This window comes from Hippichthys cyanospilos, chromosome 5, assembly GCF_059441005.1.
Source record: "Hippichthys cyanospilos isolate Australia breed blue-spotted pipefish chromosome 5, RoL_Hcya_1.0, whole genome shotgun sequence".
NCBI classification, from domain to species: Eukaryota; Metazoa; Chordata; class Actinopteri; order Syngnathiformes; family Syngnathidae; genus Hippichthys; species Hippichthys cyanospilos.
In genome coordinates, this window is record NC_142373.1 from 6,254,610 (window position 1) to 6,326,698 (window position 72,089).

General features: G+C 39.8%; 2 protein-coding genes and 3 long non-coding RNA genes across 9 annotated transcripts in view; all 5 read left to right on the forward strand.

Moving 5' to 3' along the window:
• LOC148423261 (uncharacterized) overlaps positions 1 to 1,032 on the forward strand; it is a 5,884-nt gene extending 4,852 nt beyond the window's left edge. Inside the window, exon 3 of the long non-coding RNA XR_015865671.1 lies at positions 203 to 1,032. This is a non-coding gene — a long non-coding RNA (uncharacterized LOC148423261). The remainder of the gene's footprint in view (positions 1 to 202) is intronic.
• A 1,937-nt stretch (positions 1,033 to 2,969) lies between these two features.
• On the forward strand, positions 2,970 to 5,206 carry LOC148423262 (uncharacterized). Its single transcript, XM_088414984.1, has 5 exons — positions 2,970 to 3,084; positions 3,238 to 3,357; positions 3,435 to 4,123; positions 4,523 to 4,652; positions 5,195 to 5,206. Exons 2-5 carry the CDS (start codon positions 3,328 to 3,330, stop codon positions 5,204 to 5,206), a joined length of 861 nt encoding a protein of 286 aa, XP_088271110.1. The 5' UTR covers positions 2,970 to 3,084; positions 3,238 to 3,327.
• Positions 4,393 to 7,731, forward strand: LOC148423263 (uncharacterized). Of its 5 annotated transcripts, XM_088415613.1 has the most exons (5): positions 4,393 to 4,652; positions 4,898 to 4,977; positions 5,142 to 7,130; positions 7,259 to 7,346; positions 7,497 to 7,731. In XM_088415613.1, the coding sequence occupies exons 3-5, from the start codon at positions 5,406 to 5,408 to the stop codon at positions 7,568 to 7,570; spliced, it is 1,887 nt and encodes a 628-aa protein (XP_088271739.1). In that variant the 5' UTR covers positions 4,393 to 4,652; positions 4,898 to 4,977; positions 5,142 to 5,405; the 3' UTR covers positions 7,571 to 7,731. The 5 variants fall into 5 exon arrangements, with proteins under 5 accessions (XP_088271739.1, XP_088271737.1, XP_088271738.1 ...); XM_088415611.1 differs by having other exon boundaries at positions 5,142 to 7,346; positions 7,419 to 7,731; XM_088415612.1 differs by having other exon boundaries at positions 5,142 to 7,346.
• A 61-nt stretch (positions 7,732 to 7,792) lies between these two features.
• Positions 7,793 to 16,477, forward strand: LOC148423264 (uncharacterized). Its single transcript, XR_015865767.1, has 13 exons — positions 7,793 to 8,124; positions 8,298 to 8,406; positions 8,488 to 8,669; positions 8,748 to 8,886; positions 8,983 to 9,037; positions 9,669 to 9,750; positions 9,832 to 9,859; positions 9,943 to 10,107; positions 10,189 to 10,232; positions 10,368 to 10,464; positions 10,534 to 10,634; positions 11,561 to 11,698; positions 11,763 to 16,477. It is a non-coding gene; the product is annotated as an uncharacterized LOC148423264 (long non-coding RNA).
• A 16,455-nt stretch (positions 16,478 to 32,932) lies between these two features.
• LOC148423265 (uncharacterized) lies at positions 32,933 to 37,776 on the forward strand. Its single transcript, XR_015865707.1, has 3 exons — positions 32,933 to 33,091; positions 34,068 to 34,183; positions 37,008 to 37,776. It is a non-coding gene; the product is annotated as an uncharacterized LOC148423265 (long non-coding RNA).
• Positions 37,777 to 72,089: the final 34,313 nt, after the last annotated feature.

The window sequence follows — 72,089 nt, forward strand, 5'->3', positions numbered from 1 at the left end:
ATGTTCCCCGGGAAAGATTAAAAAGCCTAGCATATGGCCTCCTGGCCATCGTTTGCCCATGCCTGATCTAGAATGATGCTACATTTTAATGTAAATGGTTTTATGGGTTTCAATATTCTGGCACTTTTGTCTTGTACATGAAATGTATTATGCTTATGAACTTGACTGTAGGATTATTTAAATGTTTTTTTTTTTCTTTCAGAAGACCTTCTTTACTTGACCCCCAAACACCCCTCTTTGTTGCTGCTCTATCTTTTTGTCTCTTCCTTTTTTCTATCTCACCCCATCAGATTAAAAGCATGCCGAGGAAGAGCAAAAAATCTCAAGCGGCAAAGTCTTGCTGGCAGCGACGTTGTGGCTCCCAAGCAACGCTTGCACGCTCTGATTTTTGTTCTACCGAAGCACCCATATCAGAGATGAATACATGCCTGGGTGTGTCACCCATATCAGAGATCAATACCTGCCTGAATGAGGCAATATCAGAGATGAATACATGCCTGGGTGTGTCACCCATATCAGAGATCAATACCTGCCTGAATGAGGCAATATCAGAGATGAATACATGCCTGGGTGTGTCACCCATATCAGAGATCAATACATGCCTAAGTGAGGCACCTATATCAGAGATTGATTCATGCCTGAATGAGGCATCCTTTTCAGAGATTGGTAACAACCGTGCCAATGAAGCACATGTTGAAAGTGGTGATGGATTGGCACCTGTCCGACCTAAGGTGACATATGTGTTGGCCTCTCACAGCCAAGCCCATTGGAGATATGGCAAATGGCGGAACAGCCAGTGTGTGGCTAACTCTGTTATATTTCTTGCATTCCTGCAGGAGTTAGATCACCTGACTAGCTCACATCTTGATTTTGTTCTCAAACGGGGCCATGAACTGTATGTAAGTGTCATGACTAGGTTGCAAGCAGAAGGACGCTTTGTTCACGATTTCTTGACTACAGATGAACTTCCAGAAATTGTAAGCGGGTTTTCAAAACAGCACATGTTAATAAAGTGTCTTTCATTGTCTGGCATGTTGACCTCTTTTTGTGGTGATTTGTACTATCTGAATCTTCGTGATAGACTTCAGTGCTTGACTTCAGAGGTAAACTTTGCTCTTTTGATTATGCAATCACTGTGCATAGCTGTTTTTCGAGACCGTGAAGGCAGGTTCGGGATTTTTGATCCGCATAGCAGAGGATGTGATGGCCTCCCTGTTCAAGATGGCAAAGCTGTTATGATGCTTTTTACATGCTTGAATGACCTGATAGACACATTGATTAAGTCTTTCACAATATCAAACGCCAATTGTGACTCTCGTTACGAGATGATACCCGTTATTTTTGCATCTCTAGATGTCGCTATTGATGAGCACGGGATGGTGCCTTGTGCAGAGCGTCCTTCACCGATGGCGCAATTTGAATGCGTCAACACGAGCGGAGCGGTTGCTGAGACCATTACAAGTTCTTGGACGAAAGAGCCAGCGCCTAATGCTGCAAAACACTGCACTGATCTGACGAACGACAACAATAAGGTGCTTTGCCCAACATCAGGTAAAGTGCTGCAAGATTTGTCAAAAATGAGTAAAGCAAGAAAAAGAAAATTCCAAAGACGCATAAAGGCACAGGAAAAGATGAATGTTAACTCTGGAAACATACTACAGCGGAAAACTAAGAACATGAAACAAAAAGAAAAGTATAGTCAAAATGCAGAATTAAGACAACATAAAAAGTGTTATATCACAACTCGTTATCGGCTAGACCTTAGCTATAGTTTAAAACAAAAGTACTACATCAGACAGCGTTACATGATTGACCAGCTCTATAGGAGGAAAGCCCGTTCCCTCATTTCACATCGTTATAGGACAGATAATTACTTTAGGATGCGACAGCGCTCCTACATTAAACAACGATATCGTACTGATCTTGCATTTAAAGATAGACAACGTTGCTACATTAAACAACGATATCGTACTGATCTTGCATTTAAAGATAGACAACGTTGCTACACTAAACAACGATATCGTACTGATTTTGCATTTAAAGATAGACAACGTTGCTACATTAAACAACGATACAGTAACGATCTTGAGTTTAAAAAGAGGCAGTGCTCCTACGTCACAAACCGATACAAAAATGACCCTGAATTCAGAGCCAAACACAAGGAAATCATGAGACTGGCAACGAAAACTAAGTGTGATTTATTAAGAACTAATGCGTTGCGTTGCACAATTAAGATTTTGAAAAAATACAAAGTCATAAACCAACTATTTAAAGAGAGAATCAGTTGTGAAATCACTAAAGCTATTGAGCTCTTCAAAAGACAAATTAAATTTGGACCCACATTTGTCTGCTCTGTGTGTCACAGAGCATTATTTCCTAACCAAGTGCACCCTTGTAAGCGCAGTACTTATAGGAAAAATAAACATACTGTTGAAAGTTGCCTCACAGGAAAGTATGTTCATATTTGTAATCATGAATGTGAACCATCATGCAAAGTACCAGAGGAAAGAAAACAAGAGTGGATTTGTCCCACTTGCTTTGAGCATCTTAAAAATGGCAAAATGCCAGCTCTAGCGGTTGCTAATAACCTCCAACTCACAGATATTCCAAATGAGCTTTGTGGTTTAAACATATTAGAGAGGCATCTCATATCAAAATATGTGGTATTCGCCAAAATTATTCCTCTTCCAAAAGGTCAGCAACGAGCCATTCGAGGAAATGTTGTGTGTGTTCCATCAGAAGTGCAAGAGACAGTAAACGTCTTGCCACGACCCAGAAGTGAATCACAAGTTTTGCGAGTGAAACTGAAGCGACGGCTTTGCTACAAAGGTCATCAGGTATTTCAAACTGTCACTTGGCCTAACCTAATGCGTGCTCTGATTAAACTGAAGCAGGTCCATCCACAGTACAGCGACATAGTAATTCGTGACGACCCTGACCGTTGTGACCCAACGCTCACCGATGATGAAAGTAGCTCTTCTGAAGACGGAATGAATATGAGTGACTTTGATGAGGAAGATCTGCTCCAGATAAACAGATTTGAGAGTGATGCTCTCCGCGAAATAAACAATGACAAAGAAAATGGTAAGAGTGACAAAACACAGCAACATGCCCAAAATGTGCAAGAAGGAGATGAACCCAGTGGTGCCGTAATTTTCGAATCATGTCTCCAACCTAACAATGTTTCAGAGGAAATTATGAGTTTCACTGAGGGAATTTACTCTGTTGCTCCCGCAGAAAGAAATAACCCAGTAAGCTTTTTCAAGACACCCAAACTTGAGGCCATGGCTTTTCCAGTCCAGTTTCCAACTGGGGAAAACACTCTTGATGAAGAGAGGGAGATTAAACTCACACCAAGCAAGTATTTCAAAACGCGACTGTCTTGTGTGGATGAACGTTTTGCCAGAGACACTAACTACTTGTTCTTTGCTCAGTTTGTGACTGAAATCCACCAGGCCACATCAAGCATAAGAATACAGCTACGCAAAGGTAAACCTTTTACCAGAGATGGTCGAAGAATAAACAATGCTATGTTGCAGGATAAAAGGGAAGTTGAAAAACTGATACACAGCAAAGACGCTGTCCGTTTCATGGCGCCATTAAGGGGCACGCCAGCCTATTGGGAGAAATGCCTCAAGGACATTTTTGCCATGATTCGGCAACTGGGCACACCCACGTTCTTCTGCACATTCTCAGCTGCTGAAATGCGTTGGGAAGAAGTCATCACCGCCATCAAAGCGCAACAAGGTGAACAGGTGATTTTCGCTGACCTCGACTGGGCCACAAAGTGTGAAATTCTCCGCAGCAATCCGGTGACAACGATGCGCATGTTTGACAAACGTGTGGAAGCTCTGTTCAGAGACCTGCTCCTGTCTCCGGCACAACCCATTGGAAAAGTGATCGACTACTTTTACAGATTGAAGTTTCAGCACAGAGGAAGTCCGCACATCCATTGCCTCATTTGGGTTGAAGGCGCCCCCGTCTTTGAGGAGGCCTCAGATCAAGAAATCTGCGATTTTGTGTCACGCTACATTTCCGCTGAGCTGCCCGATCCGGAAACGGAACCCGAACTGCATCAAAAAGTCACAGAGGTTCAGATGCACAGTAAGTCTCATTCAAAGACGTGTGTCAAAGCACCTGGTGCGCAATGTCGTTTTGGTTTCACCAAGCAGCCATGCGAGAGAACCATGATCATGAGACGTGAAGAGTGTGATGGAGAAAATCCAGAGAAGGAGAAGCGGTCGGCGCCAAACCCCAAGCTTGTTGATTTGCAAAATTTACTGAACGAACCGGAAACGGCCTCTCTGACTTTGCCGCAGCTACTGGCTAAGTGCGAACTCACCAGTGACGAGTACATGGAAGTTTTGTACTCGATTGCCGCAAAGACCTCTGTGGTGCTCAAGCGAGAGCCCAAAGACTGCTGGGTGAACAACTACAATCGACATCTGCTTCTTGCTTGGGATGCAAATATGGACATTCAGTACATTCTGAACGCTTATTCCTGCATTACCTACATCTGCAGCTACATCAGCAAAGCTGAGCACGGTCTGAGCCAGTACCTGAAATCGGTGATTGAGAACTCCCGCAGCGAAAATGTCAACGAGAGCGACGAAATGAAACAAATCATGCAAGCGTACTCTAAGAAAAGAGAGGTGAGTGCACAAGAGTGCGTCGCACGCGTATGTGGCCTACATATGAAGCAAGCGTCCCGCAGTGTGGTTTTTGTACAAACCAGTGACAATGCGCTGAAAATGAGTTATCCCCTCTCATATCTTGAGGGCAAAACGCAGGAGTCCGTTGAAGTGTGGATGACCGGCTTGCCGGAAAAGTATAAATGCAGACCTCAAACGGAGGAATTTGAATTAATGTGCTTGGCTGATTTTGCTTCAACCTGCAGAATTGTGTACGGCAAGCAAGCAAAAGGCAAAAATGTTTTCCCCCTGCTGAATGACATGGGTTATGTTCAAAAAAGAACAGGTAAACACGCTGTCATCAAATACTGTAAATTCTCACAGGAAAAAAAGCCGGAGGAATTTTACTGCACGTTGCTAAAGCTGTACCTGCCTCATCGTGCCGACTGCCAGTTGAAGTCCAGACACTATCCTACATACAAGTTGTTTTATGATCATGCCTTTGTACAGTTGCCAGCCGCTGAGCATCCAGAGCCCGTTATGCGAATTGTCGACCGGAACAGAGAGAAGTATGAGAAGCACAGCAAAGATGTTGACAACGCCATCCGAGAGGTGGAGGAAAGCGGAATGGTCTTCAACGAGTGGTGTCAGCTAGCGCCGGAAAGCGAACTGCAAAGACTCGAGTGCATCGAGGAAATCAATGCAAGAGATGATCCCGGCGATGCTGTGGAGGAAAATGTACCAGACTACAACATCAGGTCCGAGGTATAGGAAATGTCTATCGCGACGGAAGCCGCTTGCATCGATCCGGCTGTATTGCGCGACATGTATCGGAACCTTAACCGAAAGCAAGCGTGTGCTTTCTACCTGGTCAGAGATTGGTGCATACGACGTGTGTGTGGCTTAAAACCACGGCAGTTCTTCTATTACATCAATGGTGGCGCCGGAACAGGAAAGTCACATTTAATCAAATGTATTCACGCAGAGGCTACAAAAATACTGCGCAGACTGCCGCGCCTGGCCGAGGAAGCGGACATTTCCAAACAGACGGTAATTCTTGCAGCCTTCACTGGCACAGCGGCCTTCAACATTTCAGGTGTGACTTTGCACTGCCTGCTGAAACTGCCAAGAAGCCTCAAACCCCCGTATCACGGCCTGGGCAACAAACTGGACGAAGTGAGAGCGGAGCTATCGCTTGCTGAAATTCTCATTATCGATGAGATTTCCATGGTGTCGAAAAACCTCTTTGCATATGTTGACGCCAGGTTGAAGCAAATCAAAGGAATCAATTTACCATTTGGTGGCATGTTTGTTATCGCCGTCGGGGATTTCTACCAGCTACCTCCTGTGAGACAGTCCAAACCTTTGTGTGTTTACGATCCCACCAGGCTGGACCACTGGCGCGACAGCTTCCAAATTATCACTTTGACTGAAATCATGAGGCAGAAGGATGACGTTCCATTTGCCGAACTGCTGAACCGACTTCGCGTCAAGGAGAAGTCCCATGAGCTGTCGGAAGTGGACAGAGCTTTGCTGGCTATGACCTACACCGCTCCAGAGAACTGCCCGAAGGAAGCTCTGCACGTTTTCGCCACAAACAAACAGGTAAATGACCATAACTCTCAGATGCTGAATCTGCTTCATGAGGAAATTGTGACTCTCGATGCCGATGACTACAAGAAAGATCAAAGGACTGGCAGAATGGCGAGACAAGCCGCCCCTGTCCAAGGGGTGAAGAATGAGTTGCCGGACTCGATAAAGGTGGCCATTGGTGCTCGTGTTATGGTAACCCGCAATATTGATGTTCAGGCAGGTTTGTGCAACGGCTCCTTTGCGAGAGTTGTCAAATTGGTGCATTATGCCAACAATGCACGCGTTCAGAAACTTGGGCTGGAGCTTGACGCTGCGACAAAGGCGAGTGCTGCTGATAACATTGTTTACATCGACAGACTGGAGGAAAAGTTGAAACGGCCAGGAGTCGTGCGTTTGCAGTTCCCCATTAAGCTTGCTTTTGCTTGCACGATCCACAAAGTACAAGGTATGACCACATCTGAAGCGGTGGTGTCTCTGAAAGGTGTCTTTGAGCACGGCATGGCGTACGTGGCTCTGAGCCGAGTGACGTCTCTCAGTGGGCTCCATGTGCTGCATATGGACGAGAGAAGGATTCACGCCAACCCCGAAATAACCTCTGCTCTTGCTACGATGACAGAAGCTTCCTTGGACCACGTGATGCCTCTCCTTCATGTCATGCCCACACTAGATCCGACCATCAACCTGGTCGTCGTCCATCACAACACCGAAGGGCTGCTTTGTCATGCGCAGGATATCAAATGTCACCACGAGCTGCACTTTGCTGACGTTTTGTGCTTGACAGAAACACACCTCCAGGGGTTGGCGGATGCTGGAAATGTCATCTTGGAAGGCTACACGGTGTATCACCGGAACCGAAGTGTCTCACATTTAAATTGTCCAGACTTGGCAACGAAACGTGGCGGCGGTGTAGGTATTTGGGTGAAAGGACACATTCCGGCACACGAAACGATCTACATCCAGGGTGTCACTGATATTGAATTTGTTGTGGTCAAACTTGAACCTCCCATCGATTTGTTCATTGCTGCTGTGTACAGGCCTCCGGGGCAGAGTCTGCGCTCTTTTTTGCCAAACTTGGAAAGTTTGTTGTACTCTCTGGAAGTGATGGACCATCATCAGATCCTGGTATGCGGAGATTTCAATGAAGATGCGCTGTCAGACTCACACAAGCCCATTATGGAACTGTTTGTCTCTAAGGGTTACACACAGCTCATAAATACGAGTACCACTGACAAGAACACACTCCTTGACCCCATATTTGTCTCCCGACCTCAGTGTGCTGTTCATTCAGGTGTCCTGCGAACGTATTACAGCTATCACAATCCTGTCTTCTGTGTTTTACACACTGAAAGGTGAGTCATGTACAAATTGCACATTAAGTGTTGTCCCTGTCATGTTATGGCGCCCTGAGGTTAACGTGATGGGATGAAATCTGGGGTGAGGATGGTCTTGCGTGTGTGCGAGAAGGTGAGTAGGAGGTGAGGTGAGAGTCAAATTTCGAGACAAAGTAACAAAAAAAATGGGTCAAGTTGATGGGAGGGAGTGGTGGGATTATATGTTGACATGGGATGGGATGAAATCTAATGTCAAAATGGGTTTAGCATGTGTGTGAGGTGAGTGGAAGGTGAGGAGGTGAGAGATAAAACACAAACGAGTAAATATAAAGATCTTTGAGGACGGAGGGTCAAGTTGATGGGAGGGTTTAGCGGGATTATCACCTTTTGGTTTGTAAACCATTTTGACAGTCACAATCATCAGCATGAGGTGAGACCAGAAAACAGACAAGGTAAGTAGGTCACTAATATATTTTTTTGTCTACTGTACATGTTATAATTTACTCTCTTCTTAAAACAGGTCTATCATTTTGGAGAAATGGTTGTTCATCTCAGAATGGAGAGCATAGGTATGTGTCTACGGATGGATTGTACGTGAGTTACATAATCGTATGTCATCACAATGTAGAAAATGAAATGGTTAGGATATTTAAATATAATGTAAGACAGAGCCAAAACCCATCTCGCCTCTGCAGCATGCCAATTTCTACTCGACATTATTGTATTCCCCTTTTTCTCACAGGATAGAAGAATGGGTGCCCAAATACTTACATCATGGAGCACTGACTTGAAAACCAAGGTGGCAGCCAAGCAGGACTTTTTTTCATTCCAGTGTAGTTACCGTGAACTATGTCAGTGAAACCCAATTGTAGTTTTGCCCAACTTTTGGAGCATTCGTTCTCACCACCATCTATTTTGTTTATATTTTGTAGATCTAAGTGGTCCGCATGTTGCCTGTGGCTCCACATGTTCCATTTGTCCAAAGGAAAGCTGGAAGCTCGCCAATGATTTTGATGACACATTATCATGCTTGTTCAATGACAGCTTCCCTCTGGATTAAACCAAGTCTGTTTTCTGCTCTGTTCAGTCTGCCTTCTTATATTGGTAGGAAAAGGTAAGTACTTCATCATTCAACCTATCATCCTTTGTAAAATCAGTAAAAATCAATTTTGTCCCATATATTTTTTTACAGGTTATTTGTTCAGGAGAAAAAGACGTCCATACCAGAACAGAAGCCAAACATGTGCATTGTTCTTGTCACTGTTCAATTGTATGTGGATATTAAGCGTGATATATGACTTCACTGCCATTCCATTGTAGGAAAATAAATGGTAAGGATATTTAAATTTATTGTAAGACCGTGCCAAGTCTATTTATATGTTTTATATATTTTAACTCAACAGTTCTGTATCCCCCTTTTTTCACAGAGTAAAATAATGGGTGCCAAAAAACACATCGTGGAGCACTGACTTGAAAACCCAGGTGACAGACAATCAGGACTTCTCTTCATTCAAGTATAAGTTGCTGTGAACTATGTCATTTAACACTTTCGGTGTCATGAATGATAATTCTCCTCTTAAATCATAACAATCATCAATAATAAACATCTCAATAAAATACTTTTTTTATAGAGAATACCTAACACCCTTGACTGCTAATGCTTATTCATATTGTAGTGATAAAATGTGATCACTAAATGGCAGTGTTTCGACACATACAACACAGCTATTGCCTACTGTACATGCAGTTCAAAGAATTAGAAGTTAATCTTTCATGTGATATATTTAAGTTATAATTTTTATTTTTATCTTTATTTTCATTTTTTAAATATTTTTATACTTGCATAGGCATAGCATCCATTATTTTGTTGGCATTGAAAGATGAGTGAAAATGCTAAATAGACCCTTGAGGTTTCCTTTTCCAAGAACGCTTGACACTAAAAGACTTAAAATCAACTGTAGGTGTGCCTATCTTTTGCAGTGTTTGTCATCACCCTTCTTAATTTGTTTGTTTCTTTTAGACCTGTAATTTATGTCAATTAAAACTAAAAATGTGCAGATCTTTATCAGCTTATGTTTTCACCTCCTTCATGTATTTTGTTTCGTTTTTGTAGACCAATGTTGATCACTTGTTGCCTGTGGCTCCACATGTTGCATTCATCCAAAGAACAACTGGAACATCACCACCGTGTGCAAGTATTTGATGACACGTCATCAGACTTGTCCAGTGGCAGTTTGCTTCTGGATTAAACCAAGTCTGTTTTCTGCTCTCTTCAGGCCACTTTCTTTTTATTGGTTGGAAAGGGTAAGTAGCTCATCAGTAAACCCATCTTCTTTTGTAGAGACAGTAAAAGTAATTTTGGTCCCATCTACTTTTTTTTTTTTTAGACCGATGTTGTCCACATGTTGCCTGCGGCTCCACATGTCACATTCATCCAAAGATCAGCTGCAAGCCTGCCACCAAATAGAAGATTTTGATGAGTAATTGTACTGCTTGGTCAAGGACCTGTCTTCATCTGGAACGAACCAAGTCTGCTTTATCCTCTCTTCAAGGTAAGCAGCTCATCATTGAACTAATCTTTCTTCCTGAAGCCATTAAATGTTGTAAATATATTTCCTTTCTATTTTTAAAAGGCTCTTTGTTCAGGAGCAAGAGTGATTCAGAGCAGAGTGTAAATGTGAGTGTATTCATGTCACTCTACTTGATTGGGCATAAATGTGATTTACGAATTTACCCTATTGTAGAAAATGAAAAGATAATGATCTCAGCATCATGTAAGTCTGGTCCTGTGTTCTCCTTTTCCCCCCAAAAGACAAAAAAATTAAAAGTAAAAATGAGGAAGAAAAAAAAATCAGATGCCACAAGACGAAGACCACAGACAACCAAGCACCACTTCTGCTGATTACTTTGTAAGTAGCCAATTAGAGTAGCCAAGTGTCCATTAACCGGTGTTTTCAAAGCAGCATTATCTTTTACAGCTTTCGTCCTCACCACCCTCTTCATGTTTTCATTATGCGACTTCCCGACGAGTTTACAAGGTCCATGTTACACCCAGCCTAGGGGAACTGGGATATAACAGGTGTGCTTCCCGTCCGTACCCTCACCACCAGAAAAAGCCCGTGAAACTAAAGTTGTTGAGAACAAAAACAGCAGCTTTTATTTTCTTCGGAGGGAGAGCAAACAAACAAAATAACAAACAAAAGACCATCTGAATTCCTAACTAACTAGCCAAACAAAAAAGGAAACGAATGACAATTGGCTTACTAACTACCTAACGCAAAAACAGGAGAAAAAGGGTTAAACAAAAACGGCGTCTCCCTCCTACTACTGCTGCTCAATCCACAGATTCTCATAAACACAGCGAGCAACACAGATGCACACGAACAATTTCTGAGGTGGCGTTTTCTGGCGGTGGGATGACCGGAGAGAGAGAGAGAGCTTGATCCGTGGACTGTTTAAATAGGGCAGCAAATCAGGAGAGCCAGCCAATGGGATGACACCACCTGCACATAATTGACACACTCCAACCAAAAGGCACTCATGTACACTCACCCACTCACACACACACAAACAAAAGAGGACACAGCAGAACATACGAAAACTACATATGACCCACGGGTCATAACACCCCCCTACCTAAAAATCGGACATTTACCCCCTAGAGTAAATGTGCGATTAATGGGATCGGGACAAGGCATCAGCAATGACGTTCTCAAGTCCTTTCTTGTAGCAAATATCGACATCAAAGTTCTGGAGCAACAGCGACCAGCGCATCAGGCGCTGGTTGCTGTTCTGCATCCGAGACAAAAACACGAGCGGATTGTGGTCAGAGAATATAACGGTTGGTGTTGGGCTGGAACCAAGGTACACCTCGAAATGCTGTAAAGCCAATAACAAGGCCAATGCCTCTTTTTCGATGGTGCTGTAGTGTAGCTGGTGCTTTTTGAACTTCTTAGAGAAGTAACAGACGGGATGATCAAGGCCATGATCATCTTCCTGTATTAGCACCGCACCGGCGCCGAGCGCACTAGCGTCCACCTCCAGCTTGAAGGGGCGCCCAAAGTTTGGAGCCGCGAGCACAGGGGCACTACAGAGGAGAGCTTTGGCAGCTTCAAAAGCTGTTTGACAGACTTCCGACCACAGGTATGGCGATTTCGGGCTTGCTAAGCTTGTAAGCGGCGCTACAACGTCAGAAAAATTTCTACAGAATGCTCGATAGTAACCAACCATTCCCAAAAAACGGCGGAGCTCACGACGTGTTTGGGGAGCCGGGAAATCAATAATGGCCTGAACTTTTGCTAGTACAGGACGAACTTGGCCCTGACCGACCTCCTTCCCCAAATAGGTAACAACCGCCTTACCGAATTCACATTTGGCCAGGTTAAGCGTAAGCGAGGCTGCGCGCAAACGGCCGAAGATCTCAAGAAGCGTTTTCAGATGTTCAGTCCACGACGACGAATATGCCACAATATCATCGAGGCAGACCTCACAGTGACTGACATCACCAAGAACCATGTTCATTAGCCGCTGGAAGGTGGCTGGTGCGTTACGCAGTCCAAACGGCATGACTGTGTATTGTAAGAAATGATCGGGCGTGACGAAGGCGCTAATTTCGGACGCACGTTTTGTTAGAGGCACCCGCCAATAGCCTTTGAGAAGGTCTAATTTTGGTGACAAACTTCGCAGCTCCCACACGATCAACACAGTCATCCATCCGGGGTAGTGGGAATGAGTCTGGTTTTGTGACCGCATTAACCTTCCGGTAGTCATTACAGAAGCGTGGTGTCTGATCAGGTTTGGGTACAAGCAGCGAAGGTGAACTCCAAGCACTGCAACTTGAGACAGCCAAACCATGGTCAAGCAGATACTTAACCTCTTTTTGCATGATGGCGCGTTTTGCTGGATTAACACGATATGCATGCTGTTTAATAGGCTTGTGATTTCCCACATCAATGTCATGTTTGATGACATTAGTTTGTGAGGGAATATCACCGAATAAATCCGAGTATTCACGAATGAGGTCACAAACGTCAGAGCGAGCAGAAACCGACAAGTACGCCAGATGCGCTTCTAAAGTCGATAAAATCTCAGAATTACGAAGACGCGCACAGGACATGGAGCTATGTTTGTCACCCAGCCCATCCTCACTTGGATGGTATGGCGGCTGTGTGACAGCCACGGTAGCAACAGGGGAAACAATAGGAACCGAAAACGCACTGTTTTCTCGGTCGACAAACCTTTTGAGCATATTGATGTGGCACACGCGGGTTTTTCTCTTACGATCCGGGGTCTGAATCACGTAATCCGTTTCACTGAGTTTGCGATCGACTACATACGGGCCGGAAAACTTAGCCTGCAATGCAGAACCAGTGACGGGCAACAAAACTAAGACTCGATCGCCGGACTGAAATGTTCGCGCAATTGTTTTTTTGTCATATCTATTTTTCATGTTATGTTGAGCGACAGCTAACGAATTACGAGCCAAGTCACAAGCGTGGTGTAGTCGCTCACGGAAAGAACTCACATAGTCCAGAACATTTTCTCTGCCAGATTTTTCGGCGAGCCAGCTTTCGCGCAGCAGGCGCAGCGGGCCGCGCACCGTGTGGCCAAACACTAAATCAGCTGGGCTAAACCCCAGTGACTCTTGCGGGGTTTCTCGCACCGCGAACAACAGTAACGGCAAGCCCTCATCCCATTCTCGATTTGACTCTGAGCAGAATTTGCGCAACATACTTTTCAATGTTTGGTGAAACCTCTCCAGTGCACCCTGGCTCTCTGGATGATACGCACTTGAAGTGTGATGTTTTACTTTGAGCTCTGACATGACCTGGGCAAAAGTTTTAGACATAAAATTTGACCCTTGGTCACTTTGGATGCTTCTTGGGAGGCCAAACGTAGAGAAGAATTTGATGAGCGTTTTGACAATAGCACGAGACTTTAGAGATCGCAAAGGTACAGCCTCAGGGTAACGTGTGGCAACACACATTATGGTAAGGATGTACTGATTGCCAGATTTTGTCTTTGGAAGCGGACCAACACAATCTATAAGAACATGTTCAAATGGTTCGCCTAGGGCAGGGATTGGCTTCAGTGGAGCAGAAGGAACCACTTGGTTGGGCTTGCCGGAAATTTGACAGGTTGGGCACGAGCGACAGTATTTTACGACGTCAGACTTGAGACCTGGCCAGAAGAAAAAACGGAGCACACGATTGTAGGTTTTCTTAATGCCTAAGTGGCCGGACATACAATGCTCATGAGCCAAGCTCAGAACTTGGGAACGGAATGGTTGTGGAACTACAATTTGACACACTGACTCATGTGTAAGACCAGTTTCAGGAGACCATTGGCGCATGAGGACACCATCATCAAGGTGGTAAAACACAGACTTCTTGCAATTTGGTTTTTCAATCCGGGCATAGCAATGGAACAAGGAACTATCAGATTTTTGAGCAGATATCAGCCGTTCTTTGTTTACAGGCAGAGTAAGGTTTACATCAGGCTCGAGCTCAACAGAAATAGGCTCATATGACCCACGGGTCATAACAGTCCATGACACCTATCCTATCCTTAGGATGCAATTTCTTTTTCTATTCTTACACTGTTGTCCGTGCATTGACAAGAACAGTCCTAGTCACCAAATCCAATCTACATGATCTGCATCCATAGATACATTTTTGCCATCATACGTGTGCTCTACAAAGGTTGCCATATGAAATACCTATTCACTCATGTATTTCTTTGTTTACATACATTTCTATGTACCATTCTCATGAATTTCTGTTAAATCTTTGAGATCAAACAAGCAATTTGTTATTGCTTGTGTCAACGTTTACCCTAGCAAATTCTATCCATCCATTCATCCATTATCTGTCGGCACTTAGCTGTCTTCAGGCAGTGGGTGGGGGACATGCTCAACTGTTTGCCAGCAAATCGCAGCCCTTGCAAATTATGGAATGATAACAAATCTGCTCTAAAATCTCACTACAGTCGTTGATACAATGTTTCATGTAACATGTTAATATTCTATAACATACTGTAAATCTCTCACTTTGACACATGTAGCTACAAGTACTGCATCATATCACTAAACAATTTATATTTGTTGATGTCTCCTTTTTCAATGGTTTGCACTTTCAATTTTTGACAGGCTTGTTTGATCTTAGAGATTTGTTTCTGTTCATTTAATTTAATTTTTTTCCTTGAGTCTTTGTGCACCTGTTCACCGACCATTTTATGATTACTTCTTTATTAAGAAATCTTAAAGCAGTCATTGTGAAATGAAAATCTGTCTTTCCACTGCATGATACTCCCTCTACTAAAACACTGTAATGGACTATAATGCAGCACTTATATTTTAGGTGTAAAGTGTATAAAATTTAAATGTATAGTCATTCAACAGGAAACTCGTTGAAACTACAGAAAACAAGACATTGCACACCATCTTCCACTGTTTTAAGCCTGGTCTACCAACCAGTTTCCATCAAACCTTAGCGATTATTTTTCAGCCTTTATATCAAACATCCAGTTCAGCGTCATTAAGCCCTACTTTGATTAAGGGTTTAAGCTGCCAGCATACTTGAATGCCTCATAGTTAAAAATAAATAAAAAGTGTCATCCAGTGTAAACACATTTGCGGCTATAGGACCAATATTCTTCTTGTTCATACACTTATTTATTTAAATTTCTTATCTATTCAACTATTTCATCTTTATTTATTTATTAAGACATTTTAGCGCAGTTTGTGTGATGGAATTCTATCTTTTCACTGTATGACACCTCCTAAAACACTGTAATAGACTCTATGATGCAGCACTTCTGTTTTTTTTGCAAGGTGGCATTTCTTTGCGTCGTCACAAAACGGGTAATACAACACTAAAAATAAAAAAATTGTACACCTTCTTCCACTTTGTTCAAACATTCTACCAATCAATATTGCTCTAACCATCTTAGTAATTACTTTTCAAATTGTATATTCAGCATCCATCTCCACACCATTCAGTGTTACATCGATTATGCTGCCAGCATAATTGAGTGTTTTACAGTAAAAAAGTGTCATACAGTGGAAACAACTTTGATGTGATACAGCCAGGTTTTTATATGCCACAAAGACATTGCATTCTCTCTGGGTATTCTAAAGGTATCCACTTTCAGAGCTGTTTTTTTTTCCTTTCTGCTTTTACCTGATGCATTTCAGGTAAAGTGCTTGTATCGCTCTGTAACTTTATTCCAACAAAAAGTTGGATGAAAATGAATCACTCTTTGTCCCCTTTCCCTTCATCAAACCCGGTAAGACAACATGGTACAACACCTGGACTGCTCACACTAAAAGAACCTTGGCTGAAGCAGTCAGTCTGACTGGGATCTCGCAGCTCTTCATCTTGAGTACTGAGCACTGGCTTTGTGTGTAACTCAAAGCTCTACCGTCTAATCACATTACACCCCACAACTCCAGCAACACCTTTGTGAATTTAACCACATACAATGTGTCTAATTGATGTCATACCTCTAACATTATACAGCACTCCTATACACAAACATTTGAACCTGTGTAAACATTTTGTCCCCAGCCAGCTTGACTACCTTTTGCTGAAAAAGTCTTACTTTTGTTCTGAAATGTGGGTGATTCAAATTGTTTCCTTGCATAGAAAACTGTTCGCAGCCCCCCCCCCCCCCTCCCCCAATCGAGTTTGAGGTTTGAAGAATGCATGATCCTGCTGCTAGTTGACTGTTGGCTTGATCACAGTACTAAATACAGTTCAGGAATCTAGATGTTGATCCTAGGACATGTTATGTTGTGTATTTCTTTCTGTTTGTCTCTTTTTCTATACAGCTTCCTCATGTCATAAATGTTTTTGCCATTGAACACTGTCTTTCTTTTAATTCATAAATATTTTGAAATAAAATTATCCATATTTTCTCTGACATTAGATCTGTTTTTATTTCCCAGTACTTTCAGTGCTATGTATTTGAACGTGTGTATCTATAGCTATCTATCTATCGTCTCTCTCTCTCTCTCTCTCTCTCTCTCTCTCTCTCTCATATATATATATATATATATATATATATATATATATATATGTATATGTATATATATATATATATATATATATATATATATATATATATATATATATATATGTATATATATATATATATATATATATATATATATATATATATATATATATATATATATGTATGTATATATATATATATATATATATGTATGTATATATATATATATATATATATATATATATATATATATATTTATTTCCATCCTATCATACTTAAGATAGTTTGTGTTTCCAGGTTGCTAGAGGTCTCCCTTCAGAACAAAAGAGAAAGCCCTGTCCGTTGTCAGTGAACCTACGCAGCTCTTTCTGTGTCCAGCGTTTGAGCAGTCATCTCGGGAGACGGCAATATAATGACGAGCCTTTTTTTGACGAAATAACTTTATTTGAATCAAGCAATCCAATACTGTATTTACTAAAAGTACTACGAATACAAAGCAGGGAAAAGAACAGCCGATGAAACTCTTCCTTGCATCCGTCCATTTTCAAAGAGCCGCTTGTCACAAGTTGCTACTATGCACAATCAATGCGCACATGGCTAATTAATATGGTAATTTCTTGCCGTGTTGGGAACGCCCACTGTTCCCCAGGAAATCAATAAGCACATGGTTAATTAATACTGTAATTTATCGGTGGACTGTGGAGCTGCTAATACCTCCGTATTCTTATTGTAACTCTTGTCCGATTTGAATGCAACCAAAACCAAGTAATCTCAGTTTGAACCATATGTAGCCATGCACGCAACCAGCTTCTTTATCCCACATTTCGGGAAGCTAACTGTGCCTGCACAGCGGTGTGATGGATTGTGTGCGACGGAATACAGCGAATAATCACTTTTATTTAGAGTACACATTGCGTATACCCAATACTAATGTCCCCCGATGGGCATCTTTCAGTAATATCCATCTGCCCATAGCCTCTTTTCTCCCAAGAATGACTTTATACTTTCATGGGAAGATTGATCTGTCAGCCACATAAGCCGATTGTTGACGTACTGATGTGCATTTTTATATTGGCCACATTCTTACTTACAATAACTCCCTTAGAGGGACGAAATAGAGGAGTAAGACGTAGGCATCGATGCCTTTTACAGCTCGTGTTTGTCATGGTTTGTTGGATTTTGGGTTGTGGGTTTATTTTGAGGGGTTCTGTTCTTTCCTGTTTATATAGTTCCCGCTTCTACTCCTCTCGTGTCTCCCTGCTTTAGTTTTGTTTTGGTCCACCTGTCCGCGTTACCTGCTCCTCGCGTGTCCATCAATCCGCTTCCCCGGCCTGTTGCTCCCTTCCCAGCTGTCGCGCATCCGTCTAATTAGTTTGTGTGTATTTAAGCCGAGTTTTCGTTACGGCCCGTGTCGGATTATTGTCGTCTCAGAGTCGTGTTTTACCCGTTGTCTGTCAGTCCCGTCCAGTCCCGGGTTTCCCGTGCACCTGCCCGTTTGTGGTTGTTTTCTGTTTTGCCTGCGCCTTTCGTTTAAGTTTTTTTGCCGTCCTGTTTTTCCCTGCTATTGTTCCTGCCAGACCTTTGTTGTAAGAAACAAGGATCGCTTCACTCATTCCTTGTCCCGACGCCTCCCTGCATTTGGGTCCTCATCCACCTTCGCAACCACGCCAGCCTACCTCCCTGCATCGCACCCGTGTGATAGTGTTAGCTGAGGTTGCTACGGCATTATTTTCAATAAAAGAAGCAGGCAGACAAAATAACATCTAAGTTCATCCTTGTTCAAACACAGGAATACTACTAAAACGGAGAAAAAATTATGTCTCCAGATGATTCAAATAAAAGTGCTCCCGTTAAAGGACATTGAAATGTATTCCATTTGACACGATTAAATGTTGTCTTTTGAAATATACACAAAATCATAAACTTGGTGAAACACGGATGCTATTTAACATCGGTTATTTATGGTCAAATGAACTCAAACCGCGTCGCGAAGAAAAGGAAAAGCAAATTCTTGGAGCGCATTAAACATAAAGTGGCGAGGCATTCACTGACGCTCACACTTTTGGCAATCTGAAACACAATGTAAAACAAGTAGTCCCACCACTGAAGCGAGAGAGCGTAATGAAAACGTTTGATGCAAAATTAAGTGTTGCTTCATTATCTTATTAAGGGTGATCTACTGTATAGGTGTGAATTCTCAAGCCCCTGTGTGACCCTTGATGTTATTAATATAGGCTTATTAAGTAGTAATAAATATGTGGTCACTGAAGGCGAGGGTTTGGATGCAGAGCCGTCATCACAGTTATGAGGCCGTTGCCAATTTAACTTTTTCCTACTTTTTTCTCGATGAGTTGCTACCAACTTCAAAGTTAATTTGCCGCTGTCCGCCTCAAAGGGCGGCACTACTTGAAAAAAAGCTTATTTCTCACAGACTACGAGAGAGTAAGGTAGGCAACTTGGCTATTCACTCTTAAATTCAAATTGAGTTACATTTCCCCCAAATATTGTTCAGAATTTTTCTGTATTCCCTAGTAAATGTACTGCTGTGAAATAGACGCCTTAATTACTGCGAATTATATTTGGCGACTGGCCGACTCAAAATGTATTAAAGTGACACAAAATTCGAATATATTTCATATAGGAAGAATGGTTATACAATTCAAAATGTGTAGTGTTAGCTCTAATATCCGTAACATTGTGTTATGTTCCGTAAAAGCCGTTAGAATTCGATGGGAAACCGTGGAGGTGGGGGTGGGGGGGTCGTCTCGACTATCAGGCGCGTTAAAAGAAAAAAAATTCAGCCAGAGGAAAAATGAGGGAGCATTGTAACATGTATTTGGTGAAAAAAAAGAAAAATAGTCAATAAATCATTTGAAATGCCCATTTATTTTATTTTCACCGAACATATATCTTTCACAATTAAGATATTTCGTAGTTTGCGTTTTCCAGTCTTTTTTTTTACAACGGCTTTCCGCAGGGTGAAGTGGGGTTATGGTAGTGTGTGTGTGTGTGTGTGTGTGTGTGTGTGTGTGTGTGTGTGTGTGTGTGTGTGTGTGTGTGTGTGTGTGTGTGTGTGTGTGTGTGGAGGGGGAAGGTAACTCCTAATCAATTTCATACACTGCTTTTGTCGCCACCCGTCACAATAAATCAGCCCTCACAATAAATCAGCCCTAAATACTAGAATATGTCGGAGCCTTTTATTTTGAAAGCACCCCAAGGAAGTGTTCTCGGCGTGCCTTTACTCACAATGCACTTGATTGGCAGGAAGCTTCTGCTAGCGCACAGATACCCACGTGCTGTTTTAAGCTAGTTTGGCTAGAGACCTGTGGCTTTTTGTCGCTCAGCGCTGACACCTAATGGATTTTAAAGATCATTGCTCATCTTAATCTAGTGACGATAAAACATTTTATTTTGTCATGAATAAAATAATACTTACGTTATTATTTTTATTGTACATAATCATCTTTAAATGCAATTAATACATTTATTATAATACCTGATGTAAGAGTAGTTTATTTAATATGATATTAAACTAACGTTAGAAAAAAAGAGACATTCTCATTGATTGAATGGGTGCTTTGTGGTCATCCCCTTGGCCCCTTTATTAGTGTGGAGAATGTGATGAGACTAAATACTTCTGACCTCATATTTATTACAATTTAATACGCCTAATAATAACATCAAGGGGCACACACAGGCTTGATGTTCCACCTTGTTACGTGTGTTTCAGTTTTTCCGAGTCAATTACCTCTGTGAAATTGACACAGCTTCAATACTATGAATTACATTTAGGTGGCCGGCCAACTCAAAATGTATTAAAGTGACACAAAATTCAAAAATGTTTCAAATATAAAACATGGTTACTGACTTCAAATGTGTAGTGTTAGCTTTATTTTCCGTAACGTTGCTTTATGTTCTGTGAAAACCATTAGAATTCAGTGGGAAGCCGTGGGGGGGAAAAAAATCTCACTGCGAACTGTGAACAAATCATTGAAAATGTCTATTTTATATTCTCTCTCCTATCTCATATACTTCACAATTCCATTATTTTGTCGTCCGTGTTTTCCAGTCTTTTCTTCGCTCACAATGCACGTGTTTGGCAGAAGGACACTTCTGCTGGCGTACAGATTTGCCATGTGTGGCTTTAAGCGACCTTGGCTAATGTAGCTCAGCACTGACACCTCAAAAATAATTGCTCTCAACTTCATCTACTGACTCAAATGACACTTTATTTCATTACAATAATTATTATGTTATTGTGTTTTTATTGTACATGTAGCATCTTTAATTTCATTCAATAAATGCATAAATGCAGGCTTTAAGCTAGCTTGACTGACCAGGAGCTTTTTGTCGAGAAGTACTGATACCTGGAGGATCTTAAAAATAATTGCTCTCAACTTGATCTGACTCTTGTGACATATTTTATTACAAATACAATAATTGTTACATTTTTCTGTTTTTATAGTACGCATATCATCTTTAATTGCAAAAAAAGAATTCTAATTTTAAGATAAAACAATTTTATGATAGTATTAAACTGGCTTTAGCAAATGAATAAAAAAAAAAATCTCATTTAAATGGGAGCTTTGTGGTCAACTCTTAACCATTCACTTGAGTGGATGGTATGCTTCAACTTATCGCTACATTTTTAATGTGGTTGTATGTATACTATGTTTGGTCCTACTTTATACTGTTTCTGCAACTTTCTAAACATTTACAACGTATCTAAAACAAAAATAAAAACAAAACAAGGTATTTATTGTTTTTCCCTTTCTCTTTCAGAATGGAAAACCCTCTGATTGTAGCAAAAGTCGTTGCCATTCGACCGAGTACCTCTGCGATTCAGTGGACCCTGTGCCCGAATGGGACTGTAAAAATGGATGGCCATCATGACAATCAAGCTGTTGCCCTCTGTGATGGCAGCAAAATTTACAAGATGATTGTATTCCCTGATTTGGCAAAGAAAATCACAGAGGGCAACAGCTTTGCTTTTGCCAATTGTGGCATTAAGTCAGGCAACCCAGAGGTCTTGCTGACCAAAAAGCGCACAAAAATCTATGTTGGGCCCCAGGTTGATGTCAGCCCTGAAATGGAGGCCAAAGCAAAACTTCTGATCTTCCCCCCATCAGTTTCTTCATCCCCCCAGGAAGTAGTTCATCGACTTCCTGAGGGGATGGTGACCGTCGATGGACAAATAACTGATGTAAGTTTATTAAGTCACACATGTACACATTCACACTCGCACACTTGTGTTTGTACATACAGTACAGTCAGAAACAGGGATCTGTTCAGAAGTTTGTTGTGCATGTGCAATTATGTCACAAGTTCAGATGCACAAGCCTCTCATTTTGGAGAGAAAACGTTACCATCATGTGGCACCATGTATATCTTCCATGTGGCTGTGCGCTTTCCCTTTATTTAGATCCTTTAGGCTTATAGCGCCTTTCTCTCCCCTTCATATTCCATCACAACAGAATGTTCCTCAGTCATGTAACCCCGTGTTACTTTTCTTGCTGATGTTGTTTCTTTGTTGCCCCACTTATCTGTTGCTTATGTCCCGCGTGCTCTGTTTGATATTATTCTTTGTTTGCTCGAATTTCTCTCTGCTCTTTATTGGGTATTTTTTTTTTGTGCACGCTTACACTTTATCATTATCATTATTTCTATGTTTCTTTGGTCTCCTTAAGATCCGTCCCATACGCATGGTCAAATTTCGTGGGGACCGGCCTGTGCCTATGCGCCAGATAACTATAAAAAAAGTAAGCACTCTGTTTCTAATCTTGCTGTTGTCGCACTTCACAAATAACAAATGTGCATTTCTAAACTGTTGCAGGATGAGGCAGTGGTGAAGGTAACCCTCTGGAGAGAGGCCAACCTCCACAAATTTCAACTGGGCGGCACTTATACTTTCACCCACCTCACTGCGAAAGTGAATGATTTCGGTTTGAGCCTGCACTCCACCCTGTATACAGAAATTGATGTGAGTAGATAAAGGGTCCAGTGTCCATAGTCCATAGTCCATAGTCCCCACAGTCGGCTTGTATGTGTGGTGCAAGTCCAATAAAAATGGTCTAAAATCCAATTATTTGATATTAAGGCATGGTGGTATCCGTTTTCCTTTTCCCAGAAATAAAAAATTACCCACAATTCCCTTTTTTCAGTTTTTCCCTTATATCTTTGCCATTCCTTCTCCGATTTCCACCATTCCAACTTTAATCAATTCCCCTGATGCCCGCCATTCCATTCGTGTATCCAATTTCCTCTTCCCATAATTCAAAATATTCCCACAATTCCACATACTGTACCTTTAATGAACCAATTCATTTTCAATGAGGTCATTCATTGTGTTGGGGTTTGGCCTTTATGGACTACTGTTTAGGTAGACAAAGTATTCCATTTCCCATGGGGTCATCAGGTGGCCATCTTGGACACTTGGCTACATACACTGAGACTCCATTTCCCATCATTCTTCAGGGGAGGCCATCTTGGATATCTGATCAGACATCTCATGAGCGCTCAGCCCAACTTCCACCCAGGATGGCAGCCATCTTGGTTAACTCAGAACAATAAAAACGACTCTCTCCAAATGTTGAACATCCAATCTATTAAATATAATCCCCCAAATTTCAGAATTTGTTGTTTGAGTGTACTTTTTTTCTCACTTTTTGAAATTTTGTGATATTTTACAAAATTCAAAGAATTGTTGTTTTTTTCACTTAATGACTACAGGTGTTTGTCCGATTCAGTCTGATTCAGCGTTTGACCGTTCATCTTGAGCCTGCCAATGACCTCCGGGTGTCATTTACCCATAAAGCATCTTTTTTGCATAAGTAATAGCCCCCTAAAACCCGTGAAAAATCAGATTTTTGATGTTTCCTCTTGTGATATCTCCATTTGCGTCCGACCTATACTTATCGTTCCAACTTTAGGTGTTTCCCATTATGAGTTAGATTGCCAAGAACACCCTTGCATGAAAAATGTTCAAGTTTTCCCATTTTTTTACCCATAATTCCTCAGTTATTTGTTCTTGCCAAAACGTTTTACCCTTCTATCTTTGCCATTCTTCATCCGATTCCCACCGTTCCAACTTTATATGATTCCATTCATCCCCGCCAATTCATTGGTGTATTCATTTACCTCTTACCAGAATTCAAAGATTTCCCACAATTCCACACACTGTACCTTTAATGAACCAATTCATTTTCATTTAGGTCATTCATTGCGTAGGCGTTTGGTCTTCGGTGACGACTGTTCAGGTTAGACAAAGTACTCCATTTCCCATGGGGTCGTCAGGTGGCCATCTTGGACACTTGCCCACATACACTGAGACTCCATTTCTCATCAACCCTCAGGGAAGGCCATCTTGGATTTCTGATCAGACATCTCATGAGCGCTCAGCCCAACGTCCACCCAGGATGGCGGCCATCTTGGTTAACTCAGAACAATAAAAGCGACTCTCTCCAAATGTTGAACATCCAAACTATTAAATACAACCTCCCAAAATTCAGAATTTGAACTTTTAGTGTACTTTTTTCTCACTTTTTGATATTTTGTGATATTTTATAAAGTAAAAAATAAGTTGTTTTTTTCACTTTAATGACGACAGGTGTTTGTCCGATTCTGGTTGATGTAGCATTTAACTGTTCATCTTGACCCTGTCTATGACCTCCGGGTGTCATTTACCCATAAAGCATCTTTTTTGCATAAGTAATAGCCCCCTAAAACCCGCGAAAAATCAGATTTTTTATGTTTCCTCTTGTGATATCTCCATTTGCGTCCGACCTATACTTATCGTTCCAACTTTAGGTGTTTCCCATTATGGGTTAGATTGCCAAGAACACCCTCGCACCAACAATTTCAAGTTTTTCCCATTTTTTTACCCATAATTCCTGTTTAATTGTTCTTGCCAAAACATTGTAACCTTCTGTCTTCGCCAAACTTCATCCGATTCCGACCGTTCAAACTCTAATCGATTCCATTCATCCACGCCAATTCATTGGTGTATTAATTTACCTCTTTCCAGGAATCAAAATTTTCCCACAATTCCACACACTGTACCTTTAATGAACCAAATCATTTTCAATGAGGTCATTCATTGTGTGGGCGTTTGGCCTTCGTGGACTACTGTTCAGGTTAGACAAAGTACTCCATTTCCCATGGGGTCGCCAAGCGGCCATCTTGGACACTTGCCCACATACACTGAGACTCCATTTCCCATCAACCCTCAGGGGAGGCCATCTTGGATATCTGATCAGACATCTCATTCAGTTTTTACCTTCTATCTTTGCCTGTCTTAGTCCGATTCTGACTGTTCCAATTTTAATCGATTCCCCCGATGCCCGCCATTCCATTTTTACCCACAAATCAAAAATTACCCACAATTCCACTTTTTCTGTTTTTCTCCTATATCTTTGCCATTCTTCATGCGATTCCTACCGTTCCAACTTTAAACGATTCCCCTAAGTTCTGCCATTTCATGGTGATATCCATTAACTTCTTCCCAGTATTCAAAAATTACCCACAATTCCACTTTTTTAGTTTTTTCCTTATATCTTTTCCATTTTTCATCCGATTCCAACCGTTCCAACTTTAATCGATTCCCCCAAGTCCCGCCATTCCATGGTGGTATCCGCTTTTCCCCCAGAATTTAAAATTTACCCACAATTCCACTTTTTCAGTTTTTCCCTTATATCTTTGCCATTCTTCATCCGATTTCGACCGTTCCTACTTTAATCGATTCCCCCAATTCCTTCCATTCCACATCATTCAACACCTATCCTTTCAGTTGTTTCACCTTCACACGCAATTTCTTCAGGAATTGCACATATTCTAGTTATTATTATTGTGTGAAGGTGGAACCTTCACACATATGTTATTCTACCGCTTTATTATTGTGTGAAGGTGGAACCTTCACACATATGTTATTGTGCTCGGCCATTTTCCTTATTATTATTGTGTGAAGGTGGAACCTTCACACATATGTTATTGTGCTCGGCCATTTTCTTTATTATTGTGTGAAGGTGGAACCTTCACACATATGTTATTGTGCTCGGCCATTTTCTTTATTATTATTATTATTGTGTGAAGGTGAAACCTTCACACTTATGTTTTTCTCCACCTTTATTATTATTATTTTTTTTTTATTCCGACCGTTTTTTAGGTACGTTTCAACTCATTCCCAGTTCATCCAATTCATGCCGTTCAAACTTCATATCATTCTACATATTCATGTTTAGTGCGGGTCTATTTTTCAAGTTTCAACTTTTCATCGTTTTCCTACAATTTAAGTTTTTGTACCGTAAAAATGGCCTAATGTTAAGTGAATGGGCTGGTCTTCGTGCTTTATTTTTAAACTTTAACGTTTTTGTTATTTCCTATGTTTCCGTGGCTCATGGGATTTGTGTACCGCATTCGCACTTCATGTTCGTGGGTTCAATCCCAGGCTGCGTCATTTTTTAGTTGTGTGAGTCTTTTTTAGTTAGTGCGGGTCTATTTTTCAAGTTTCAACTTTTCATCGTTTTCCTACAATTTAAGTTTTTGTACCGTAAAAACGGCCTAATGTTAAGTGATTGGAGCGTTCTTCCTACTTCCTTTTAAAGCGTTCACGGTTTCGTCATTTCCCGTGGCTCAGACGTTCTGTTGACGTATATCTACTACATGTTCGTGCGTTCGATCCCCGCTGTGTCTTTTCACACATTCAGTGTTTTTTTTCAGTTAATTCAGTATTTTCTTTTGAATTCAACTCCTTCCCAGTTCATCCAATTCATGCCGTTCGAACTTCATATCATTCCACATATTCACGTGAAGTGCTTTTTTATTTTTCAAGGTTCAACTATTCATCGTTTTCCTACAATTTACGTTTTTTATACTATTCATATTTAAAGAATTTAGCCTTTTCAAACTGTTCTTACTTTCATTTCATCTTTTCATTCCACAGTTGAACTTTTTGCAGTTTTTGAACTTTGTATTATTCGTAGTTCTTCATAGATTCACGTTCAAAAATACTTCATTCCCTATATTTCAAGCTTTCACAGTGTGGTCTTACACTGCCCCCCAGTGGCCCAGTGGTAGAGTTGTCATCTTCAACATGTCCGTGTCCCGGTTCGGGCAAATCGCGTTTCACGTTTACAGTTCAACTTTCAGCTACAATTCAAGTTTTTGTACCGTAAAAATTGTCTAATGTTAAGTGAATGGTGTTGTTAAGAAGTTTCTGATTATACTTAACGATTTCGTGTTTGAATCGTTCTGTTATTACTATTTACGTCTGGACATGTTTCTCCTGTGGTCATGTGATCTTCCTAGCAACCGCCTAGCAACTAATCACAAGTTGTGTCCATTCCTGCACTACCAATCAGGACTCTGTTTACACTATCATAGGTTGTTTTGCTCTTTCACCGGTAGTCGGCAGGTATCGTTGTAACGGACAGTCATTTTTTCTGCTTTCAATCATTCTGTGGATTATCTCATTCCTTTCATTATTATTCCGTGCGTCCATGAGAATGTAAGTACAGTTTGAATATGTTGTCCGTTCGTGGTTTTGGATACATGTTTACGTTTGCACTGCTTCACTTTGTCCATTAATGTCTAAGTTGTTATTGCAACTAAGTTTGGTATAATTGCTAAAGGCAAATATACCGTACTTTTCATACTTCACTTTTAGTATTCACGTTAAAGTTTCATCCACAAAATGTGCATGTTTGTCGCATGTTTGCCGTGTGTGCCAATGTGATCCTTCCGCCGTAAGGGAGTGACGTCACCGCCCACTCAAATCTATTCGGCTCCATTAACCCTTTCCTACCTAACGCACATTTTGGAACGATTGGGTTGAATTCATTCTTCCTATCATTGTACGGTATGTTTGCCTGTGTTGTTTATGTTATTCTAAGCTAATATAGAGTCATGTGAGCATATGATGTAACATATTGTACAATGTTAGTTATGTTAGTTATCAATGTTTAGTGAATGTTCTCTGCTCTCCTTTGCAGAGACCACACACCCACAATCAAACATAGAACACACACAGAACACACAAACACAGAAACACACACACACACCAACCCAGATAAAGAAATAGAACATTATATACAAACAAAGAGTGGCATGAGAGTGTACATCGTCTTTATGTTCTGGCTGGACAACCTGATAAGATTGAGGATCCTCTGAATCAGTCAAGTACAGTCCTTTCAAGGAGGTCACAAGTTTGGACGCTACTCCGACACCTCCATTACAGGTGTGATTCAAAAACATGCAGGATACAAGCCCTCGAGGACTGGAGTTTGACACCTATAGTTTAGTTACACAAAGTAATCCATTTCCCATGTTGCCATCGGGCGGCCATCTTAGACCACTGAAGACTCCAACTCCAATCTGCCCTCATGGGCGGCCATCTTGGACATTTTATTAGACGTCTCATTACCTCTCACTAGTGCTTCCACCTAGTACAGCATCTGGCTTGGTTAACTCAGCTTGATTCATACGTTTTAGTTTTTTTCAGTTTTTCAACTCTGTATTATTCACATTTCTTCACTGTTTCACATCAATCCACAATCCACCTCATTCAATCCACCTCATTCAAATGATAAGCTTATTAGCAGGAGTTTAAAACTCCAGTCCTCGAGGGCTGATATCCTGCATGTTTTTGAATCACATCATTCACTTAACATTAGGCCTAATGTCACAGATTCACATTATTCCAGTTCAACTTTTCTCAGTTTGTTAACTATGTAGGATTCATAATTTTTCACAGATTCAAATCATTCTACAGTTCAACTTTTTTTCAGTTTTTCATTCATCTTCAAATTCCACGGTTCAACTTTTTTTCAGTTTTTCAACTTTGTATTCATATTTCTTCACAGATTCGCACCATTCAATCGTTCCACATCATTCCACTTTTCAACTCCCAAACCTTCAACGGTTTCACCTTCACACGCAATTTCTTCAGAAATTGCACTTTTTCTAGTTATTATTATTATTCCGCCCTGTTTTTCGGCACGTTTCAACTCATTCCCAGTTTATTTAATTCACCCCGTTCCACGTTCATGTTATTCCACTTATTCGGGAATGAGGGGTTTCCATTTTTCACATTCCAAATATTCACAGTTTTCCCAGAATTCCCGGTTTTCCACCCCAAAAAGTTCCATTGACTTACATTGGGTCATTTTTTGTTTCATTATTACAGCTTTACTTTTTAATATTTTCAATATTTAACTCATACATCTCGTCTTAGGGATCCTTCCCGTCATTCCAGTAATTAATACATTTCAATATTTTCCCATAATTCCATATTTTTCCATCTTTAAATATCCATAATTCATTTCCAATGGGAGGGCTTCCCATTCATTCCCAATGGGAGATTGAACATTTCACATTTTGAGCTTTCCTTTTTCATATTCATAACATTTAACTCATTCATTCTGCCTTATGGCTCATTCCCATCATTCCTAGAGTTCATAATTATTCATATTTTCCCATAATTCCATATTTTTCACCTATAACAATTCATAATTCATTCCCAATGGCCGATTTAACATTTCTTATTTGAAGCTTCCCAATATAACATTCAAATCATTCAGCTAATGCATTTCACATTGTCATCATTACACATTATAACACATTCCAGTACAGGAATTTCATAATTATATTAAAATTATACCCATAATTCCTCATTCCCATTTTATTCACCAAAACTTTGTAACCTTCTATCTTGGCCATTCCTGCTCCGATTCCTTCCATTCCAACTTTAATTGATTCCATTCATCCCTGCCAATTCATTAGTGTATTCATTTACCTCTTACCAGAATTCAAAATTTTTCCACAATTCCACACACTGTACCTTTAATGAACCAATTCATTTTCAATGAGGTCATTCATTGTGTGGGCGTTTGGCCTTCGTGGACTACTGTTTAGGTAGAAAAAGTACTCCATTTCCCATGGGGTCGTCAGGGGACCATCTTGGACATTTGCCTGCATACACTGAGACTCCATTTCCCATCAGCCCTGAGGGGCGGCCATCTTGGGCCCAACTTCCACCCAGGATGGCAGCCATCTTGGTTAACTCAGAACAATAAAAGTGACTCTCTCCAAATGTTGAACATCCAAACTATTAAATATAACGTCCCAAAATTCAGAATTTGAACTTTAAGTGTACTTTTTTCTCACTTTTTGAAATTTTGTGATATTTTATAAACTTCAAAAAAAATTTTTTTTTTCATTTTAATGACGACAGGTGTTTGTCCGATTCTGGCCGATTCAGCGTTTAACCTTTCATCTTGACCCTGCGTATGACCTCAGAGTGTCATTTACCCACAATGCATCTGTTTTGCATAAGTAATAGCCCCCTAAAACTCGCGAAAAATCAGATTTTTTATGTTTCCTCTTGTGATATCTCCATTTGCGTCCGACCTATACTTATCGTTCCAACTTTAGGTGTTTCCCATTATGGGTTGAACACCCTCGTACCAACAATTTCAAGTTTTTCCCATTTTTTACCCATAATTCCTCAGTCAATTGTTCTTGCCAAAATATTGTAACCTTCTGTCTTCGCCATTCTTCGTCCGATTCCTACCATTCTGACTCTAATTGATTTTCCCAAGTTTTGCCATTCCATGGTGGTATCCATTTTCTTCTTCTTCGATTTAAAAAATTACTCACAATTCCATTTTTTCAGTTTTTCCTATATATCTTTTCCATCCTTCATCCGATTACCACCGTTCCAACTTTAATCGATTCCCCCTAAGCCCGCCCATCCATTTTTTCCCACAATTCAAAAATTACCCACAATTCCACTTTTCAGTTTTTCCCTTCTATCTTTGCCATTCTTCATCCGTTTTTTACCGTTCCAATTTTAATTGATTCCCCCGATGCCCGCCATTCCATTTTTACCCACAAATAAAAAATGATCCACAATTCCACTTATTCAGTTTTTCCCTTTTATCTTTGCCATTCTTCATTCGATTCCAACCGTTCCAACTTTAACTGATTACCCCAATTCCTGCCATTCCATGGTGGTATCCATTTTCTTCTTCCAAGAATTCAAAAATTACCCACAATTCCACTTGTTCAGTTTTCCCTTCTATCTTTGCCATTCTTCATCCAATTCCAACCGTTCCAACTTTAATCAATTCCCCCAATGCCTGCCAATGCATTTTTACCCACAATTATAAAATTACCCACAATTCAACTATTTCAGTTTTTCCCTTATATCTTCGTCAGATTCCAACCGTTCCAATTTTAATCGATTCCCACAAGTTTTTCCATTCCATGATGATATCCATTTTCTTCTTCCCAGAATTCAAAATTTACCCACAGATAAACTTTTTCAGTTTTTCCCTTATATCTTTGCCATTCTTTCTCGGATTGCGACTGTTCCAACTTTAATCGATTCCCCCAATTCCCACCATACCACATCATTCAACACACCTCTCCCTTCAGGTGTTTCACCTTCACACGCAATTTCTTCAGGAATTGCACATATTCTAGTTATTCTTATTATTATTAGGGCCCAACAGCTACCGCGAGCAACCTTTTTTTTCTCCAGATTATTATTATTACTAGTGCCCGAGCAGCATCTGCTGCGAGGCCCCTCTTGTTTTACTCCAGATTATTATTATGGTATGAGCAGCTACCGCTACGAGAATCCTCTTGTTCTTTCAGATTATTAGGGCTCTGTGCAGCGACTGCTGCAAGGACACTCTTGCGAGCACTGCAAGCTCCGTATTATTCTTCTCCAGATTATTACGGCCTGAGCAGCTACCACTGGCGAGAGCCCTCTTGTTCCTCTCTGGATTATTCTTCTTCCCCCAAATGAATCACATTTTTGAGGACCTAAACATACACGAAAAGTAACCAAAATTTGCACACTCGTCGATCCTGCTGTAAAATTTGATAATTTGGTCTTTTCATACATAAAATTAAAAAAAAAAAAATTTAACGCCACCTGGAGTCGAGAAATTCTTTTGGGTCCCGGCCAGTTTCACCTAAAACTATGAAATTTTTTAGGCATATGTAGGACCTCAAACCCTACAAAAAAGTTATGAGCACCATATGCTAGGAAGTACAGAACCAGAGTTGTGAATTGTCTTATGTGTCTTTTTGGACCGTTTTTGGATGTTTGCGGGTGCTGAACTCCTCTTAATATCTCTTAAATGGTTGACCGGCTCAACTTCAAATTTGTCGTGCTCTATTATCAGACATAAGGCCCCAGCTGGGCGAAATTTCGTGAAGATCGGCCAACATATATGTTGAGGGCGAGGCTTCAAAATATGTGTTTCAAATTTCCTTTGCCATGAGACAAAAACCTTAACTCCAATGTGCAAGCTTCGAAAAATCTGAAACTTTACACAAAATTTACTTGTCACTTCCTTAAAACATCTGCATGATGAATTTTTAAATTAATTATAGCATTACCTAGTTACAGACAAAAATGTCATTTTTTAAACTTTCATGTCTTGTAAGAGTAAATGAACTGAAAATTTGCCAGAATATCATCGAGACATGAAGGATAAAAAATTACTAAATTTTACGACGTTGTGATAAAGGGGGTGGTCTGTACGCCACCTCAAAGTTGGATTTTCCCCCAAGTCGGTAAAAATTGCTATAATTGAACCCAGGTGATACTAAAACTGCAGCCAGTTCCGACCCGTTTGATCTAGAGCGACAATTTTTTTTACCTAGGACCTCAAAACCTACGAAAACATTATAGAGTGCCATATGCTAGGATGTACAGATGCAGAGTAATCAACTTTTGGACGTGATATTTTGGCCCATTTTTGTACATTTTTCGGTACCAAAACCCTTGACCCGGTCAACTTCACATTTGGCATGTTCCATTATCTGACATAGGGGAACAACTGGGCACAATTTCGTGAAGATCGGCTAACATATATGATGGGGGCGGGGTTTCAAAATATGTGTTTCAAATTTCCTTCGCCAAGTGACAAAAATTCTTTCTTGTACAGTGCTAATCCTGTTTGAGATAATTAATTGAAATTTGACCAGAATAGTGTTGAGGCATGGAACATAACTGTTTTTCACCAATGGTCGCACTCAGTATGTCGCCTCAAAGTCCGTTGTCTCGCCAATATGAACAAAGTCGCTGTAATTGGACCCAGATGGTCTTTTCTTTTCAAAATTTTATATAGTTGATGGGAGTCAAATGTAAAACACACCTACTAAAGTATTTATGGATTACCGGACGGCGGGGGGGGTGGATAGTCCTCCCTCCATTAGGAGGCAGTGTTTCAATAAGTACATAGTCTCTTAATAGTGTGGCGGGCACTAGGACAATGTCTCGCACCCAGTAGGCATGTTGCCAAACCTGTTGGCTTTGTCTTTGATGGTTATGACAGTGTTGTAACAGTTTTGTGATGGCATGCGAAGAGTAAAGACGTATACCAGACCAGCAATGTGTGGTTTCTTAGTCTTGCCACAATAGCTAAATTTGTCAGAGGCATGTTTATATTGTAGCGGTTTTGATTTTTTTTGTGGGTTGTCAGATGTTCCTCATAATTACTCTGAATGATGGTAAGTCCAAAACAATTTTTAAACACAAATATTAACATAAATCCAAGGTTAACATCATTTTTACATTTGTATTTACTCTTGTTAATCCCTTTGAATTGGCGACAAAACAATAATATAGCTACATTTTTATTATGTACTTTGTTGAGCCTGTCGAAGGAATATGACTGAATTTTTTTCTGACATAATGGCAGTGGCAGTGCTCTTTATGATGTAATTTGACCCAGATGATCTCATCTTGTCGCGCTTTCACACACTGATTGAAAGTCCATCAACACACTTACATTCCATTTACCAAAGGAATTTGAGTGACCGGTTTGTTTAATCTGTCTCAATCTACCATGAATATATTCAACAATTTGTGATATTTCATAAATTATCAGAATCTGCAAATCGCTATAATTAGCACGCAATGAATTCAACTTTTCTTCACCCAATGGTGTGTAAGGTAAACAGCAATCTTTGCTAATACCAAAAAAGTGGTGAATAGTTGATTCGTGTAAATTGTATGCAGCAATTCGTATAGGAGCAGTTATTAAAACACTAATGCTGTCAGGATGGTGACAAATAGTTGACAACAACCTTGTTGCTTCATATTGAATTGCTTTAATTAGGTGACTTTTTCCCTCTACCGGCACCACCTGTAATAAATATATGTATTGCATCAGGATTTTTGCATGCTACCTTTTCTAAGCACCTTTGTCCAACTTTATATAAAACTGATAGTTGTGTCTGATTGAAGGATCTATTTAACACCAACCCATCACTTCTGCTCATGTTTGTTCTCTTTTCTATATGCAAACTGGTTACATCAATAGCAAACCCAAAATACATCTTTGTTATTGCTGCTCCAATTACTCACAACACACGACCTCACAACATTCTAATACTACTTTGAAGTGCTACTTATCGTCTCCTCCTTGCTCATTTTATTCCCACCCCACTAAGCTGTTCATATCACCTTGCTTTGTCTTTACAGTATGCATGCAACGATGCTGCATTTGATTGCTGCAGACTGTACTAACGCAGCATAACTGTCAATTCACGTGGCAAAACTGGAAATATCAGACGTAGGCAAGTCATTTTTCTATGATGGTAAGACATTATAAAAAAACGACATAGAACTCACACACACAATACTTCTCACTGTAATGTTTCTTCTCAACTACTGTATTACATTCACTTCACCAAAAAAAAAAACCATCTCCTCATAACCACATCAACATCTCCTGATTATACTTTTTTTAATTACATTCCTAAACAGATGCATCAACCTAAACAGAGGAAGAAGCACACGAAAATCAACTTGATTGAATCCAAAAATCCAAAACTTTACAGATACATTACTTATAGGGCCACCTAGTGGCGGACAAAAATGTCAGTCTGATGTCTCGCCAAAATGAACAAAGTTGCTGTATTTGGATTCAGATGGTTATCCTTTCAAAATTTCATGTATTTGATGAGTGTCCAATGCGGAACACACATTTTTCGTCGTGGTGCGAGCGCCACCTTAGTGACAGCCAAAAATATTGCAATTTTTAAACGTTTTTAACTGCTTTGCTGAGCCCGTTGAAGTAATATCACTGACAAGCCTCTAGACACGCCTGCTGACCACCAAATTTTATGATGCTTCGATAATGGGCGTGGCCTGTACGTCTATTTTCATTCCGAGGATTTATCCGACCAGTAAAAGTTGCTGTAAATTTAACCTAGATGATCTGATCTTAGAAAAGTAAGGAAAGTTTGTTTTTAGAGCTGCAATTTTTATTTCATGTTCAGTATCAAAATCCCCAAATCAAATTGGAGTGTCTCAATAAATCCACGCTAACAAGTTGCAGTTCTCAAAGGGCAGTATGTTATGTATAAGTGCTTGTGTTTTGGACAGGGGTCTTTGGGAAGAAAAACAAAAGCACCAGGGCCTCTTACCATGATGTTACACCACTGAGTAACACCAATGCCCAGCTGGATTTATGCTGTTTGTCAGACAAAAATGTGTTTTCTTGCAAATAGTTTTATCACAATATTTTTGCAATTTTATTTCAAAATCAATAAAAATATGTTGCAATTTTATCTAAATCTCTATTGTGACAAGCATGTGGTGTAAGATTTGGAATCACAATTTGAGTGGTCAGTGTGGTGAAAAGCTGTTAAGCAAGGGTGACTTGGCCCTCTCATTGTTTTCATAGCTTGGTACGCCTTTCATAGCATGCCCTGGAGATGTACTTTTAAAGAACCTAGGCCCTTTCAACTGTCTCACTTACCTTCTGAAAACACACCTCTTCAACTGAACATCTTTATCTAACTTCAATCATAATACGTTTTTCATGTTTCCATGGGGAAAAAAACACTCAAATCGCATTTTCATCTCATTTTTTGCACAAGAGTAACAATCACCCTCTAGACCCACTTTGTTCTTTGTTCATATACCTATTCTTTACCATCTCTTTTGACCTCTCTCTCTCTCTCTCTCTCTCTCTTTCTTTTGCTTTCCTCTTTTCTGAGAGTCCCTCTCAGCTGGCCAACACCTTTTCAATCTTTGTCTAGGGAATCGTCCCCTGCATGTCAAGTGTAGCCTTGGATTTGGAAGAGAGGTACTTTTCAGGTCCCCTGCCCCCCTCACCTTCAAATGGAGACAATAGGGCTGTTCTTTATGTCCAGATGACCACACACAAACACGCAGATGAACAAACTGCAAGGGAACTATTCAGCATTGCAGCAGCAGCAAGACACATGCAATATGTAGTTTTCAAGTATGTTACATAACAAAGTCATGGTTGGCTTGGTGTCCAAGTACACACTTGTTGCCAAGACAACATTGCTTGAGGTGTGTTAGTTTGTGGTCAAGTATAAACTAAGCCAAAGGAGAGTCTCTCTCTCTCTCTCTTTCTCTCTCTCTCTCTCTCTCTCTCTCTCTCTCTCTCTCTATATATATATATATATATATATATATATATATATACATATATATATATATATATACAATTATTATTATTATTATTATTATTATTATTATTATTATTATTATTATTATTATTATTACCTCAACACCTATAGCCTCACCTATCACCCTGCAATCTGCACTGCACCCTCAGTGCATTGCAGATTTATGTATTTATTTTTCCAAAGGCCTGTCACCTCACAGCAGCACATAATGACATAATGCACTGCAGCACTCCCACTCTCAATCCTAACATGGAGTCTGATACCAGCCCTGATACGCAATATTGTTCGAAGGCACTTCTCTTTTAAACTAAAGAGGTTGGATCCTCATTGAACACACTATGCTATGTGTTGAAAAAGAAAAATGAAGTTTGTACCCCAAAAGAGACTGTTATACCTCCATACTACAGTTAGAAGAAGATCATGTGGCATGGGAAAGAGGAAACGGAGGGTTTAACTATTTATGCATAGCCAATGTCTGCATTTGGGGAGGGAGGGGGTGACACTACTTCACAATTTTTCACTTTTTGCGGGTGGTTTTTGGTCCCCATTAATTAGGAAAAATGAGGGATTACTATGAGGGAGTCACACTCACAAACCCACATTTAAGACATTTAGAGTGTCCAATATACCTACCCTGCAACATTAACACTCCAAATAGGATGGTCGGAGCTGTAAGCTACCCTGTGACCTCTCAACAATGAGGTGGACGTGCTAGCTAGTGGATTGATTTATTAATTTATTGCACAGACAAACACAAATTTCATTGAACAAAATCTCAACAAAGGATCAATGCATATTAATTACTATAAATATGTATATGTTCAAAGGAGTAGGAAGAAGTTCACAACGTATCTATTCCTACCCCACGCTTTCTATAATGATATTAATAATAATAATAATAATAATAATAATGTACCAAATCTATCAAGTTTATTCATCCATTTACTATAGCTGCTTATCCTCTCATATGTCTCAGGAATGTCGGTGCCTATCCCAGCGGACTTCGGGACAACCTGAACTGGTTGCCAGTCAATTGCAGGGCACACTGAGACAAACAATCACACTTAAGGACAATTTTGTGGGTCCAATACACCTGCTGCCATGCATGTTTTTGGAATGTGGAGGAAGCCAGAGTGCCCAGAGAGAACCCAAGCGAGCTTGGAGAGAACATGCAAACTTCACACAGGAAGGCTGGAGCCAGCTGCTCTTGAACTGTATTCATTTTCCGTTGTATAGATTCAAATTTCCACTGATCTTCCATCTTATCCTAGGAATTCTTGGAACCAGCACCTCGTCAGGGTTGACCACACATTTTCCTGAGCCACTCAGTTGATTTTTGTCACATTCCCCGCTCACTTTGTTTTGTATTTCCAGGCGGGGTTTTCCTTTCTGCTAACAAACACCTGACAACAATGAGTCAAGGTGCTTTTTAAGTGCATTTGGAGCAAAAGAACGACGCCGGGATATTCCTTTGCCACTCCTCGTGAAGATCCTAGCAGTTTATTCCCGAGTTTATTTTCTTGCGGAATTTTGTTGGTACTTTGTCTTTTCTATTTTTGTCCTCTGAGATTTTTTTTGTTATTTTATTCCTTCAAGTCGTTCTCCTGCAGACTCCGCTCCCTTGTTGCCTTGTTTAGACTAATGACTCTGATACTTTTAGTCTCTCTTTGATTTGTGCTTGTCATTTTCTTTCATTTTTGTTCCACACTTTTTGTTTAATAAACCCTCTGTATTTGCATCTCTAATCGTGTGCATGGCTGGGGTCTTTACTGTTTTTCGTGTCTCGCGGTTATTCGTGACAATTTCTTGAGAGACAAAACAGCAAAAACTCTAACCCTAGACGAAGCAGCAAACAACTTTGGACCATCGGCCTTCTCCTATCACAGTTGTTAACTGTTTAACACACTGCCATCAAAAATGAAATCCATCAAGGCCTAGATGTGCACTTCAAAATCTAAAACCTGACTAATGAAAAAGCAAAACAGTAAATAGTGTCATCTGTTTCACAATACCAAAGTATGTTTTTTACGTATGTTACGGATGGACGGTGGGATGGACGAACGGAGGAACGGACAGACAGACAGACACACCCACACACACACAGACAGACAGACCTTTATTGTCCACTGAGGGAAATTCATTTTCACAGACACTGCCAGGTAACAAGGACACATGATACACACAGACATCACAGAGCAGATAAGGAGCGAACATGACTATCGAAGACTGTTCAGGGCAGAAATAGCAGAGACAAAGCTTTTACTTAAACGCTTCCACCTTCGCGTCGTGTACCTGCAGCCTGAGAGCAGCAGGCCAAAATACATGCGTAGCGGATGGTCTGAGTCTCTGGTGATAGTCCGGGCCATACATGTGATGGCCTTATTATTCAGGTGACAGAGAGCCGTGATGGGCAAGTTAATGATTTTAGATGTTGTGTGTGACCCTGGTTAGTTTGTTTCTTTGGGTAACGGAGAGCATCTTGAAATAGCAAACAGAGCAGTAAAGAACAATGTGCTGTATGATACTGGTGTATAACAGATGTAGTAGTTTTGGAATTACAGAGAGGCACGGAGCTTACGGAGGATTTGCATTCTTATCTACAATTTAGTTTTGTTTTCAGCCAGATTAACAGCAACATTTCTTTTAGTAACTACAACTTTTACTGTAGAAAACATGTGTTTAGGAGCACAATAAAAGTTAGTAGTAAATCATTCACCCACAGGCAGAATTACTGGGACTGATTTTATAGTATAAATGTGTGTTAGTGAGAGTGGTGTATCGACACTCTTTTGCATGTTAATGTTACCAAAACGGCTGTTTTTGTCCACGCTATTAATTCTGTCGGGATAGCCTCCATCATCCGTGAGCCTTGTAGGAATGATTGGTCAAGATGATGGCTGGACGAATGTTTCATGGGCGGCCGGCATTGAACGACATCTTTATGGGGTGAGACAGTATACGGCAAGAGATGTGGTCTTTGCAAACGAGGCGTTTCACTTCTTGGTTAGAGGTATTGGAAGCATAAAACTCATATTTAATAAGAAATTAAATCTCTGCTCTGCTCTCCTTGGATGAAATTGCCAGCTCTCGATACCTGAGCAGAGAGAGGAGCATTGTTAGAGACACAAATCATCCTGTTCATCATGTTTTCAAACAGTTACCCTCTGGTCACCACTACTGTGCTCAAAAAAGGTGTGAAAATAGATGTAGAGACAGCTTTTTACATAGCTTTAACGCTTTAAATAACAAAATAATAACACTAAAAATAACAAATACACTCTCAGATGCTCACGATTTCATTGTATTCCAACAATGACAGTAAAGGCATTTTATTCTTAAATTATAGTTGTTACTTCTGTAAAGTCCACAGAAAATTTCAACAAATGTCTTCAAATCAAATGAAAACAAATACTTTCTACTTGTTTTTGTGCTAATATAGAGCCTAATCTATTTTAGTCCAATTACAGAAAAAGGAAATGTTACTGATTCAATGCTGACGTTTAATTAAGAAGTCCTATGTACTCCAGTGTAATGGTGGCAGACTGCGTAGTGCAACTGCCTCATAATGCAGTGGTCGCGGGTTGGCTTCTGGCTCCCACCTTCCTGTGTGGAGTATGCATTTTCTACTCTTGCCTGCAAAAGTTTTCTCTACTTGCAGGGCTGTGTGAAATCTGCCTGCAATCAGACCCAATTGAGGGCATTCCGATCAAGAGTTGCGGGCTTCTATGCAGTGTGCAAAGACATATGCACAGTGTGCAAAGGCATAGGTGAACGAGCCCATAAAGTTCATAGACAGTTGCTATTGCCAATTGAATCATAAAGTGGCCATCTAGAACCCTCACGTTGAACGTGACGTGATTGGATGCTCCCTGCTTGGGGGCAGTGCTATGTTGATCAACCATGTTTAACATTGGAAGTTATTAAAAAAAAAAAAAAAAAAAAAAAGCATGATGCTCAACCAAGCTAATGGTGTTGCTTGACTGATCTGCACTTAAGACGTAGCCTAGGGTGAAGTCAGACGTGTGGATATTTACCAGAAAAACAAATCTACCCGCTTTTTTATTATTTTTTTTAAACACACGATGCCTGAAGAAGAGCAAACAGAAATTGGATAGATGCGACTTTCAGCATTGGCGTCCATGTCAATAGTCATTAGCAAATGATTTATAAATGGAAATGAAACTCCCCGACAAAATCTACAAGCAAGTCATTGATGTCTTACTGAAGAAATGAAGAAGAATGGATTTTTTATTGAAGTAATTGGGGACCAGCCGCTTTGGTGAGTCAAGCATTTATTTATTTTTTCATTTTTAATATGATTTCATAATTCTTATTCATTTATATTCAATTAGTGGTAAAGAAATAAAAAGATGTTGTTATATTAAAATGTTATTTGTAATTTTGTGTACAATCTTGTTAAAGGTTGGCTGCTCTTGGTGGACTTCATATTACTGTGGAGAAATAATTTCAAATTATTATCAATTATTTCAACTTTTGCCAATATGACTTATAATGGTTTATAATGGTTAAGTTTTAATTACTGCTACAAGTTTACTGAGGTTCATATGCTCTGGAAAATAGCCTGTGTAGCCCAGTAATGCATATCAAATCAAATCAAATTTTATTTTTATAGCCCTGAATCACCGAAGTCTCAAAGGGCTTCACAGATGAAGAGAAGTCATATTGAGACTTCTTTTGCAAAAAAGAAATCCTACAGAGACATATTTTCGTTATAGGTCCACATCAGCTTCCTCTGCTCAAAGCTCCCAGAAGGGGAAGGAAAAATTCAAAACCCTCAATTTGGCGAAAATCAGAAAGCTTCAGAAGGGTATTTATTCGAGTCAACTCACTGAAGGCCTAACGTCTGAAACGCACGGATCGCTACTGGTATATTTGGTACAGTCGGCCCCCGGTTTACGAACACCCTCTTTTACGAACATTTCGACTTACGAGCGTGGACCGCAGAGTTTTTTGTCCCCCACTTACGCACAAACCTTCTGTCTTACAAACAATACGACATGCCGGCCATTGTATTCGTACATTTATTTTCGCTTTGCTACGTCAACTAATTCAGAAGTTTACGCTCATCACGGCAACGTTGAACGCTATTGCTCTTACAATGTCACAGTCACTGTCTCAGTCACGGTGTTAGTCACGGACTCAGTCACGGAGATGCTATTGGCCGGCGTCACGTCAATCACAGAAATGCCGATATGCTATTGGCCGAACGCCTTTATCTAGCTTGATGGTACAGCTGGTCGGGAAGGAAGGAAGGAAGGAGAGAAAATGAGTGAAAAACGTAAGGAAGGAATGTTGTGAAGACTTTGCAAACTTTATCTGTTAGACATGGCTTCTAAAATTGCAAGTGGCGGTAAAGGAAGAAGTCAGAGGATGATGACAATAGAAACGAAGCAGGAGATAATAAAAAAATACGAAGGAGGCTCACGCATAGTTAACCTTGCTCGTGAGTATGGACGGAACCGCTCGACAATCTTCTAAGGGCAAAACTTTCCTTGCCAGGGGACGGACCTCGCTCTACAACAAAATGGAGAGGCTTCTTCTATTATGGATTAAAGAGAAGGAAATCACCGGTGATAAGTTCTAGTTTGAGAAAAGTTCTTGTTTAAGAAAATAAATGAATAAATTCTGCGGGTTGGTCTCTGCTCACCTCCGTCTCCACTCAGCTCAAGTCACGTCGCCCCAGAGGAGAATGTCATTTATCCTTTGTATATCCATGTTAATTAAATTAGCTGAACAGTAGATTATGGTACTAATTTTAAATATGTGTGTAAATTTGTGATGGTTTTAACTATAATTTCACCACGCGTTGCCAGTCAATGTGGACGTACAATTGACCTCGCTTTGGTACATCAACGAACTCATCTGCTCACGCATTACACTGTAACGCTGATATGCTATTGCTCTTACAATGTCACAGTCACTGTTTCAGTCACGGTGTCAGTCACGGAGATGCTGACACGCTATTAGTCAAACGCCTTCATCTAGTTTGATGGCACAGCTGGTCGGGACGGAAGGAAGGAGAGAAAATCAGTCAAAAACGGAAGGAAGGAATGTTGTTAAGACTTTGCAAACTTTATCTGTTAGACATGGCTTCTAAAATTGCTAGTGGCGGTAAAGGAAGAAGTCAGAGGATGATGACAATAGTAACGAAGCAGGAGATCATAAAAAAAAAAAAATACAAAGGAGGCGCACGCATGGTTAACCTTGCTCGTGAGTATGGCCGGAACCGCTCGGCAATCTTCTAAGGGCAAGACTTTCCTTGCCGGGGGATGGACCTCGATCGACAACAAAATCGAGAGGCTTCTTCTATTATGGATTAAAGAGAAGGAAATCGCCGGTGATATGTTCTAGTTTGAGAAAAGTTCCCGTTTAAGAAAATAAATAAATAAATTCTGCAGGTTGGTCTCTGCTCCCCTCCGCCTCCACCCAGCTCAAGTCACGTCGCCCCAAAGGTAAATGTCATTTTTCCTTTGTATATGTTATTTAATTTAACTGCACAGTAGATTGTTACTCATTTTTAATATGTGTATAAAAGTCGTGATGTTTTTACCTAAGGTTTTTGCACACGTTGCACGCATTCACTAATTCACATAGGTTTGGATTGCCCATCATACGAGCAGTTCAAGTTACGAGCGTAGCCGCTGAACGAATTAAGTTCGTAACACGGGGGCCCACTGTATTTTGTTTTTTGTTTTAAACAAGACTGACTTTATTGTAGGAATACATGCCAGAGTGTTGGATTCTGTGTTGGATTCTCTTGGTATGATTATACCATGCTGCTCCACTGATGTATTTTGATATGTCTTATATGTTTATCTGTTCAAAACGCTGCTGTGGTCTATAGCACTGTTGTCCAAGACAAAGTTCCCCCTGGGGAAAATTAAGTGAATCTTATTTTCAATCAATCAATCAAATTTTATTTGTGTAGGCCTATCACCAAATCACCAAAGTCTCCAAGGGCTTCACAGATGAAAAATGGTCATGTGGAGACTTCTATCGAAAAAAGAAGTCATACAGAGACATCCTTTCAGTGTAAGGTACACAACAGCATCCCCTGTCAAAGCTCCCAGAAGGGGAAGGACAAACTCAAAAACCCCAATTAGGGGACAATCAGAAACCTCCAGAAGGGACCACAGGTGGGAGGAGCCCCCTTCCAGGCCCACAGGTTGAAGTGGATGCTGCATGTACCAAATACAGACAAATAGATACACATAAACAATATAGATTACAGAATACATATTGTGCTACATAGTGCAGTGATGTCTTGACAGCAGGCAAAGCCATTGGGCAGGAACCATCCCACATTCCAACCAAGTGGACTGCAGACGGCCGATCTCCTAACCCGCGATGGTCAATCACCGCAGGACCAAATGGAGGCGGTCAAGTCAAACCTCACCATCTAGCTAGCCCCCTCTCCAAGCCGGAAGAGGGGGGCAGGAAAAAAGAAGAAAGCTGCAGACAGGCTCAATTAACTAAATGCTTTTGAATATAAATGTGTTTTTAGTCAGGATTTAAAGATTTCTACTGAGGTGGCTGCGCGAACTTACATAGGTAGGGCATTCCATAGTACTGGCGCGCGAATGGAAATCGCCCTTGATCCCGTGGACTTCTTTTTAGCCCGAGGGGTCGATAGCAAACCGGCATTTTGTGATCGAAGTTGTGAGGATGAGATAGGAAGGAGCTAAACCATGTAAAATTTTATAAGTAATTAACAGCACCTTAAAATCACATCTCATGTGTATTGGAAGTACTTTTTTACAAGGACGGGCAACGTGTGAGCCCACAAAGTTTGGGGGCGAGGCCACATTTAATGATAAGAATTCATTTGGTTTTAGCCAGGTTTAGCAGACCAAGCACTTTAAGATTGTGATCTGTAATGAGATCATTTACAAGAAGGGCTTTTGGGGGGAGTGACCTAATATTTATGAAGCCAAATTTAAACTCGGAAATTTTTCCTGGACTATTCTGAATCATCATGTTGGTAGTATTAACACTAACAAGATTTTGATGGCTGTGGCTTGTTTGGTATTTTGAGTAATTAAAACCTTGTCACAATGTTAGTAATGTAGGAATTCGATTGTTGACGGCTACAGCGCACGTATTATTAGTAATATTCCGCCTAGGTACTATGTCTAGGTACTAGTCTGACCGGTTAAGGAGGCATGGCTATTTTCCTTAATCAACAGCACTTCAGCAGAAATCTTATCACTAGGGCATCCAGCATTAGGTATTGAAACAGTGTGTGGATTGCAGTGACCTAGACTAAGTATGCTATGTGTTTTGTAGCAGTCCAGCCTAGTGCCGGTTAACTCTAGCCTTAACGACTCCACACCCGTTCTAGCAGGCTCGCTACTCGCCTGCGACCCGACATGTTCTAATGTGAGATGTCATGGAAGGCTCAAACAGCAATCTGTTTTTCTAGCCCTTTCATGCATGACCCATGATATCCTGAGTTAAAAAAATGTTGCTATGTGTTTTTATGTGTTTTTAGACATAAAAATAAGAACTGATTTGGTTCTGTTTTGATACACCAAATTTTCAAGGAGTTATGAACATGTCCACATAGGTGGACAGCATGCGTTTGTGGAGTTTAACTAAAATTTTAAAAAACAAAACAAAAAAAAACAAAGATCAATTGATATAACTTGTGTTATATCTTGTGTTAAATGTTTATTGAATTATGCAAAAACTAAAACAACTTTTCACAAATATTTTGCTCCCTTCAATACACCATTCTGGGCTTTTCGTTTTCACAGAAAAATGAACTACAGTAACTTAGCAACCTTCAGTGCTTCAATTGACAAAACTAAACAAACTGCAGTGCTTCAACTGACAAACTACACAAACTATAGCGCATCAACTGACAACCTCACCAGGTTAGGGCTAGGCCACAGGTGAGGTGCTACAACCCTGCAACAACGCTGCGTGCTTATGTACTTCCAGTCCAAGATCAGTTCACCATCTTCTGTGAAAATTTGCCATGCACCCAGGGCACACAGCCACACTGCAACACAAACAGCTGTACTATGTTTTTAATGTGAATGCAGGGTCTTGGTATCTTTGGGCATTTTTTACGTTGTTCAGCTGGGGCCAGTGGTTTCCATGACCAAGCCTGACCTTCCGGGGTACCTTGGATGCAAGTTTGCGTTTCAGCTGTGGAAGTGTCACTTGGTCCCCCCCTTTTTGCAGACAGTGCCTGAATTTATCAATAAACGGGCCACAGATGCCTCGAAAGGCAGAAGACCATCCTCCGCCAATCTAGAGAATCTGTGGAGTTGCCAGGCATTCACAATGGTTACACTGAGGAAGTGGAAGAACATTCTGATGTGGCAGTGTTTGTTCTTGCGTCTATGTGGATATATTGCCAACATTTGGCCCATCAGGTCAACCCCTCTCACATAATCGTGACATCTTCACCATTGGTGACAACAGAGATAGCTCCTCTTCTTTCTTCTATGAGTTCTGTTACACTCCTGAGTTTCGTTTGTGCCCCTGAAGCCTGTTGACCCGGCATGTGCCAGTGTCATAGATACCTTGTTCCTTCAAGTAATCAGTTTTTTGGGGTTTGTATTGCTTGATACACAATTTTTCTTTGAAGACAAAGATGTGGCAAGACGAAGAAACCTCACGTTGCTGTGCTAGTGTACATCTTTACTTTTCACATGCTGTCACAAAACTGTACAACATTGTTCAAATCATAAAAACCAAAGCCACCTGGTTCAAAGCATCAAAGGTTCATTCCAACATGTCTACTGGGTGAGAGAAATGGTCCTAGTGCCTGCCACTGCTCCCCCCGGAACACCCATAAAGGCCTAACGAAAACCCCACAGTGTATTCCCCTGTCTGACACCCTGAGTACGCAGTTCGGTCCTGGGCGGTGTATGTGACACCAGGGGTCCAGGTGTAACAGGAGTAAGGGTAAGACTCTCAGCATGAAAACCACGAGGTGGCGTTGCCAAATGGATGTTCTGACCTGAATGCTGGCAGGCACAGTGGGTTTCTGAGGGACCAGCCTGTGCCTGGGCGAGAACCTGCTGCGGCACCACCACCAGCTGACCCACTCCGATGTATACCAGGACCATACCTACGGGCATGGTGAATCCGAGGGGCAGCTGAATGATGCTGGCTTGAGGCCTACTGCTGAGGCCAGACAGACATCAGTGTTGGATGAGGCTGCCCAGCTGGACAATCCCGGTCGACGTCCTGGGACTCTGGAACTGGATTGCACCAGCCGTTCTCACCAGCGCCTGTACCAGCCTGTTGCTGGCTTGCTTGAGCCCGAGGGCACAGAGGGACGGGGCGAGAGGACCCTTAGCAGGGTGCTAGCCGGGACCATCAGATTCCTGGAAGCAGGCTGACCTGGTCCCAGCCTGTGTCATTACCTGATGTATGTGGCTGGTCGAGGGACGCACTAGCCTGTGTCATGTGAATTGTGCCTGTTACTCATAATGAATAATGCACAAAACATGTATATTGCTGTATACAATGCATTTTATAATCTAATAACATAAAATGTTGATTTATACAAAACTACTACAAATAAAGCATTGTCAAGAGTGATATACTCTTCAGTAATTGCATGTAATTGCATGCAGTCCACTTCGGTGGACATCTGAAAAATTGCATTTTTCTTCCAAACTAAAATCAATACTTGGAAATTTTCACAACTATGGTGATTATTAGGTGTTACTTGATGTAAAATATTTATTTTACCTGCAGGAGTCTCCTATTGTAGAAGGATTGAGCAGAAATCCCTGAGGTGTCAGGCATGTTTTCATTCCTGACAGCCATCTTGAATGTGCACACTATTATTCTGCAGTTACAATGGTTGACCACACAAAGCAGTGTTGGGTGGATTCTCAGGTGTCCACTTTAGAGGCTTATAAGCAACATTGCCCTCAAAACCAATTCTTATTATTGAAAATGACGTTTTAATAGCTGTCCACTGCAGTAACCGTTATGCATGAAAGGGCTAGAAAGAGTGATGGCGCCTTCCCAGTTCGGGCCATCTATCTTTACCAGGTCGGGCCGGCCCCAGAAAGAGGGCAATTATCTACAAAGGAAACATTGACTTCATGTTTTAGAAGCCTACCTCTATCATATATTTCATGGGATTGTGACTATTTTTGGACCAGTTGTGCCTCTAAGTCTGATAATGGTCTAGGCCAAATTGAAAGTTGATGGGGTAAACATTATAAGAGAAGGCAGCAGCAGTGGAAGACATAAAAATGTCCATAAATGCATCAAAATTGCAAATTCAAAAATCTGTAACTCTTTTTCTGTGCTGTACATCCTAGCATATGGCTGTCTTTTATTGTTTTTTAAGGTCTTAGAGTCCTGTATATGCCTACACATTTTGGCAGCTGTAAGGTGAACCAACTGGGTTTGGATGCAATCCTTCGACTAATGACATTTTTTGCTCCCACTAGGTAGCGCTCGCAGTACGAAAAAAAAACTGGTTAATAGATGTGTTTTACATTGGACTCCCATCAACTATATGATATTTAGAATAGATAAGACCATCTAGGTCCAATTACAGAAACGTTTTCGTATTGGCGAGACATCGGAATTTGCGACTTCGTACTGCCTTATTGGCGAAAAGTTGTAAAATCTCAGTTAAATTGCTTGAACAGGATCAGCACAGTGCTAAAATGAAAATACATTGGGCCCCCGTGTTACGAACTTAATCCGTTCAGCGACTACGCTCGTAACTCGAACTGCTCGTATGACGGGCAATCCAAACCTATGTTAATTAGTGAATGCGTGCAACGCGTGCAAAAACCTTAGGTAATAACATCACGACTTTATAAACATATTAAAAATGAGTAACATAATCTTCTGTACAGTTAAATTAAATAACATAAATATACAAAGGAAAAATGACATTTACGTTTGGGGCGACGTGACTTGAGCTGGGTGGAGGCGGAGGGGAGCAGAGACCAACCCGCAGAATTTATTTATTTTCTTAAACGGGAACTTTTCTCAAACTAGAACATATCACCGGCGATTTCCTTCTCTTTAATCCATAATAGAAGAAGCCTCTCCATTTTATTGTCGACCGAGGTTCGTCCCCCGGCAAGGAAAGTCTTGCCCTTAGAAGATTGCCGAGCGGTTCCGGCCATACTCACGAGCAAGGTTAACTATGCGTGCGCCTCCTTCATATTTTTTTTTATTATCTCCTGCTCTGTTTCTATTGTCATCATCCTCTTACTTCTTCCTTTACCGCCACTAGCAATTTTAGCAGCCACGTCTAACAGATAAAGTTTGCAAAGTCTTCACAACACACTGACCAGCTGTGCCATCAAGCTAGATCCATGTTTTTCAACCGGTGTATGCCGCGGCATTGTGCAGATATTGTCAGTTGTGCCACGGGAAATTATCCCCCCGGTCCGCTGTCTAAATTTACGGTATTGACTGTGCTGCGGACAGCACACTCAAGGCTTTAAATGTGGCGCGGTGATCAAAAGGTTGGGAAACACTGAGCTAGACGAAGGCGTTCAGCCAAGCATATCGGCAATTCTGTGATTGACGTGACGCCGGACATTAGTATATCCGCATCTCCGTGAGTGAGACCGGGACTGTGACCTTAATCGACCAATAGCATATCAGCATCTCCGTGACTGACACCGTGTCACTGACAGTGACTGTGACATTGTAAGAGCAATAGCGTTCAGCGTTGCCATTACAAGCGTGATTATTTAATTTTGTTGATGCAGCAAAACGAAAATAATTGTACAAACATATTGACTGGCATGTCGGATTGTTCGTATGACGAAAGGTTTGAACGTAATTGGGGAAAAAACGCCGCGGTCCACGCTCGTAAGTTGAAAAGTTCGTGAGAGGGGGAGTTCGTAAACCGGGGGCCCACTGTATTAAGGTTTTTCTCACTGGTGGCAAAGGACATTTGAAACAAGAAGCCCCGCCCCCATCATGTATGTAAGCTGATCTTGACGAAATTTTGCCCAGTGGTGCCACTATGTCAGATAACGGAGCACGCCAAATGTGAAATTGATCGGGTCAGGTTTTAGTACCAAAAAATGTACAAAAATGGGCCAAAAGGCACATTCAACAGTTGATAACTCTGGTTCTGTACATCCTTACACATGGTGCTCTGTAATGTTTTTGTAGGTCTTGTGGTCCTACATATGCATAAAAAAATTAGTAGCTCTAGGTCAAACGGGTCGGAAATGGCTGCCGTTTAAAGGATCATCTGGGCTCAATTACAGCAAGTTTTGCTTATTTGGGCAGACTCCGACTTTGAAGTGGCATACAGAACACCCCCTTAATCACAAAGTCGTAAAAATGTGAAAACCCTTATTCTCCAAGTCTCGATGCTGTTCAGATAAATTTTCAGTTCATTTACTCTTAAGGGCTTTGTACAATACATAAAAGTTTTAAAAAATGACAATTTTTTCTGTAACTCGGTGGCGCTATAATAAATTTGGAAATTTCTCATGAAGATATGTTAAAAACATAAGTAGTAAATTTTCTGTAAAGTTTCAGATTTTTTTTAAGCTTGCCCATTGGAGTTATTAGGTTTTTGTTGCTCATGGAGAAGGAAATTTGACACACATAATTTAAAGCCCCGCCCCCACCATATATGTTGGCTGATCTATTTAAAATTTTCCCAATTGTGGCACTATGGCTGATAATGGAGCACGCTGAATTTGAAGTCGATTGGGTCAATTGTTTTCGAGCTATTAAGAGGAACTTGGTACCTGCAAACATCATAAATTGGTCCAAATAGGCATTAAAAAAAAAATCATATCTCTGGTTCTGTACATCCTAGCACATGACGTTCTTAACTTTTTTGTAGGTCTTGAGGCCCTATATATGCCTAAAAAAATTCATAGTTCTAGGTGAAACGGGCCGTGACACAGGAGAAGTGTTCGACTGTAGGTGGCGCTAAAAATATTTTTTTTAGATTTTAATTTTAAAAACAGCAAAATACCAAATTTTGCAGCAGATGCGATGCTTGTACAAATTTTGGTGACTTTTTGTGCATGTTTAGGTTCTCAAAAATGCAATTTTTTTCGGAGAATAATAATAACTAGAGCTGCAAGCAGCTATAAAGGGCCCTCGCAGACCTGTGCACGTTGGGGTATGAACAGGTCAGGGTATGAACAAGTAGGAGTATGAATGATAAAAAATTTGTTGTTGATGACTTCAGTGCAAGACTCTTTTAAAATATGTAAAATTTAGACAAGGTGGGATATTTTGGGATGAGTTACTGCAGCTTTTATTGTTACAGTTGTGTGACTGCGCTGCTGAATAGGCCACGGCCATCATCAAACATCATACTATTTGTTGGACGGCAATAAACGTGGCCAATGGCTTTTCTCACAACATTTAAGCGATATCACTTCAAGGGGTTCAGCAGAGTACATACGTACATTAGGGAATTGCTATTTTTTTTGCTGCCACTAGGTGGCGCTCACACTACGATAAAAAAACAGGCTTGTAGGTGTGTTTAACATTGGTCTCCCATCCCATATATGACGTTTTGAAATTATCAGATAATCTAGGTCCAATTACAGCAATTTTTACTGTTTTGGAGAGACATCAGACTTTGAGTTGACATAGAGGCCACGCTTTTTATTGAAAAGTCATAAAAGTTGAGAACCTTCATGTTCCAATGTCTCAAAGCTTTTCTGACCACTTTTGAGTTCATTGTCAAACAGGCATTGCACAGTACATTAAAGTGTAATAAATGAGATTTCTGTCCGCCACTAGATGGCGCTGGATATGATTTGGAAGTTTGTCACATAGCTGTATTAGGGCATGACAATTAAAGTCTGTGCAAAGTTTCAGATGGTTTGAAGCTGTTAGAGCTGAGTTATTAAGGTTTTTGTCACTCTTGGCGAAGGAAATATTAAACATAATTTGAAGCTCCACCCCCACCTTATATGTCATGAAATCTTCACGATATTTGGACCATTTGTGCCCCTATCCTTGATAATGATCCATGCCAAAGTTGAAGGTAATGGGGTGATCCGTTTAAGAGAAAAAGGCACTAGTTTGAGACCAGCTAATGTCTAAGAATGGGGCAAAATTGCACATTAAAAAAAAATCATAACTATTTTTCTGTACATCCTAGCACATAACTCCTAATGACTTTTTTGTAGGTCTTACAGTCCATCATTTGCCTAAATAGTTTCATAGCTGTAGGTCAAACCAAACAGGATTGATTGTAATCTTTCAACTAATGACATTTCTTGCAGCCAATAGGTGGCGCCAGCTTTAAACTGGAATATATGTTTGTCGATGTCTTCAGGAATAAATTTTCATCCAATGTGTGAAATTGTGAGAAGATCAGATCATCTGGGTCAAATTATTGAAAATGGATGCTGAGGCCACGCCCATTATCGAAATTTCTTAAAATTTGGTGGAGGTCAGCAAGGCTGTCTAGAGGCTTGTCAGACTTAATTTCAGCGATATAACTTCAAAGGGCTCAGCTAAACACATAAAAACATTTAAAAAATGCTATATTTTTGGCTGCCACTAGGTGGCGTTCGCACTACGATGAAAAATATGTTGATAGGTGTGTTTCACATTAAAAACCCATCAAATATATGAACTTTTGAAAAGACAAGACCATCTGGGTCCAAAATACAGTCACTTTGTTCGTTTTGGCGAGACATCAGACTGACATTTTTGTTTGCCACTAGGTGGCCTTATAAGCGATTGAAGAAATTCTTAAACACATGTGCTTGAGTCTTCATGTGTCTGTGAAGTTTCAGATTTTTCAAAGCTTGTACAGCTGAGTTATAAAGGTTCGTGTCACATGTGGCGAAGTAAACATCAAAGACATAATATGAAGGCCCGCCCCCAACATATTTGAAGGCGGATCTTAACAAACATTTGAACAATTGTGCCTCCCAGCCTTATAAAACACCACAGCAAATTTGAAGTCGATTGGGTCAAGCGTTTAGGAGAAAAAAGGAGCAGTTCAGGACCGGCAAACGAGCAAAACGGGCCAAAGGTGCACATTCAAAAATTCATAACTCTTTTTCTGTACATCTGAGCATATGGCCCGCGCTGACATTTTTGTAGGGCTCGAGGTCCTACATAAGGTACATACACAGGTGCCTCTTCGCTCCATTGCCTGCTCCCCCTTTGTCCAGGCTCCCTGCTTCCACATAGCCACTGTCCTGCTCTTTTGCTCTTCTTTGACTGAAGCTCACACCTCCTCCTGCACCAACCTCTGTCTCTCTCTTCCACTGGGGCAGTCAAATCGGGTTGCTGGTTGGCTCCCAAGTCCGGCTCTGCCTTGTACCACTGGCTCCAGGATAGCCTTATGCTTCAGCCGTGACACTGACTGCTGGACCACGTCGGCAGCCCTCCACTTTCTCCCTGTCCTTACAAAACTCTCTCCTTGCCCGCTTTGGTATCTCTGGATCCAGAGTACTGCAGGTGTTCCCAAGGCCTTGTCACAATGAACTCCTCTCTAACTGAGCCTGAGCTTGTTGGTGTTGCCATACAACCCAATGCTGCTCAGGCCGCATGGTAATCCCAGCCATCTTCGCAGATAACTGTTCGAAGTCTTCAACCACAGTCATGGGAACCTCATGTATGAGGAAAGACGAGAGCCAGAGGATTCTTGGAAGGATCCCATGATGGTAGACCCAGGCCTTGAATCTTCCTGGGAGTGGATAAATATATTGACGATGATAAAATGACTTATCGTAATATCAATATAAAATAACATGTTTTATATTGCCAACAAACTCTTTGGAACCAATGCGTGGATTCTGACTTACCAGTAGCCCGCAAAGGTGTGTGGCGGTAGCTTTGATGTATTTACCAAAATCACTGCCAGCCTTCACAGCTTTATGCGATTGAGCTGCCTTGTAAAAGGCCATCATTGTGTGCAAAAAAGTTAACTTCAGCTTATCATTTGTTTTTCTATTTGCCACATAAGTGACATACAGTACAGGGCAGCCATGCACCAGGTGCATACTTCATTGTGTATATACAGTATATGCTGTCATTTATGCAGTTGTGCAAGGCACACCATTATAGTATATTTTACCATATATAAACATTGCTTAGTATATTAAATAAATAACAATACAAAACTAGATAGATAGATAGAAAGATAGATAGATAGATAGATAGATAGATAGATAGATAGATAGATAGATAGATAGATAGATAGATAGATAGATAGATAGATAGATAGATAGATAGACCGATGTTCAATTAAAAACGATTAAATTAAATTACTTAAAAATGATTTCTGCTTCAATCTATTTAAGTGCAAAGATTCATCATACTATATGGGTCACAGAATAAGAAGGAGCTAGTGTTTTTGTTTTCTTTTATTTTGAATTTGTAAGAAGCATACCTTTGTCCACAAAAATAGCATGTTGACAACTGCTACCTTTAAGCTAACTGTATAGCTGAAAAATCGCAAAAAAGTAGAACAAGATACATTGTACTGTACTTTCATATTCCAAAATATTAATGTATTAATTCATAATATTATGTTTTTAAACTGTTGTTCAAATGAAATCTATTGACATTTATCGGTACATTTATGATAAACAACAACTTTTTCAAGTGAGCAGCTAAATTGACAGTACGGATAAGGGAAAGGGAAAACGTAGGAAGCATTATCAGTCACAGTTGTCTAACATATTATTTATTACAGTAGAGACAGTATTTTTATTAATTTGTATGTATGAGAGTAATATGTGTAAATTAATTTGGAGTTTGCTTACATTGTTTTGTATTAATTACTATTTGCTTTAAGTTCTGTATGAATATTTTTCTTGGTTCGCTCTTTCTTTTTCAATAGTTCATTCCTTAACAGCAAAGTGAAACTACACTGTCCTCATTGAGACGAGTATAAAACATCGTCTGAGCTAGACAGCAAGCAAAACTCTGAAGTGATGACGCAAGACGTAGTAGTTTGTAGCTTTGAATACAGTACATATCTTGGGGAGGCCAAGATGGCGGCGGCATAGGTTGGTCGACACGAAATTTCTCCGTCAAACAACTTGAGGTGTTGTGAATAGACAGATGAAACGTGGTAATTTAAAAGTTATAAGGACACAAAAGTGACTTTAATGAATTAATGTTTCGGTGCCAGGATTTATAACCGGCGGAAAAGGCAAAAAAAAAAATGTCAGGAAAACAAGAGGGTAAAAGTTTGAACGCAAGTTAGCAAACGCACCAACGGTCGATAACCGTTGGTGCCTAAAGGTGCATTTGTGAGATTTTGAGCCAAGTGGCTAGAAGAAGGGGAAACAAAGTCCAGCTAATTTTTTTTTTTTTTTTGCTTTGGAGAAAAGGAATGGTCAAAGAAAGTCACTACGTATGCTTAAAATTAATGGTAGAAATTGTATGGATCAAAAATTAATCTCTGATTCTGTTTTTTCCTTCTATAGCGTTTTGTATACATTAGAATTCAACAACTCCTCTTGTGAATCGTTTGTTGATCAAATTAAAAAACACTTAGTCACAATTGATGAGGACTTGAGAAAGACTTGTGACTGTAACCTGACCAGAGAGGAGGTCAAAACTGCTCTTTTTTTCTATGAAAAGAGGTAAATCCCCTGGTGTAGATGAGCTTTCAGTCAAGTTTATGTTCACTTTTAGGATATCATTCAGGAACCTCTATTTCATAACGTATTGCGATTGTGTTGGTCAGGGAGCGGTGAGTACAACTATGAAATAAGGTGTTATATCATTAATTCCGAAGCCAGATAAAGACAACTTACTTATTGAAAATTGGAGACCTATTACTCTCCTTACTATTGATTACAAAATTCTGGCATCAGTTTATGCAAGTAGGTTAAAAACAAGTCTACCTCATATTGTTGCTGAGACACAATCAAGCTTTGTCAAAGATAGACATATAAGTAATAACATCAGACTTATATTGTATCTATTGGACTATGCAGACTCAGTACACTCAGAAGTGTTCCTTCTCTTTTTAGACTTTTCCAAAGCCTTTGACACTAGTTTTTTCTAGAATGTCTTAAATTGTTTGGTTTTGGAAGTAAATTCATAGATACTATTGAAATTCTTTATAAGGGAATTGATAGCTTAGTGATTATCAATCACAACACCTCAAATAGATTTGATGTAAATCGTGGAGTCAGACAAGGCTGCCCAATTGCTGCTTTTCTATTTATTTTAGATCAGGGGTGTCAAACTCATTCTTATCGAGGGCCACGGTGCAGTTACAGTTTCTGTCAGGGGGCCGAGATGACTGATAAAATACATTTTGGGTGTATTTGTCACACTTCCGAGTAGTTTTGAAATCAGAGAGAGGGTGAGGGCAAAAAGCGCTTGCTTTTTCCCCCAAACAATTTCAAACCGACTTACAAATGTGATATTTTGACCGGAAACGTTGATTGGAATGGGGGTTTCGCGGGCCACGTGAAATGATGCGGTGGGACGGATCTGGCCCCCGGGCCTTGAGTTTGACACCTGTGTTGTAGATGTTGACTTATTGTCATTAAAAGTAGTACATGATAAAGAATTCAAGGGTATTTCTATATTCAATAGAGAAATTGGAATTTCTCAACAGGCAGACGATACGGCACTTTTCCTGAATGACAAAGTACAGTTGGTCAAAGCTTTTGAATTAGTTTAAGGGTTCTCATTAGCTTCTGGTCTGAAACTCAATATATCCAAATGTAAATTACTGCCTATACATAATTATGATCCTTTTCTAGATAATATCCCTGTAAAATCCACGGTCAAGTATTTGGGCATTCATACAACAAAAAACTTAATAGCAAGACAACATCTTAACTTTTATGGAAGGGTTGGAAAAACTAGCGCTTCACTTAACATTATGCGGCAGGGTCCTTTTGTCAAAGGCTGAGGGTATCTCTTATTTTGTCCTTTATCCTTCTCTTTCTCTCTTTGTGAATGATAAAATCAGTTGGTTAAAAACATGTTTAACATATCAAAATTTATTGTGGTTTTTCATCCCCAATCATATTTTTAAAAGAATTGGTGGGCTTGCTTTTGTTTTGCACTGTAACTACTTGCCTAACAAACTTCCGATCACACGGTCTAAATGTCATCAGCAGCCGCTTCTTTCCTGGAAACTGTGCTTCATTCATATTTTTTCTCCTCATAAAACTTTGTTATGGAATAACAAGTCTCTTTTCTATCCCAAATGGTCTGGGAGAAATATTAAAAATATCTTATCAGTTTTGGAAGAACATGTTCTTGTTCTGCCTTATGAGAGGTTCATATTTCATCATAATTTTCCGATAACTTTCAAGGAATACAACTCTGTGACAAAAGCAATCCCCTCTGGCTTACTTAACTTAATGAAAAGTCACTTATCTTTTTGTCAAGAAATTGGACTAGAGGGTACATCTGTTTTGTTTTTGAATGGTATTAACATACTGTATTTTCCGCACTATAAGGCGCACCGAATTATAAAGCGCACCATCTGGCACCAAGCGCACCAAATGGCCGAGTTTCTTCTTCTTCTTCTTCTTCAAAAAAAGTCATATATAAGGCGCATCAGATTATAAAGCATACATAGAGTTTAAATCATAGTGCTGGCTGGGATTGCATTATGCATCCACTAGATAGAGTTGCGTTATGCAGGCACCAGATGGTGCTTCACTAATGGGAATGTATTAAAAACAATCAGCAAAGTCATCAAACTTTATCAATATAATATAAACTTATTCATAGAATTTAAGCGTTGTATGGAAATTATACTAAAAAATATTTGTTATTAAAATAAATCAGATAAAACAGAGAATGCGTTATTGGTAATTGCTATTTAACTACTAAACAGGAGCCGCAGAGAGCAGAATAGATCCAGATCAAGCACTTGTGAACGCGCCGCCGCAATGCTTTTGATTTTCCCCTCAGCATGCGTTATATATTTTTGACCTGCTATTTCAATATGGAGCACAAAGAAGTTATGAATAAACAAATGTCAGGGAAATTTAAATGTCAAACATGCAACGGTATGAGTGAGGAGCCGAGCGCATGTGAACGCGTGGCGCTGCCGTCTTTTTAATATTTTCCTCAGCATGCATTATATATTTTTGACCCGCTATTTTGATATGGAGCACAACGAAGTTACGAATAAGCGAAAGTAAGGAAAATTTAAATGACAAACATGCAACGGTATGAATGAGGAGCCAAGGACAGGTGAACGAGTGGCGCCGCCATCTTTTTAATTTTTCATCAAGCTTCTCGTTTGCACAGTTTGAGGCAAAATAAAAGCATAGCAAGAGTCGTCTAAAAGTACTGTAACTGAAAGGCAAAACAGAAACATTTATGTTTGCGATCGTGAGAAAGAGACAAGACTGCGTTCAAACAGCGTCAGCTTGACAAACTCGGAAACCGCAGCATGGTGATGTCATGACACAACGTTTTGGAACCGACAGTAAGCATATCGATTTCTGTTTTATTTAAATATCGAATTAATGAGATTTTAGATCAGTGTAAATAGTAACAAATGAGAATCGCGATTCCGATTAAAATCGATTTTTTTGGGTGGGGGGGGCACACCCGGGGGGGCATACCCTGGGGGGGGGCACACCCCTAATCGGTACCTCATTTGCACTTGGTCATTTAACAGACGCTCTTAAAGCTCATGTTGTGAAAATGTATGGGCACTCATGCTCTGAATACTAGGCTTTCAAAACAATCGGCATCATTTTGTTAAAATAAAACCTTGACTTGGCTGTTCTAACACCGTACTACACCCACAATATCAAATCATGTCCATACAGATGGCTTTATACTCAAGGACTCCCGAGCCATCCTTACCTCAGCTGATATGCATGTAGTCAAGAGAAGGAAGTGGCTCTGATAACTGAGGCGTTTCTTGGTTGGGCAGGCATGAGGTAAGGGACCAGGAATCTCTCAGGACATTACCTCAATCTGCAGGCCTAGAAATGGTTGTTGCGGCGACAGTCCAAAAAAAGAGAAAAACTTAACTCCCTGAAGGTGTTACCTATTTTAGTCACTGAGCTCTTGTTTGTCGTCATTATGATTGTCTGCTGCAGTAGTACAAAACACTCCCAAGTCATGATTCAACTTTATGAGGTTGGATGACTTGGCAAATAATTAAAGGCTGTGTCTGCTCTTGTTGAAACAAAGAGCTTGTCAACTCACAGTTCTACAGTTCTTAATAGATTTGTTTGGAAAGCTGTGTTGCCACCAAATACATATTTTAGTCAACATCAGCAGTAACATGTATCTTTGGCGAGGCTACAGGGAATGTTCAAAACTCACCTGAGAAATCAACACTAATATTCACCAGACATTACGGTCTAATTTTTGTGATGCATTCTTTGAGCTGAAAAACGTTTTGGGAGAAGAAAGACTTAAGTGGGTGGGTTGTTTCAGATGGTATCTTATCTTCTGCTTTATCTGAATCATTAGGGACAATAAAAACATGGGTGGCAAATTCACTTGTCCTGAACCAAAGCCAACAGTTTTAAATTTTATATTTGTGATAAATACAAAACCTACTCATGGATTTTCACTCAAAAAGACTGCACATGTCACTATTAATGTCAGCTCTCCCAACAATGCTTTTACTTCATGCCTAACAGGTATTTCTGTAGTCAAGACCACACCATCCGAGACAAAGACATTACCAAGACATTATCGAGCAGAAAATTCATGGCAATGCCTGGATTACATTTCAACAAGATTGGTATTCTTTGCTGTCAAACTTACCGGGAGTGTAACGTATGCACTTCTCGATCAAGCCACTGACGTTGGTGGGCAACATATTTCAGCATTTAAATTTAAGCTATTTAGTCAATTCACTTCAAGTCCACTGCAAGTCCCTGTTGGTGACATCAAAAACACTCAATAATGGTCTTTGGCATCTGTTCTGATCAGAGTGGCAGCCTCGATCTTCGCCCTGCTATCTCTTCAAGGCAATTTGCCATTTTCGTCAACTGACAAATCAGTCTTGCCATTTACATTGCCGGATTCCATATCAAAGTGCCATTCTGGCTCAAAAAAAATATTGTAGATTGTAGAGAATTATTGTCACATGTAGAGCACGAAACCATACCCATGTTGGCCCATTTCTTCTTGACTTTGGACAGAATGCTCCATTTAGCAATGACAACAATGATGAGGGATGTCACTCAGTAGCGCAAGGAACGGCCTTGTCAACAACCTGACATCACATCTGTTTCCTCAATGGGGCCGTCCTTTGAAAAGAAAAGAAAAAAGAGAATATCCCATACCGTACACCACAGCATGAGTATACAACAGAAAAAATGGTTTGTGCAAAAGTGCAAAGAATCATCATACGGCAGTCCGCTTGCAAGTAAAACTCCTCAAGAACAAAATCATTTTTGCAGATGGAAATTTATCACAACAGGAGACTTTTCACGATAGCAAATCTATGTCTCTGACGCAAACATAAAAACTGGTTGCAGATGTTCCTGTATACTATCCCAGCCACTTGGTTGTGCCTCTCCATGTACGCTGATCCAGCTAGCATCTTACACCCTGCTACTATGTGCTGGACTGTCTCAGGGGCGTCTTTACACAGTCTGCATCTTGGGTCTGGTCTACTCTGGTAGATCCTGGCCTCTATGGCTCTTGTGCTTATGGCTTGTTTTGTGCTGCCATGATTAGTGCCTCTGCACTGTCTGTCAATTCTGCATTATCCAGCCACTGGTCGGATTTCTTAATATCAGCTACTTCCTCTATCTGATGGTGCAACATGCCATGTAGGGGTTTGTCCGCCCCAGGTTGTTTGTTTTTTTTTTCCTCAAGGTGCTGCTGCCTGAGACACTCACTTAGCAGTTCATCGTTGTTTCTGATGTAGTCTTGTATTTTTGATGTTTCATTCTGGACCGTAGCCTTGACGCTCACTTGTTCTCAGCCTCCCTCTTTCCACTTAGTGTATAGTCTCAGGATGCTGGACTTGGGGTGGTCTCTCCTTGCATGGTGAGGAGCTTTCAAGTCTTGATATCTGTGGCTTCTATTTCCTTCTTTGGCCAGTTTATGGTACAATCTGATGATTGGTAGTGCGTACAGGTTGATGGCTTGGACCTTGTTCTATCATTCAACTGGCTTTTCAGGACCTGCCTCACTCTCTGGAGGTATTTGGCTGGGTTGACTTCTTTGTGACCTCTTCATGCTTTCCATTAGCCTGTGGGATGCCAAGGTACTTGTAGCTGTCTTGGATATCACCTATCCATGCATGGTGAGGAAATTTCTAGTCTTGATATATGTGGCTCTGATAGGGTTTTTTTTTTTTTTTTTTCAAATTCACCAAAAACACTGCGAGATCGGAAGAGAAAACGCCAGGGTAAAATGTTTACTTGCTGTTAGTATCTACTACAGCAGCAGACAACAGGTTGAATATAGACAAAACACGCACAAGATAAACATACCCATTACTTCAAGTTCCTCAGCGATAAAGACAAGAAGAAAATACTTGTTAGGTCCACTTTGTCATTGACACCTAAACTGTCCACTTCGTCGAATAGGACCAGTAATTTGACAAATCATTTAGAGCGGTTACATAGTAACGAGAAGTTAACAAAAAGAAAACACGAGGAGGATCATGCTCTCTCGCTGAGGGATGCCACTTCCACCTCAAGAAGTTAGGGGACTTGTGGTGAAGTATGTCATACATAGAAGATATGCTGCCGCTTTCCACAGTGGATTTATTGACATTTCGAAACCTTGTCAGCAAGATTCCTGTCACAGCTAGCAATAATGATAAGGTAAGCTAACGTTAGTTTTCACTGTACAATTGCTATTAATACTAGTCTATAAATAGTTCTGGTCAATGTGTATCTAAATGATACAAAATAACAATGATGTAGGCTAGCTGCTAACGTTAGCCCCACTGAAACTATTTTTGAAACATATGTCTCTAACCTAGCCAACTGAACTTGAATTTGAAACATAAATTGTGAAATGCAATACCTTTTTGCCTAAAGCATAAACAATGCATCACTATGCTGTGAAGCTAAGTTATAGAGGAATTAAGATCCAAAAAAAAGATTTTGTATCTTGTCTTTGAAGGTTTACAATACAATACCGCTTAAATGATTTGTACTGATTTTAGGCTTGCGAAAGCACTGGATGTGTAATGAGCATAATGAGCGACATTCAGAATGGCAAATCCATCTTTTCAGTTATGGTGGTGAGAGTAATATGATAGTAAGGCAATGTTGTGTAATGCATTACATTTCAAATACAGCACAGTAATATTGTAATGTAACTATTTTGAAAAGACTAAGTAATAAATAATGCATTACAGTAGTCATGCATTATTTATTAAGTAATGCCGTGTGTGTGTGTGTGTGTGTATATATATATATATATATATATATATATATATATATATATATATATATATATATATATATATGTTTAGCGGACCCCCATGTTACAGCGATCCTGAATTACGTTATTTTCATGTTGCGACCTCGAATACTGAGTTTTTTCTTCCCCTCCATATGTCATTTTCCCAGATTTGCGACAAAGACAGCTATCATGACCCTAGGGGCTTGGCTGTATTTGTGTTGTTTCATCTGCAGGCGTTTTTCGGTAATTACTCTTATTTTCAGTTGCCGTCACAATTGCTTCTCTGCAACGCGTGACTACAATGCTGGGCTGCTATTGGCCGGCGCAGGTGAAGGCGTGGCGTGGGAAATTCAAATGAAAAACATGCAGTGGGGAGCCAAGCGCAGGTGAACACGTGTTGCCGCTGTCTTTTTAAGTTTTCCTCTGCATTATATGTTTTTGACTCGCTATTATGATACGAAGCACAAAGAAGTTACGAATAAACGAAAGTCAGGGAAATTTAAACGACAAACATGAGTGTGGGGCCACACACACTCTTAAGTCCTCAAAAAAAAAAAAAAATCATGTTGGGCCTCTAAATCACGTTAATTAATCGCGCTGGGCCGTGTCGGCTTTAATACCCTCAGGCCTGGTCGGTTTGAACTGCATTTTTTAGGCATAAACTATAGTTTATGCAGTCAGCACAATATTTGAGCCATATACAGTATAAGGCGCACCGGATTATAAGGCGCACCGTCAGCTTTTTAAAAAAAATATCAGGCTTTTGGGTGCGCCTTATAGTGCCTAAAATATGGTACTTGATAAAAAGATATGACACTACACTATTAACTTCTACATTAACTTCACTTCTGTTCTACTTCACCATAACAGGCTATTGAAACAAAGGTTCTGCTTTTCTTTTTATGATAGCTTTGTTTGGGTGTGTGCGTGTGTGTGTGTGTGTGTGTGTGGGGGGGGGGGGGGGGGTGCGCTCTTCTCTACTTTGACTAAGACGCTGCCATCACCCCTTCCATTCGCTCCCCTGCATATTTTGGTGTTGTGTTTTTGGTATACTCATAAAAAGACGTGCAAAGAAGGGACAATAAAGCACCTGCCAGAATAATGAACCCTCAGAGAGAAAAGCAGCTGGGGCTGAGAGTCATACAGGAACATTGATGATGGGTCTGCTTTAAAGTGGTCAGATATGAGCCTTAGCCACACCATATAGGCTCCCCCTGTCTGGAATTTCCCATGTCACACGAAACTATACAACACACACAGAGACACAAAGCATGTACAAAGCATAATGCAAACACTTCCACAAAGTGCCATCCCTACAAAAGAAGAAAGATTTTGCTTTTCCAATTGTACTTGTCCATGAGACCACAGTACTCCTTTTGAACTGATATAGAAACTATGAACCTGTGTGAACAGAAACAAAGGCCGCACTGTTTACATACTGCCTCTGTATTTAAGTGCTGTGAGCACATGGAATGTTAGTCACCAGAATTCCTTTTGCTTTTGTTTAAAAGCTCTCAACAGTCCCAAATACCATTAGAGAACTAAATTTAACTGGTCTTCAGGTTTTTCTGGGGATAAATAAAACACGTCTAAAGACATGCATCATATAGAGACAGGCGTACCAAACATGGATAGAGTGATTGAGTTGCTGACAGTATTTGTCACAAGCTTTATTTGAACCAGACAGACTCCCGGATTTGTGCACCTGATGAGTACATTGTTATTCACTCACAGATTGGACCAAATAGTCAATGATTTGAGTAGTTAACTTTTTTTATTCATCACTACTATAAATGTTTGTCACGCTTTTCTTTGAGGGTTTTGACCTTAGCTCATATGCATCTCTGTGGTATAAAACTGCCACAAAAATTGTGTTTAGTCCCCAATAAGCAAATTACTTCTTAGCAGTGAGGCAACTTGTTTGAAAGCTGCAACAAATTGAGAGCTGCACCAATATGACCTTTGACCGACGCTTCTTAAAGGCACTTGTCTGAGACATCACCAGTAAGGTTCTTGCAATGTCAAAAACAAGAAATATTAAAATCCTTGAGAAATATTGTCTGATGAATTTAACTGAGTCAATAGATGCAAAATGACGTTTGACCTCATCTTCCTCAGTCAACTTGGCACAAACTTTGCTTGTGAGAGTAACACGAAACCATGGACAAGAAATATACAACTAGAATGGTAGAAGTACTATTTAATGACTATACTTATACTTTAAAGATCTGTTCCAAGTTAGTATGAATATGTATTAAATTAGTAGTCTCTCTGTTAGACAACAAGTACATAGTCAAAAGTATACTTTATATACCATCCATCTATCCATATCAGTTGGGTCGCAGGTTAGCTGGTGCCTATGCCAGCAGTCTTTTGGGCTGTATGTGGAGGACACCTGGGCTTGTTGCCAATCGTAGGGTACACAGAGATGACCAACCAGTCACTGACCCAATCACACCAAAGGACAAATTAGACAAATTAGAGTGTCCAATACACCTGCTATGCTTGTTTTTGGAATTTGGGAGGAAGCCGCAGTGCCCGGAAAGTGTCCATACGAGCGAGGTAAAGTTGGTTTGTTATTCGATATTCAATTGACATTCGGTGGGGACCGTCTGCAAATTACACGTTTCAGTGTGAAAAAATGTTCACTAAAAATCAGTAAAATAACATTTTACCATTATTTTTGCTGTAGTAGATCATACTTGTAATGCCCTGACTACTACAGGTGTAGTAGTATGAGGTTATTGTAAAAACACACTTTATATGGACATATTATGCATTTTATTAATGAAAAAAATCAGTAAAAATATAGAAAATTCGTTTTTTTTTTCCTTATTTTTGTTGTAGTGGGTAATTAAAAATAATAAATATTCACTAAATATCAAGGAAATTGCTTTTTTTCTTTCTTTTAGCTGTAGTAGGTCATTTTAGTAATGCCCTAACTACTACAGGTGATGTTTTTGTGAAAAAATACTTAATATGGACATGGTAAGTACAGTCGGCCCCCGGTTTACGAACATCCTCTTTTACGAACATTTCGACTTACGAGCGTGGTCCGCGGAGTTTTTTGTCCCCCACTTACGCACAGACCATTCGCCTTACGAGCAATCTGACATGCCGGCCATTGTAATTGTTCATTTATTTTCGCTTTGCCACGTCATCAATATCAGTAGTTTTAGCTTGTCACGGCAACGTAGAACGATATTGCTCTTACAATGTCACAGTCACTGTCTCATTCACGGTGTCAGTCACGGTCCCACTCACGGAGATGCTATTGGCTGGCGTCATGTCAATCACAGAAATGCCGATATGCTATTGCTATATATATATATGCTATTAACGCCTTTATCTAGCTTGATGGCACAGCTGGTCGGGATGGAAGAAAGGAGAGAAAATGAGTCAAAAACGGAACGAAGGAATGTTGTGAAGACTTTGCAAACTATCTGTTAGACACGGCTTCTAAAATATTAAGTGGCGGTAAAGGAAGAAGTCAGAGGATGATGACAATAGAAACGAAGCAGGAGAAACGAAGCCGGCCATTGTATTCGTACATTTATTTTCGCTTTGCTACGTCAACTAATTCAGAAGTTTACGCTCATCACGGCAACGTTGAACGCTATTGCTCTTACAATGTCACAGTCACTGTCTCAGTCACGGTGTCAGTCACGGACTCAGTCACGGAGATGCTATTGGCCGGCGTCACGTCAATCACAGAAATGCCGATATGCTATTGGCCGAACGCCTTTATCTAGCTTGATGGTACAGCTGGTCGGGAAGGAAGGAAGGAAGGAGAGAAAATGAGTGAAAAACGTAAGGAAGGAATGTTGTGAAGACTTTGCAAACTTTATCTGTTAGACATGGCTTCTAAAATTGCAAGTGGCGGTAAAGGAAGAAGTCAGAGGATGATGACAATAGAAACGAAGCAGGAGATAATAAAAAAATATGAAGGAGGCGTGTGCATAGTTAACCTTGCTTGTGAGTATGGACGGCAATCTTCTAAGGGCAAGACTTTCCTTGCCGGGGGACGGACCTCGCTCGACAACAAAATGGAGAGGCTTCTTCTATTATGAATTAAAAACAAGGAAATCGCCGGTGATATGTTTTAGTTTGAGAAAAGTTCTTGTTTAAGAAAATAAATAAATAAATTCTGCGGGTTGGTCTCTGCTCACCTCCGTCTCCACTCAGCTCAAGTCACGTCGCCCCAGAGGAGAATGTCATTTATCCTTTGTTTATCCATGCTTGTTATATTAACTGTACAGTAGATTATGGTACTAATGTTAAATATGTGTGTAAATTCGTTGTGGTTTTAACTATGATTTCGCCACGCGTTGCCAGTCAACGTGGACATACAATTGACCTCGCTTTGCTACATTAACGAAAGCATCTGCTCATGCATGACCCGGTAACGCTGATATGCTATTGCTCTTAACATGTCACAGTCACTGTTTCAGTCACGGTGTCAGTCACGGTCTCACTCATCACGTCAATCACAGAAATGCCGATATGCTATTGGCCGAACGCCTTTATCTAGCTTGATGGCACAGCTGGTCGGGACGGAAGGAAGGAGAGAAAATGAGTCAAAAACGGAAGGAAGGAATGTTGTTAAGACTTTGCAAACTTTATCTGTTAGACACGGCTTCTAAAATTGCTAGTGGCGGTAAAGGAAGAAGTAAGAGGATGATGACAATAGAAACCAAGCATGAGATAAAAAAAAAAAAAAATACGAAGGAGGCGCACGCATGGCTCGTGAGTATGGCTCGGCAATCTTCTAAGGGCAAGACTTTCCTTGCCGGGGGACGGACCTCGATCGACAACAAAATTGAGAGGCTTCTTCTATTATGGATTAAAGAGAAGGAAATTGCCGGTGATATGTTCTAGTTTTGAGAAACGTTCCCATTTAAGAAAATAAATCAATAAATTCTGCGGGTTGGTCTCTGCTCCCCTCCGCCTCCACCCAGCTCAAGTCACGTCGCCCCAAAGGTAAATGTCATTTTTCCTTTGTATATTTATGTTATTTAATGTAACTGTACAGTAGGTTATGTTACTCATTTTTAATATGTGTATAAAGTCGTGATGTTTTTACCTAAGGTTTTTGCACGCGTTGCACGCATTCACTAATTAACATAGGTTTGCATTGCCCGTCATACGAGCAGTTCGAGTTACGAGCGTAGCCGCTGAACGGATTAAGTTCGTAACACGGGGGCCCACTGTAATTGAAAAATAAAACATAGTGAAATAAATATAAAATAATAAAAATATTCACTAAAAATCAAGGAAATTACTTTTTTCTTTCTTTTTATTGTAGTAGGTCGATTAATACCCTACTACAGGAGAACCTTTTGTGAAAAATGACTTTTGATGGACATGGTAAGTAATTGAAAAATAAAAATATTCACTAAAAATCAAGGAAATGTTTGTTTTGTTTTTTTTTTTGCTGTAGTAGGTCAAATTTATAATGCCCTAGCTAGGACATGTGAACTTTTTGTGAATGATGACTTTTGATGGACATGGTAAGAAATTGAAAAATAAAAATATTCACAAAATATCAAAGAAATCACGTTTTTCTTCTTTTTTGTCGTAGTGGGTCATATTAGTAATGCCCTAACTACTACAGGTAAACTTTTTGAGAAAAATGACTTTTGATGGACATGGTAAGAAATTGATAACTAAAAATATTCACTAAAAATCAAGTGAATGACTTTTTATCTTTTCTTTTGCTGTAGTAGGTCAAATTTGTCATGCACTTTTTACTACAGGTGAACTTTTTGTGAAAGATGACTTTTGATGGACATGGAAGGTAATTGAAAATTAAAAATATTCACTAAAAACCAAGGAAATGTTTTTTTTATTTGTGAACTTTTTGTGAAAAATAACTTGATGGACATGGTAAGAAATTGAAAAATAAAAATATTTTTCAATTATTTACCATGTCCATCACAAGTCATCTTTCACAAAAAGTTCACCTGTAGTAAAAACGGCATTACAAATATGACTTACTACAACAAAAAAGACGAATAAAAGTTATTTCCTTGATTTTTCGTGAATATTTTTATTTTTCAATTTTTTTCCATGTCCATCAAAAGTCATCTTTCACAAAAAGTTCACTTGTAGTAGTTAGGGCATTTATAATATGACCTTCTACAATAAAAAAAGAAGAAAAAAAAGTAATTTCCTTGATTTTTAGTGAATATTTTTATTTTTCAATTTCTTACCATGTCTATCAAAAATCATCTTTCACAAAAAGGTCACCAGTAGTAGGGAGGGTATTATAAGTTTGACCTACTACAACAAACGAAAGAAAAAAATAATAATTTCCTTGACTTTTAGTGAATATTTTCATTATTTTATATTTATTTCACTATATTTTATGTTTTAATTACTGGCCATGCCCATATAAAGTATTTCATCCACAACAAACTCACCTATTGTAGTTAAGGCTTTACAAATATGACCTACTACAGCAAAAATATAGATAAAAAGCCATTTCCTTGATTTTTAGTGAATATTTTAATTTTTTAATTACATACCATGTCCATATTAAGTATTTTTTTTCCACAATAAAACCCACCTGCAGTAGTTAGGGCATTACATATATGACCTACTACAGCAAAAAGAATGATAAAGTTATTTTCTTGATTTTTAGTGAATACTTTTTTATTTTTAATTACATACCATGTCCATATAAAGTATTTTTTCAACAAAAAACTCACCTGTAGTAGATAGGGAATTACCAGTATGACCTACTACAGCAAAAACAAAGATAAAAAGTCATTTCATTGATTTTTAGTGAATATTTTCAGTTATAAAATGTTCATATAAAGTGTTTTCACAATGAGGTCACTCGAAGTAGTCAGGGCATTACAGGTATGACCTACTACAACAAAAATAATGGTATAAAGTAATTTTATTTATTTTTAGTGACTGGAATTCATGGCTAAATGTGTAATTTGCTGACGGTCCCTTACATGGACCACGGCGTGGTTACAAGGAGTGTAACAAAATGTATGCAATATGACATGGAAAGAACAGAATATGGAGAATAATTTTATAAATTAAAGATTATATATATATATATATATATATATATATATATATATATATATATATATATATATATATATATATATATATATAGTAAAAGTGAATTTGAACTTTTTAACCTTTGTGTTCATCAGTGACAACTTCCTATCAGTGAAGTTCACAAATTTAAGAGGTAAAATTTCTAGGTTTTTTATATTAGTAGTCTATTTAGTGTGGTAATTTATTTACATTATTTTTATTATTCACAGGAATGTAAACCTAAAGAGACATGATTGGGCATTTGAAGACAATGAATAAGAGACAGTGAATCACCAACCTTTGCGACTCCATCCATCCAATGTAGCTATCCTGTAGTATACACTGCAATTCTTTAGTATCCATACACTGGCTCGATGTGAGGTGATTCTTGAGCCAGCATTAGCCACCACAGACAAATGATAGCTTTGTGTACTCTGGAAGGAGTCAGAAGGTCAGTGCAGTGGAAGGTAGGGTGAGTAGGTGAGATTTAGGGGTTGACAGAGAGACATAGTCTTTGGGGGTGGTGACAAGGTTTCAGTTGTTTTGCTAAATTGGGAAGGAACAACCTTTACATTATTACACACGAGTCCCAAAAATACACTTACACTTCATGCACTGTGCTACCGTGACCTTTCCACCTCCTTCACTGCTGCATTTGTGAGAGTGAAAGTTAAACAGAGCTACAAATCTGATGTAAACATTTTGACGTAGTAATACTGGTTCGAAAAAACATCCCCCCCCCTCCCCCCAATTCCAAAATTACCCTTGTTGGCCACGCGTGACCAGTCAAGGGTTGCTTTTGTTGTCACTTGAATGTGTTTCAGCCTGAAGTAATTGTCCAACATGCTTCCCCAATATGTTTAAACTGTCAATGAAGTGCATGCTTAATATAGAAAACCAACCTAATAGTAAAAAGTGTGCTGCTGAAAACTCATTAGAGATGTTTACATTGTGCAGGAGATGAGGTTTAACTAAAATGACAAGGTGCAACCTTCACACATATGCTATTCTACCGCTTTATTGTGTGAAGGTGGAACCATCCATTTTTACCCACATTTCAAAAATTACCCACAATTCCCCTTTTTCAGTTTTTCCCTTCTATTTTTGCCATTCTTCATCCGTTTCCGACGTTCCAATTTTAATTGATTCCCCCAATGCCCGCCATTCCATTTTTACCCACAATTCAAAATTTACCCACAATTCCACTTTGTCAGTTTTTCCCTTATATCTTTGCCATTCTTTGACTGATTCCAACTGTTCCAATTTTAATCGATTCCCCCAAGTCCTGCCATTTCATGGTGATATCCATTTTCTTCTTCCCAGGATTCAAAATTTACCCACAATTCCACTTTTTCATTTTTTCCCTTCTATCCTTGCCATTCTTCATCTGATTCCGACTGTTCTAACTTTAATTGATTCCCCCAATTCCCGCCATTCCACATCATTTAACACCTCTCCCTTCAGGTGTTTCACCTTCACACGCAATTTCTTCAGGAATTGCACATATTGTGTGAAGGTGGAACCTTCATACATATGTTATTGTGCTTGGCCATTTTCTTTATTATTATTATTATTATTATTGTGTGAAGGTGGAACCTTCACACATATGTTATTGTGCTCGGCCATTTTCTTTATTATTATTATTATTATTATTGTGTAAAGGTTGAACCTTCACACATATGTTATTGTGCTCGGCCATTTTCTTTATTATTATTATTATTATTATTGTGTGAAGGTGGAACCTTCACACATATGTTATTGTGCTCGGCCATTTTCTTTATTATTATTGTGTGAAGGTGGAACCTTCACACATATGTTATTCTACCGCTTTATTATTGTGTGAAGGTGGAACCTTCACACATATGTTATTGTGCTCGGCCATTTTCTTTATTATTGTGTGAAGGTGAAACCTTCACACATATGTTATTCTACCGCTTTATTATTATTATTATTATTGTGTGAAGGTGAAACCTTCACACATATGTTATTCCTTGACTTTATTATTGTGTGAAGGTGAAACCTTCACACATATGTTATTCCTTGACTTTATTGTGTGAAGGCGAAACAAACATACGTCATTCTCTTTATATAAAGCTTTCACAGTGTGGTCTGACACCGCCCCCACGTGGCCCAGTGGTAAAGTTGTCATCTTCAACATGTCCGTGTCCGGGTTCGGGCAAATCCCGTTTCACGTTTACAGTTGTTTTTTCTCTTCTGCTTTTACTTCGGATCATCCACACTTTTTTTTAATAATTCAAACATTCGTTTATTTTTTCAGTTTTCAACTTTGTGTTATTCATATTTTTTCACACATTCACATCATTCCACAGTTCAACTTTTTTCCATTTTTCAACTTTGTATTATTCATATTTCTTCACATTAACATTATACCACAGTTCAACTTTCAGCTACAATTCAAGTTTTTCTACCGTAAAAAATGGCCTAATGTTAAGTGAATGGTGTGGTTCAAAAACATGCAGGATACAAGCCCTCGAGGACTGGAGTTTGACACCTATAGTTTAGTTACATAAAGTACACCATTTCCCATGATGCCATCGGGCGGCCATCTTAGACCACTGAAGACTCCAACTCCCATCTGCTCTCATAGGCGGCCATCTTGGATATTTTCTTAGACGTCTCATTACCTCTCACTTCTGCTTCCACCTAGTACAGCTTCTGGCTTGGTGAACTCAGCTTGATTCATACATTCAGTTTTTTTCAGTTTTTCAACTTTGTATTATTCATATTTCAAGCAGTAAAAAAACTGAAAAAGTTGGATTAGGGATCATTTTTAAACTCGTGATAATGAGCTAATCATTTGAATGAGGTGGATTGAATGAGGTGGATTGTGGATCGATGTGAAACAGTGAAGAAATGTGAATAATACAAAGTTGAAAAACTTTGTATTTTCTCTTCTGCTTTTACTTCGGATCATCCTCACTTTTTTATGATTCAAACATTCTTTTTTTTTCAGTTTCTCAGTTTTTCAACTTTGTAGGATTCATAATTTTTCACAGATTCACATCATTCTACAGTTCAACTTTTTCAGTTTTTCATGCATCTTCAAATTCCACAGTTCAACTTTTTTTCAGTTTTTCTACTTTGTATTCATATTTCTTCACACATTCACACCATTCAATCGTTCCACATAATTCCGCTTTTCAACTCCCAAACCTTCAACGGTTTCACCTTCACACGCAATTTCTTCAGAAATTGCACATTTTCTAGTTATTATTATTATTCTGCCGTTTTTTGGGACATTTCATCTCTTTCCCAGTTTATCCGATTCACGCCGTTCCAATTTCATCTTATTCCACTTATTCCCATTCGGGGCGCGTGTATTTTTATAATTCCAATTATTCATAGATTTCCCACAATTCCCTGTTTTCCGAGCCAAAAGTGCCATTGACTTACATTGGGTGATTTTTCATTTCAATATTACATCTTTTACGTTTCATATTTTCAAAATTTAACTCATTCAGCTTGCCTTAGGGATCATTCTCATCATTCCAGTAATACATAGTTTCCAATAACTTCCCATAATTTCATATTTTTCCCACCTTTAATATTTCATAATGCATTTCCAATGGGAGGGCTTCCCATTCATGCTCAATGGGACAATTAACATTTCACATTTTGATGTTTCCCATTTCATATTCATAACATTGAACTTATTCATTCCACC

Coding starts and splice junctions, on each gene's coding strand:
- LOC148423262 (XM_088414984.1), top strand. CDS start 3,328: ATGAAGAGAGGGAGATTAAACTCACACCAA. Junction 3,358..3,434: donor GGAGATTAAACTCACACCAA/GCAAGTATTTCA, acceptor TTCTTTGCTCAG/TTTGTGACTGAAATCCACCA. Junction 4,124..4,522: donor AGTAAGTCTCATTCAAAGAC/GTGTGTCAAAGC, acceptor CTACATCTGCAG/CTACATCAGCAAAGCTGAGC.
- LOC148423263 (XM_088415609.1), top strand. CDS start 5,406: ATGTCTATCGCGACGGAAGCCGCTTGCATCGATCCGGCTGTATTGCGC.